The following is a 72,089-nucleotide window of genomic DNA, read 5'->3' on the forward strand; positions in this document are numbered from 1 at the left end:
CGGACAGACACGTTTCAATTGCCAAGACAATGAGAGAGCAGTTTCCACATATTAAACATCAATTTGACGTATGTCATCTTGCTAAATCAATCAATAAGAAAATCTCGGCTGCAGGGAAAAAAAAAAGGTTTGGAAACTATTTCAGAGTGGTCCCAGTCTATCACAACCATCAGGGCTTTAAGTGGGCCGGGGCCAGCCGGGGCTGGGCCCCGGCAGTCTCCGAAATTTCGTTTTGAGGCGGGGCCCTGCCGGGGCCCACTAATCTCCCCTGTCAGTACCGGCCACTACAGGAAAAAGCATTTTTTTCTACAGCCTGAAGCTCTCGCTCATATGCAAGAGCTTCGGGCTTCAGAAAAAAATGCCTTTCAGCCATAATGGTGGCGCCACACCTGCGAGGCATCCCTTTAATCAAGGGATGCACGTGGGCCGGCGCCACCATTATGGAGAAAACGTGTGGCCGCTGGAAGCAGAGGCCTTGCTTTCTAAATACTGAAGCTCCCGTGGATTCTCGGGAGTTTCAGTCTTTAGGAAAAAGGCCTCTGCTTCCAGTGGCCTCACCCTTTCAGCCTTAATGGTGACGCTGCCCCTCCCCAGCTGGCGAGGGGCAGCGCCACCATTAAGGCTGAATAGGAGAGGCGCTGTCCCCTGCCAGGCAAGCCTATAGAATAGAAATGCAGAGATCAGCAGCCTCTCCCCCAAAGGGGAGAGGGTGCTAATCTCTACAAAAGGCTGCCTGGCAGGGGTGCCAGTAGCCCATTGAGCCGGGGCTCGTCAAGGGGGCGTGGCCTAACGGCCCATCAAGACGCCCGTTGTTAGGCCACGCCCCCTCGATGGGCCCCGGCTCGATTTGTAGTTCCACTTAAGGCACTGACAACCATCTTTGGTGGAGCTCCAAAACTTGTGAAGGGTCAGTGGAAATACTACTTGAAAAATGGCGGTCATTGATGCACCACTGTACCAACGTGCAGCGCTGGTCAGAAAACCTACATTTCCACCAATGTGAACATGGCCCTTTGTCCCCAGTGGAGGCACGGAAGAAGAAGTGGTTGATTCCATCTTCACCGACACACAAAGCCATTGAGAAGATTGTTTTCGATAAAACTCTATCAAGAGATTTGAGTGGACTGACAGAATTCTGTCACAAAGGAGGTTTGGAGGTGTTCCACAATATGTGCCTAAAGTACAGGCCAAAGCACTTGCATTTCAGCATACAGGGCATTAGACATAGGACTCTACTTGCCGTCTCGGCCCATAACGAGAATCTCGGCCATGAACAATCTAGGACTAAGGGTAATGTAAGGATGCCTCGCTACACTACAGGCCAAAGCGCTTGCATTTCAGCATACAGGGCATGAGACATAGGACTCTACTTGCCGTCTTGGCCCATAACGAGAATCTCGGCCGCAAACAATCTAGGACTAAGGGTAATGTAAGGATGCCTCGCTACACTAAGGCCTTTTCAAAAAGAAGTAAGCAATGGGTGATCAAACCAGTCTATGAGGAAATGGAGTTCGACTTTGTCAAAAGCCTTATTGTTGCTGTATTAGAGAAGCACAGATATGGAATTTTGAACGTTTATGTGCAGAGCACTGATCCATTGCCACCAAACATTGCCACTGTGCCATGTCCACCCAAAGGAGAGCTGGTTGTGAAGTACAAATCCCGGTTTAAATAATTGTAATACGATTGGCTTTTTGTAAATAAATGTTATTGTACAGTTTACATACAAAGTATGCTAACCCTAACCACTACCTTCACCAGCCTGGTGGCGAACAACCTGGGTGTCATCTTGGAATTCTCTCTCTATTCACCTCATATTGCTGACCTTGTCTATATGTGTATGTATATATTTTTGTTGATGTAACTCATTTTCGCAATCTCATGTAAATGCTGCGCACTGTTAACCGAGGGGAGGCTTGCGTATTGCAAATAATAAAACAAACAAACAATAAATCTCACTTTCATCTCTACTCCTCGGGTACTTTATACTTTCCCTGACCTTCCCCCAAAAATTAAATGTCTCCAAAGTTATGGTTCTTTGGGGCTGCAAAAGGGGGGGGTGCAATAACGTAAGAGACGAGAAGGCAGAACATTCTGAAACTAGACCGAGTTTCATGTTAGTTCAGTATACGAAAAAATTGTTGTCAAGAGCACAGTGGGATTTACGGACTGCATTACGCAGAGACACAATGGAAATTGCAAATATAATGTAAGTAACTCTTTAGACGCTTTTATACCTGAATGAAGAATTAATGAATGGATGCATGAATAAATGAATGAATGAAGAGCTAGGAAAACGTTTGTGGGATTGTCCTTGTAGCGGGCACATGGGCATGCAGGTCCACATTCCACATGCATCTAGACAAACAGTCGTTTCTCATTGTGTGCTAACCTCGATTTATTTCGTTACTTTTCGCATTGATTTTAGAGCCGAACATACTCCATTGCACTATCCTTGCAAGCAAATAGTTTCAGATCAGCCATAATAAATAAAATGAATAATATAAATAAAGATCGGCTGGCGATACTAATTATAATTTTTATGTTTTCAAAACAGGTATATCCTACCCTACTGCTACTTACACCAGTTTCAGACCCGGGCAGACGGCTTCTTCAACCGCCAGCTGCAGCTTCTTGTCAACAACTGCACCACTTTGACGATCTTATGGGACGATCTTATACTTAACAGCATAGTGAGCAGGGGTTGTGGGGGAAACCCCTGCAGCCCCCATAAAAAAAAGAAAAAAAAGAAAAGAACCTTGTGACGCCGGTTCCCAATCACGGAAGTGAAAGCATACGGATCCTGCAGGGACTCGGTGTGAAGAAAAAGGTAAGTGGGGTTTGTTTATGTTGGGGGTGTGGGGTGGGGGTGTGTTGAGGGTGTGGGTGAGTGGTGTGTCATGGGTGTGTTGTGGGTGTGGGTGGGGTTGTGGGTATGTAAGTGTGTTCGCATGAGAAAGGTGCAAACATTTGGTGGCTTGCACCTTTCTCATGCGAACTTTCCGGCCACAGGCAAATCAGCCACGGTCGGATCATGCAGATCCGTCATTCCAACCTAGCTGTCCCTTACTCAGCAGGGTGGCTGTCCTTGCCGGACAGTCAGCCAGCCAATCACGCCAGAGTGCATTTGGGTCTCATTGGAGACCAAGCACAGGGAGTTTCGGGAACCTCCCTCACTTCCTGCCCACCCCAGACACTCAGACAACATGGGTGGACTTCAGTCCTGAAGCCTGCAAAGGCTCACGAACAAAGGGACCAAACCTGGTTTGGCACGCTGAGTTAAACACCAGAAGGACCTTTCCACAAAGAAACGGTGAGAAAAGATGACCGGAGGCCGTTTTTACAGAGGGGTCTTGGGCGCCATATTGAAAAACATGGAAGCCCCGATTTTTAGCTACCGGTGTTCGCGGTCGAGAAAAATCATGGTAGTTCGTTATAAAACCACTGCCACCAGCTATTTCAATAGGAAAGGGTAGCTTTTGACAGCAACAAGAGTGTTTAGACATAGCGGATACTAAGTAACCCCTCCAGCACTCTATTGGAAGATAGTGTCTGCTGGGTCTATGAATTTAAAAAGACTAGTAAAGTCAATTTAACTCTTCATTCTCTGGGGAACAGTAGTTCATCCCAGAGAAGGTATTTAAACCTTGGGTAGTCCAAAGGACACCCCTGTGCCACTGCACTAAAGGTGCTGTGTGACACAACAATACAAAGATGATGCCTATATAGTTGTCTAAAACTCCTTAGCCAAAGAACACAAGAGTAAAACACACATCAAAATACATGAGAGAGTGGGTAAAAAGGATCACACTCTCTCCAGGGGAAACAACAAGTCCTCAAAATCCAGCAAAGTTGCTGGGGGTCTCTAAGGTGGAGGGAATTAGCACATTTCAGAGAATTCTCCCTAACATGCATTGCTACTACGTTTCGTTTTTTACTCTATCCTGTAACTTTACGGATTGCAAGCTGCAACACAGCAGGTGCACTGTGCATGGACATTATCTCCATTGACAGGCATGGCACAGCATTATGAGATAACGCCCCTTTCGATGGCAATGAGAGTTATTGTGGACAATTAACTCCAACATAACTGTTTGATCACAGCCTTGAAAAAGACGTGAAGCAAGGTCGAGACACGTGTCGACTCTTCGTTGTTTACGAACATTGATTATCACATTGGACCTCATTCCGAGATTGGAGGTAGTCATGGCGATATTTGCAATCCAATAACGGGTCCGACAACGGTATGGTTCAATGGGGACTTACCGGTGTAGTCCGACCTTTGGGGGATTGCTAAGTCCCCGTTGAAAAAGCCATTCCCCATGGGGAAGGCGTAATAACGGTACCGCAAATTGTGGTACCGTTATTAGCTTTGAAGTCCCTTAACGGGTCCCGTCCATAACGTCTGGTCTGACCAGGCGTTAAAGGAGGGACCCGCTAAGGGACCTCGTAGTAGGGCGGTAAGGGATTACTGGCACCGGTCTCCTTACCGGTGCCCGGTATCCCTTACCATCCTACTCGGAATGAGGGCCATTGACTTGGTTTTGAATTTTATATTGAACACACTATTGACTCACACAATATTTACTATTCCACGCTACATTGTTGTTCAGGGTTTTCATTAGTTATAGATACAATGAAATAAGTCTGCCACTGATCTCTGTGCTTTCCTTACCTGACTGCTGAGTCAGCATCCTCCCACTGCACTTTTGCCATAGTGTTGCCTTTCTTTAGGACTCCCAGAAGCACAGCCTTCCTGCTGCTAGGCCGGTGTACGCAATGGCATCCCACACGTAGACCGCTGTCGATGCCGCCCATTACTGCCAGCACAGGCCAAACTCGAGAACAGAGAAGAATGACCTGAGATGTGGTCAGCTCGGATCCGGGGGAACCACTCTCCTCAATATCCTTGGATTGAGACCCTGCTAAGTCACCTTCCTGTGGTTTCATGTACTGTTGGAGCAGATGCAGTTGGGACAGGATGTGAGAGTTAATGCTTGCTGTCCATCTGTCTTGCAGGTGAAGTCTGCACAGGAGATCTGCTGTGGTCTGAGCGAGGGCAGTGAAGCAGGGACTGCATTGAGGTTCTCCAGGCAGCAAATCCTGTGGGATTCTTCGCATCTTGAGGTCGCTGATAGTCACCTGATAATAAGAACACATATCAGAAGGCAAGAGGAATACTAAAAACACACAATAAGCAAAAACTTTGCCAAACACAAAGCCAAAAAACTAACCGAAACAGGTCCGAAAAAAAAAGAAGTTCATTGTTCAGTAATCTGTCTCCCAGCTCTCTCTACTTCCCACCTGCTGGTGTACCAGACTAAAATCAATGCTTAATGTGGATTAAGTTTAAGAAAACAAACAGGTTGCTGACCTACAGGCAGCTGACATACAGATTGCCAAAATAGTGATAAGCATCCCTGCGGTCAAGCATCTATCGGCCATGTTTATCTCCTAAAAACATGCCGATTCTCCCTACGAAAAAACAGACAGCAAAAACTCCCAACATTAAATAGGAAAAAAGTGATACATAGAACTCTGCTTTCACCTTCCCAACTCCATGGATAGTTCTGGCCCAGTGATACTGGCATAGCAGTGCTACGAGAAAGAGCACTACTATTAATACTGCCTTGTCTTAAGATGAATTTTAAGGTAAAATAGCAATTTATTGATTTGCACCAACTAGCAGGTACAATGACCAACTGATTACAAAATATATCTATTTAACCCAGAGACTGTATCTTACTTCACGGTTCAGCTGAAGCTATAACTACTAGAGAAACAGCTGTCCAGCATAATTGGTCCATGCATACAATCAATAAGTATCACATGTAAATCCCACTGAAGAAGAGGCTCTTTAAAGGGACAATGACAAAGTACTCCATTAAAATGTTGCCCCATGGCTTCATCTTTTCATAAGGCGTCCTTGTGGTACTGAGGCATATTGCAAGAGCTGAAAGATAATCCTCATCAGAATTGACAAGTACTGCTGTGCAAGCCTGATATGTGATCTGACATTGCATTGAGATGCACGCAGAGGATTTATCTTTCTGTCCAAATCACAGTGACCTCATCTGAACCATTTGCCCTTGTGGTGAACTCACAAACGTCAGTTTCTTGTCTGAAAAACTTAAGTGAGCAAAGGCTAACTTTAAGCGAAACAGGCTTTGGCGATGAGCGCTGGTTGACATGGGTAGAGGATGCCGCAGCTCGGCTTATTAAGGAGATCAGCGAACTGGAGTATCTGGATGCTGATTCCTGATTAGAGGAGGAGATCTGGAAATGAAATATGGAGAGTCTCGGTTGGAACCTCCCGTATCAGTGACAGACTCATTGATGATTTTCACTTCAGAATCAAAGGAAATGTTTCAAACATATGTAGGGTCCAGTTTGACCAGTCTAGGAGGAGAGATTCACCCACCATGTTGAGGGTAAAAAGGAAAACCTTTTGTATCCTGGCAAGTATTAAACAGTTATTTTTGAGGATGACCTAAAACAGTGAAAAATCATGTGAACTCCCCCAGGAGTCCATTAGTGCAGCACATGAGCTAAAATGCTTAGAGCAGCCTCCGAAATGTTGTTTGTAATCTCCAGAGGCACTACCCACCGTATGGCCTCTTAGCACCAACGTAAAAGGGCATTAATGTCTGGCACTCGTATCTCAAAAAGTGACGTTTTGGCACCTTTAGTTATTTTACATGCACTTCAGAATTGTTGCATCCTGTTCCAATGGGGGCAGTTTCAAAGCGCATTTCAGCTACTATTTCTTCGTATAAGTATGGAAAACAATGTATGTTGCGTCCTGGGATCTGTAGTGAAGTTTATCAAGTGTGCATGAACACACCATACAAATAGAACAAAAACAATGCTCCCAATTGCACATCGACAGGAAATCAGTGTTTTGCATCCTGGGATCTGTAGCAAATGTTCCCAAGTGCCTACAATGTTGCATGCTACAATGGGTGGGAAGGGTTTCCAGGAGTACAGCAACAACTATGGAACATTTTGAGGAGGACATGAAATTTTAATTGCAAACCTTCACTACCGCTCCCAGGATGCAATCGCATATTAAGAAGCAATGGGCCTCATTACGAGTATGGAGGTAGCCTGTCTCCATACCGGGCTCCAATACCGGGTTCCTTCAATGAGGAATAACCGGGTCATTCCAACATTGGAGGACCCGGTAATTCCCCATTCCCATTTGAGCCCCGCTAGGGCTCAAATGGGAATGGGGAGGGAGATAATAACGGGCACGTAAATAACGGGCCGTTATTAGCTCCCTGTTCCCCTTACGGGACCCGGATAGGACGTCTGGTTACACCAGACGTCTGTTCCGAGTCCCGCAAAGGGAACCTCGTAATAGGCGCTCCCGTAATGAAGGGTGCCGGTCCCGTACCGGCACCCTTAATTACGGGAGCGTCAGGGTCGTAATGAGGCCCAATGACTTTTTTAAGGACTACAAATCAGGCTGTTCCATGGAGACTATGGTAAAGGTTCCCAAACACGTATGTGTGAGAGGAGAGTGAAGTTGAGCTGCAACAGAAACCTAACATATAGGTCTATACTGCCCCATCCAATGACGGTCCTCTCCCTATGCTGCACCCCGGATGGCCACATTCAGATTTGGTAAGCACGTTAACTGGCAGTATGAACCAAGAAGAGCCACAGAGGGGAAGGAGGGAGGGTTCACATATGAATCCATGCCAGACCCATGCTGGAGAACAATAGTTACTGGTAAGTAACTTAAACCTTCTCTAGCAGAGTGTGCATGCAGTGCCACCCTTGAAGCGTGTAAAGAAAAGTAAGACTGCTTGCAAGACAAGGCCTGGATCTCTCGGACCCACCTGTCTGATGTGATAGCCACGAGTAAGGCCCTCTTCCACGAGAGAAACTTGAGCGGGGCTTGATGTATAGGCTCAAATAGTGCTCCCATGAGCTTAGTCAGGATTACATTGAGCTCCTAAGCTGGAGAAGGAGCCTTCACCGGCAAGGAAGTCCTGCAGAGCACCTTGAGGAACGCCTTGACGAGTCTATGTGAACACAGAGATGGCCTACACTGAGACATGGTGTAATGGGATATGGCAGCGAGATGTACCTTGATAGAGGCGTGAGCCAGTCCAGCCTTGGGCAAGCAAAGCAAGTATGGTATGATATGATAAATCATTCATAATGCGCCTGTGCATAAGTGTAGAAGCTGGGGGGATATGACACGCAGAGGGGTAATCTGCTGTGCCCGACACCACACAAAGAAGCGCTTCTGCTTATGGTCGTAGGACTTCAACATTGACTGGGCTCTGGCCAGGATATCCTTACATTCTGCGGGTAAAGCATAACTTTCAAAGTCTAGGACTGCAGGACCATTCCCTAAGGTTCAGTAACTCTTGGTCGCGGTGCAGAATCGGCCCTCCCTCTCTGGTGAGGAGGTCCGGGAGCAGGGGCAGCCTGATGGACGGGGCCACTGATAGATGCAGCAGGTCTGCATACCAGTTTTGATGTGGCCACACTGGGGCGACTAGTATCATCCAGCAGTGGCACTGCCTGAATGTATTGATCACAGGTAGTAGGAGTGGAAACAGAGGAAAAGCGTACAGGAACAGGCCCCCCCACGGGAATGAGAACACGTCCTCCATGTTCTTCGGCTGAGGAAACCTGCTGGTGAACATCTGGCACTTGGAGTTTGCCGTCCTCGTGAAGAGATCGATCTGGGTTTGGCCCCATTTGTTGAACAGAAGGTCCACCTGGTCCTGGCGAAGCTCCCACTCATGGCAAGAACACAGCTCCCTGCTGAATGAGTCTGTGATGGTGTTCTTGATGCCCACCAGGTGAAAAGGGACAAGGAACATGTCCTGTGGAAGGGCACAGCCCCACAGATCTTGGGTCTCTTTGGAGAGGGCCGGTGAGCGGGTTTCTCCTTGTTTCTGGATTTACAACATGGTGGTGGTGTTGTCCGTGAAGATCCTCACCACCTTGCCCCTCAACGAAGGCAGAAAAGACTTGGGGACCCAGAATACGACCTGAAGTTCCAGGATGTTGATGTGGAGGCCCTTTTCTTCTGGTTTCCAGAGGTCTCTGGCGGGCAACTGCCGGGTGTGGGCTTCCAAGTCTTCAAGAGAGGCGTCTGTGGTGACTGTCTCCTGGTAAGGCGGAACTTCAAATGGAGTCCCCTGGACGCGATGCGGCCGTACAACTCACCACTGTATCACCTGACGGAACTCCTCATTGAGGGCAATCCTGTCCATAAAGGTCCCCGTTACCTGCAACCACCTTGCATCCAGGAACTCCTGGAGAGGCCTCATCTGTAGTCTACAGAGGCGGACGAGGCTCATGCAGGAGGACATCATGCCCTGCAGTGACTTGGAGGCCTGCACCGTGGCTGTATGCATCGATGACAAGCGCTGTACTTTCCCCTGTATGGCTACCACCCTCTCCTCCGAGGGGGATGCCAAACCCGTTACTGTGTTAGCCAGGCACCTAGAAAGAGCACGTTCTGAGATGGTGTCAAGCAGGACTTTGGATAGTTTATGGTCATACAATCCTTGATGTGTGCTTGCTCACCAGAGCGTCGGAGCGGGCTCAAACAAGCCAATCCTCCAGGTAAGGGTATATGTGGATGCCCTGCAGATGAAGGTGCACTGCCACCGGGGGCAAGTACTTTGTCAAGACCCTGGTATTGTCATCCCTGAACAAAGAATCGTAGGAATTTGCAGTGCTTCTTGTGAATGGGGATGTGGAAGTAGGCGTCTTCCAGATCGTACAACGTCAAAAAATCCCCTTTCTCCAGCTGGCCTACAAAGTGTTGTAACTTGACCATCCAGAACTTCTGGGACTTTAAGCACTTGTTGAGACAACGCAGATCCAGGAATGGCCTCCAACATCCTGTTTTCTTTCGAACCAGAAAGTATCTGAAATATACTCTGGAGCCTCGGAGGTGCTGTGGAACTAGTTCTATCGCCCATTTCTGTAACATGGCATGCACCTCTTGCAGAAGCTGTGGCCCGTGTTGTTCCTGTCCAGGCACCGGTGGGATACGAAGACACCTGCATTGGAACTCCAAGGTGTGCCCCTGTTCGAGAGCGTCCACCACCCATCTGTCAGTTGTGATCTTCTTACATGCACTGACGATCTTTGCCAGCCGGCCTCCCACTGTGGTGTATAACTGGGGGCCCAGGACCACAGCCGGTTCAGGCTTGCTTGGGGGTAGACGCTCTGCACTGTGGGCTGCGCCAACCTTTCCTCTGCTGCTGTAAGCCTGAGAGCAGCCCCTGCATGCTCCTTGAGAGAAGGAGTGGGAATGCTGTCGGTACGGGGCAGTATATCCCTTGGAGGATCTGCCAGGCCTTCCTCTGGACGAACGAAAGGACGACAGCAGACATTGTTGCAGGGTTCCTAGGGAGAGGGCTGTCTCTGTTTCGGTCTTTATGGCTGGAAAAACTTGTCAATGGCCTTGCCGATGAGGTTTTCACAGTTGGACGGCATATCCAGCAATTTAACCTGAATGTCCCGGCAGAAGTTTGTGGCCTTCGACCACCCTTGCAGACGAAAGGCACATGCCGTTCCCCATCTGGTGGAATACTGTGTCTGCGATGTCCACCGCCACTGTAATGGCATGGTCCGAGGCCACCTCCCCCTCCTGAAACAGTTCCAGTGCCTCGACCTTGGTGTCCTCGGGCTGCTGACAATGAGTTTGCCGAGCGCTTTCTGGCTGCGGCCGAGACCAAAGAGTCGGACGAAGTTTGAGATCTTAAGTACCTGGGGGTTGAATCTGATACCCTGTACTTTTTCTCCAGTCTGTCAAGCTTAATACCCAGAGGTTTCTAAGCACGGATCCGAGGATTGAGCCTGTGTTGCTCTGTGTTGTCTTCCTTCCAATGCAAGCATGTTGCTCCTGAGCTATCCTCCTGAGACCACACGACCCTCAGGAGCCTCAGATAGATGGAGTCAGGTTGCGATGCAGCAATGGTGGCAGAGGGGTTGGGTGACGCCGAGGACCATCTCCCAACTGAGACTTTCTCTTCTGATGAGGATGGCTCAATATCAGAGACTCCTGTGGTGGCGCAGGCCCTGGTGTTGGGGCATCCTCTGCTGGATCTCTGTTAACAGTGTGTGTGTGTCGTCAGAATATCTAGCGAAAAGTCCGCCAGTTCAGAGTTGAAAGGAGCCAGTGGTATAGGGTCCGGACTGATGCGTCTCCTCTTGCACTCAGGGGATGTAGGCTCACTGCCCTCATATTCTCCTAATTTGTGGTATGTATAGTAGTCAGTCAAATCATTGTTGCTGTCGTCGGTGCTTGAATAAATCTGCACCAGTTTTTCTGGAGCAGTACTTGGGTCCACATCTTGCAGAGGTTCCATCCGGAGGGCCTTGTCCTCCTCTCTTTCCTTCCCCGGAGGCTTCTGGGCCGATTCAGTCGCAGGGCCTTTTCCGATCCGAAGGGTGCCTGCTGCCTTTGTTGCCGCCTCCGCAGCTGTATCAAGCCTCGAGGCTAAGGACATAAGTTGCCGTCCCAGGCACCACCTTCACGGTCCCGCTCTCCTTCAATGCTGTCTTAGTGGACGTCGTCAACTTTGTCGACGATGTGGTCATCAACGCCCTTGTCGACAGGCCTATTGTCGAATCAGTTGACTTGGAAGGCTGAGAGATCTTAGTTAGTTTTGAAGGGTCCTCCCCGGACTTCTCCCTCGTCAGTTTGTCCGCTGATGTTCGGGACTTTCTCCGTGGAGACTGATGGTGATCGTGCTCTGCCCGACTTGGCACCTGCATCAGCAGTGAACCCAGCCGAACCAGCGTCACAGAAATCTGCCTTTGCTTGGGCCCTGCGGGCGGGGCGTCCTCAAAGGATCTCAACCTCCTCTCGGAGGGAGTTTGCTCTTTGGATCGGCCGATCCTGAGTAAGGCATGACCCTGCCCGGAGGCTGAGTCAGGGCCTTGCTTAATTTGAGCCACGCTGCCAGCCTGCTGTAGCATTCTTTCTTGGTTTTCTTTGAGCAACCACGGAAATACCTTGCATCCCTCCTCATTGTGGTCCAGATGCATGCAATATAAGCATTTATGATGTTGATCTTCTACAAATACATTCCTTAATCCACACTTCGCTCCTGCCCTCCTTTTCCAAAGACATGGTCAAAAAGCAAAGTAGGCCCAAGACCGGGCCTCCTCGAAACTTCGATGAACGGTCCACAGTGGGTGAAGATCTTCGCCAGCAGCAGATCCCTGCTGCTGGTAGCAGTCCTTTGGTCGAAAACGATAAGTCAAAATCAGTCAAATTGCACAGAAATAGCTCAGAGAGCAATGCAAGGACTCCCAACACTTAAGTGTGCGTTAAAAATCTGAAGATGGCCACCAGGGGTAGAGCTTAGGGAGAGGACTGTTATTGGATGAGGGCAGTGATTGGTTTAGATGCGAAATGCAGTTTTAAAGTGAAAGTGAAACAGTTTTTTTCTTTTACCAAGGATTTCCAGTCTGACGACGGGGAATATCCATGAGCATGTGAATCCATGCCAGACCCCATGCTGGAGAAACAGTCTTTGCTTTTGAGATCATGTGTCTGCATTGGGTGCACAACAGTTTTTTAGGATATGATATCCTCCAAGCTGCTGTTTTTGCAACACTGCTTTTCCAAGGATCTGATCGAGCTGTATTGGAGATGCGCTAGCCTTTAGGGGCACATGGCCATCAACGATCTCCTTGGCGGACTGATTGAGTAATTTCAGAAAGGCTCCTAGATCTGGTGTGATGGGTCACTGGGTCATGCCACAAAGGTTGCGTCTGTGGTGTCTAGTGGGGAGTTCATGAAATAGAGGTGTCCAATCACAGGGTGTTTAACCTGGCCTTTATGTGACAATGATGTGTTTGATAGAAACAGTAGGATCGCGGCATGAACGGGCCAGTCACGATGGAGTGTGTACCTGCAGGAAATGAGTGGGGAGGAGGCAAAGATGAGGTAACGCGTACAGCCTTTGACATGTGTGGTGTAGAGTACAATTTGTTTTAGTTGGTCAGGGAGAGTAGTGAGCCCTGCAGGAATGTTGCTGGTTGTGTCTCAGAGACATTGAAGTCTCAGAGAAAGATATTGTGGATGTTGGAGAAGGAAATCCTTATGGAGGAGAGAAGGTTTGAGAAAGAGCTGCTTGTTGTGGGTGTTGGAATAATTGTACAAGACCAGTCAGTCTTGTGGATGACTGTGACACCATCTCCGAATGTCCTTGTGTGGTCTATATGTTTGATACAGTAAATATGAGGTAGGGTATGTCAGGGGAACTGTCCGTGGGTACCTTGGAGCCAACCCTGGAGAGAATGGGGATGGGCTGTGGTGGAAGGAAACTAGTGAGAAAGGCGGAGAGTAGTGAGTTGTGGTGCTGATAGAACATAGGGAAGGAGAGGAGGGCAGAGGAGGTTGAACAGAGAGCATGGGCAGAGGAGACTGAGGGGAGAGCAGAGACTGGGAGGGTACATTATATTTTTTTCATTTCTTTTTATGACACGCCGGGGACCCGTAGGCATGATGAGAGCAGAGTCACAGGAGTTACAACAGTGTTTGGAGGAGGGGCAAGGGAGCGAGGAGGGTGAAGTGAGAGAAAATGAGGAGGATGGAGAAATGTAAGTAAAGGCACAGCAGTGGAAAGTTATAGTGGTGACAGAGAAAATAAGAACAAAGGTGAAGAGTGAAAACGTTTAAATGGAGTAAAAGGTGGAACAGCCAATGCCAGAAAGGCACAAGGCATATAAGAACATGAGAAGTCAGGTAGAGGAAACCAGAACATATTGGAGCATCTAGGTGGAAAGGAAGAGGAGGGAGGAAAGTGAGCCCAGAAGAAGAGTAGGAGGACACTGAACTTAAGAAAGAGGGCAGATGGATGGAGAGGGGCCTGGCCATGGGTCAACACTCACCTCTGTTGAAGAGCAGACTCAGAGAAGGCCAAGACAGCCTGACATTGTGCAATAGGATTAGAACCATAAGGTTGAAGATAGCTTTAAGCATCTGCCATCTACCAACACACAGAAGACACAGGGCACAAGGAGGTGTGGTGCCAGGTGCTTTATAAGGCAATAGTAACTTTCAGGACATAATGTCAGGGGATGGGGTAGGTGGAAGAGAGGAAGCTACAACACATGTTTCAAGGGGATGCAGATAGGCCAAGTCATTTGAAACATCTATACATGCCCTTGTAGAAAACAATTGCCTCTACTTGCCTAAACTTAACTCTACAGGAACCCATACTGAGCACCTACCTGAACAGCAGCTGCTTTAGCAGGGGCCTGCCACTAGAGTAATATGTGCTGTCATTAATAGGATTTGGTAATTTATTAAAATGCCTGGATCCCACTACTTCAAATATTTTATCTCTGGTCTGAAAAAGTCAGAGGGATGACTAGCCTTTGGTCCTGAAGTACATTACAGTAGTCCAAGTGACTGGTCCCTACGGCTTATACTGTAACAGCACACATGTCCAGTGGCATGAATGGGCATATCCCATGTAGTCAGCTAATGTTAAAATACATTCCAGTGCAAATGGCCTGGACCTCTATCATCTGTAACATCTAAGCATTAAACCTGAGATAACAACTAGACAATATCCGCGGGAGTGGGAGGGTTGTGAGAGATAATTTCTTAGTGTTAGCAGAACTTCCTCCGGCCTCTGATAGTTAAAATGAAGCTAGATAAAGCTCATCCAGGCTTAGATGTCATTCAGACTTTGTGAATGCACTGTGAAACAGATTTTGGTTTAGCTGTTGCTCCTGTATGGTGGTAAAATGTTGAGGCATGCTTTAACTTCAAAAACTCCATTCTGGAATGGTGAAAATGAATGGAAAAGTAGTGGAACTACTAACAGTAAAAAATAAAAGTCTGGGTACTCAGCTCCCGATGGTTCCTGCTCACTTCGACCACTGGTCACATCCTAACAAGTGCAATGAGAGTGAAGACAAATGTTCAGGAAGCCAAGAAAGAAGTGCGGGCACACAAACAACCCCAAGGACTGTGAGTGACGTTTCCTGCAAGAAAGGTGGAAATTATGGGGAGAGAGGGAAGGACTGAGAGCATTGGTTCTAAGAAAGATTTGACAAGCGGATACTTCTGTGTCTAAGCACCCACCTCATGGCTTTGGTGAACATAACTACTGTTTGTTGTTGTAAATAAACCACATGAATTACCTTCCTTGGCAGCAAATTGTCTGTTGATCTCCCAATCATCTTACTACCCAACCTCTACCTCACTAACCATCTCTTCCACTATCTTTCAACCTTACACCACATACAAGCACAAACCAGCAAATATACACCTAGCAGCAGACCACCCTCTTAAATTCCCCTACAGCTTTTCAATCATCATTCATCATCATCATCCACTTTGACAACAATTCAACCACAGTTCTGCACCATCGGAACCACCCCCAAAGACTCCACTTTTGTGACAAACGGAATGGAGACATCTTTTTTGTGCAGTGCTTGTTATTAGCATTCATTCTGCCTCTCTCCATCTGGGACATTCTGCGTGTTTATGCACGTTGACATGGAGGCACATCCAATTTTATCCGTCGTAGCATTGCAGGGATGCTTGTATCCTACCTTTTGTTTTGTTCCTATTTTCACGATAACACATGGAAGACCGCTGTCGTCCCCCCCTCTATCGTTAGTCACTGCCACTGGGACTTAAATTGCTCTTCGGCTGCTTGGCCGGCACTTGTAAGAAGTTAAGCCCAACCACCCTTTCATTTTCTTCTTATGTACAATGGACTAGCTGTCTTTTCTCCTGTGCCGGTGTTTATTTGCAGCACTTTGTTTGCAAAAAACCCCTTGTATGTGGTATGCGTAATGCAGAATGTTGACTCGATGCCTCACATACCTAATGTGCCTTAACCCAACTCTCCTACAATCTCACAGAGAACAGGTATTTCGGATTTGCATGCATTGACACCTGGGTTTAGCCCACCTCACCTCCACTAACTGCAACCCCTCCTTCTCTCTTGCAGGACCTAGTGCTAAGGGGCCACCAGCATGGCTGCAATCATGCCACACAAGGCCCAGTTACATTGCAACTTGGTTTAAATCTCCACGACTACTCATGAGCGTTTCCAATTTGCTCCTTGATGGATTGCTCGAATCTCTTTCATCCACCCCAGGTGAGCATTTTATCTCAGAACCATACCTATTTCGCCTAAATACCCTGCAATCACCATGTACCTTTTCTCCAGGTTTGCTCCCATAGAACATGACGCAGGGATAAAGTTCGGCAGCGTCCAGCTCCTCGAAGGCAATCCTTGGTTCCTGGACTCAGTGTCAAAAAGGAAGATAAATAAAAGAAGAGTGAATGCCAGAGAACAACAAAAGTGAAAATAGAGAAACAATGATTTGACATCCTCCCATAGTAGTGTCAGTCAAAACCGGCCTCATGATTTGTCTAGTACCGATATCCATTCTCATTTAATGTACATCGTAAGCCCAGTCTGGTATAAGAAAAGCTTCAGCAGGTAATACACCAAATCTGATATTAAATTGGTCCAATAAAAAAGAAGGTCTGATCTTTAATGAGGTTTTGTCCATCATACTGTAAGAATAGTCTGCTATAATGTAAGGCATAGCCAATAATTTACCAGATTTGATATTCAATAGGAACCTATTCATCATAAGCGTAGTCTGGTCTACAATTAGGTTCTTCCCATAATACATCTTTCAGATATATACTGGGGGTCTTATACCATCGGCCAGGGGTCTGCAGCTGTTGGCTCTCCAGATGTTATGGGCTACAACTCCCATCGGCCTTAGCCAGCACAGGCAATGGTGAGGGGACATGGGTGTCCTAGTACAAAATACCTGTGGAGCTGCAGGTTACTGAATTCTGTCATAGGGCCAAAATCGGACTGTAAATATCTTAAATCCAGCCCATATGCCCAGTATGATATATAGCGGGGCAGGCACGGTAGCTCAGTGGAAACCAGACATTGCCATGCAACTCTACTGCTTAAAAGCTAGAGGAGTGCAATATAAAATATTAATAAAAAAAGTTAAGTCCAATGCCCAAATATGCTATTATGTTTCATGTCACAAACCATATTTGAATATTTAGTAATACAATACTGTTTTAGTCGAAAGGTTTTGTGTAGTATGTACAAGCCTCCCTTCATATGCAGTTTCATCTGAGGTCATATCCCGGTATCAATCAACTAAAAATCTGAACCAATAACAGTCCTACCACTCACAAACCCTTGGTTACCTCCCAACAGGTTTACCTCTTCATTCTTGGCGAATGAGATGGTGCGAGCTTCCATGTCCAGGATGCATGTGATGCAATCTCCTTGGCTGTAAGAAGACATGGCCTTGCTCAGCTCTCCACCGTGGTACAGGTGCCCACTGTAGGCCCGGTACAGCCACATATCTAGACTTGTGCGATGGTTGACATCGATGATGGGCCAACGGGACACTCCAACACATGTTCCCTCGTTGTCCCTGTTCTCCTTGGTGATATGAAACTGAAAGAAAACAAGGACTTTGATTTATGCAAGCAGTGGAATCCAAGTCATGATATGATACTGATTAAAGACAAGAACCAGTGTCCACGCAAATACCAAGGAGTCACGATCAGCGCCGTAGGATAAAGGTGCTCCAAGGAACGCCACACAAGGTGAAGAAACGAGGAGCATTTTCAATAAACACAGATGCTCTTTGCTTTCTGTCCAGTCTCAGTCTCGCCTCTCCTCAAAAGTTAAATGCTTCACAATTAGAGCCAAGCTTATCACTGCCATTCAGCCCCAGGAATTTTCTTGTTAAAATGATCAATAAGTCACACAATCAGCAAGACTGACATTCCCGATGTAGTCCTGACTGTCACAGGCAACAAATTAAGATTCTTGCAGGGACCTTTGCTGCCGCAATGAAACAGTTGCAAACTTTCTTTCGGCTAAAATAAGTATGATTTTTCAAGCTTCAGAAAGGTTAGCGTAATGATGACATCACAAGGTAATATAACATGTGAGTTGGAACCAATGACATATCAGGTAGATCACAAACAATGTTTTCCATCCTTGTAGTCCCTGCAGACAATTCCTGATCAGAAGCAAATCAATCACCAGGAGAAATTGATTACATACACCTCCATGTGCTTAACCCGCCAACCAGGAAATATGCATTCTAATAGACAAACTTCTTGTTAATATAGATAACTGAAACATAAACACTTGTAAAACTAGGTAGTGGAATAACAAGATAGCTGCTATCATGTTTTGGATGACACCTCCCATCAACCCTAGTGAACGTAGCCAATGGTAGGAATCATGTGAGTCATAGTGCAAAACATTTGGAGAGGCACAGGTTGCAGACCTCTGGTGTATAGAATGTGTCAGGTAGTGGAGGTTTTTAACCATTGAATCAAGTGCAATGCCAGAGTCAAGACGCGAGTGAGCGGAGTGCACAAGCAAAATATGTTATGTGGATCTGGGGGGACATTTCTTTTTTCAAATTCTTATTTTATTAGGTTTTCAACCAAATAGAGTAGTTGGGTTACATTTACAATCGGGGCATTTCAACTTTTGTTTACATTTCCGATTTTCCACAATGTTTCCCACCGATATTCAGCTTAAACATATAACTTAACTTTACAACTGGTCCGTTTTTACCCCTCCCCTTCCCTCCCCTCAACCGCCCCTCCCCCCAGCAGAGTTTCAACAGAGAGTTATACATTTCACAGTTTACAAGTGCACTTGTTTGTTGCTTGGGGCACATATTCTGCATTATCATCAACTTTAATTCAGTTTAGGTAGCAATAGAGTCACTAGATTCAGGGGCTCTGGTTGCCCAGGGGCATATTCCGCATTAGAGAGTATTAGGGGTAAACATCAAAATGTCTACTAGTGTTCCTGCGACTCAGTGTTCCGAGAGGATTCAGGCAAGTATTCCTCTACAAAGTTGTTCCACATCATCTCATTTTGGGCTGCTTTTCCATGGAGGGCAGCAGTAATTCACTCTATTGTGTATATGTTGGTCGACACATTGACCCACTCTCTCAGGCTCAGGACAATGGGCCTCATTATGTGTCACCCGGTATGGAAATAACGGTGGCGGTAAATCCGCTGCCACCGTTGTTTCCATACCGGGTGATCTCGAGTCCTGCAGGCGGAGGTGTCATTCCCGCCAGGTCTGACCTGGCGGGTTTAACACCACCCGCCTGCAGGCGGACGTGGAAACACCGGCACCATCACGAGATGGTGCCAGTGTTTCTACTTCCCCATTCCCATTGAGTCCCATGGGACTCAATGGGAATGGGGATTTACCGAATTCCGCCTCCGGAATTCCCAGGTCACCGGTGTCGTAATGCCCCAGTAATTCCGGGAATCACAGAGGCAGAATGGTAATACGAGTCCGGCGGTAACCTGCTGGAATTTCAGGCACGGTTACCGTCGGACTCGTAATGAGGCCCATTGTCTGCTTTCCACTTAATGACAAACATACCCTTGCGGCCAGTAGTAGTGTCGCCAATATACCTTTTACTCTGGTCATCTCACCCTCAGACAGCTCGAGGCTGAACAGCACCAGGAGCGGTTTGGCCTCTCTGGAAATCTCATAAACCTTTTTTAATCCAACTGAGGACTTCTTCCCAGTATGTCTGTGTCCGGGGACACCCCCACCACATATGCCAATAGTCTGCCCTTGCTCCATACTGGTGCCAACAGAGTGGGCTCCTTGTCTGAAACATTTTAGATAATCTATGGGGGTCATATTGCCACCTGTGGAGGAGCTTAATGGCGTGTAGTTTGTATTGCACTGCTATTGATACTTGGGACACTTCCCTACAGATACTATTCCAATTGTCTGGGTCTAGCTCTACGCCCAGGTCCCGTTCCCATCTATGTTTCAGAATGTCAGTCGAGCCCCTCCACACCTCCAGTAATGCTCTATACATGCCAGAGATCGTGCCCCTAGTCCCAGACATTGTGTCCAAAGGTTTTTCAAAGGGGTAAGGTCTCTCTGGATTTTATCAGCCCATTCTTTCCTCATGAGTGTGCCCTTTAGTTGTAGGAAGAGGAAGACCGATAGTTGGTGGATCCCTAGTGATTCCTCAAGTTCATTGATCGTAAGGTAAATCCCGTTTCTCCACAATTGTCCAACCCTGCATCGTACCATGATTGGAATCTAGCATGGTCGTGGATTTCTTCCTGTATGCCCGGGGACCATATGTGGCTCAAGGGGGAGGACCACGTAGTGACTCCTTTCATGTCTGCACCTTCTCTCCAGATCTCCCATATTGTGCCCAGTATCGGGTGGGTCCGGAGTCTGCATGTCAGTTTGTGTCTAGGGACCCACAGCCATTCCGCCAGTGTAACCGGGGTTAGGTTATGGTTGTCTAGGTATTCCCATTGTAGTTCCTTCCTCCCTCTCAGGTGGTGGACTAGCACCCTTAGTTGGACCGCTTTATAATAAAGCTGAAGGTCGGGAAGGCCTACTCCACCTTTCTCTTTGGGCAAGATGAGAATTTCATACGATATCCTAGGTTTTTTCCCTAGCCACAAGAATTTAATGATAGCTCTTTTCACTTCCTTAAAACATGTGTCTGGGAGTTTTATGGGGAGCATTTGGAATGGGAACCTTGGAAGGCAGATCATCTTGATCGCGTTAAGCCTACCTATCCAGAAGATCGTGAGCTTCTGCCATTTCGCTATATCACTATGGAAGCCAGCCAAAAAATGGGGGAATTTCGCTTCGTACAGATTCTCTAGTTTTCTGGTCAAGTTTATACCTAAGTACCGGAGGGCATTACTCTCCAGCACCAGTCCAAGTGTGGATAGGGCGGAGGTCTCATTGGGAGTGAGCTCCTTCAGTGGGAATAGTATCAATTTTTACCTAATCATTTTGAAGCCCGAGAGAGCACCAAATTTCTCAATCAGGAGTATGGCCTTGGGTATGGTCGTCAGTGGATTCTTGACATGAAGTAGGATGTTATCTGCATATAGGGCTATTTTGTATCCTCCACTGGCCATCTGCAGACCTTCCACTTGAGGATCTGCCCTTAGGATTTCGGCAAGGGGTTCTACGGAAAGGGCGAACAGGATTGCAGAGAGTGGGCAGCCCTGCCTCGTACCTCTACTCAAAGCAAACCACCTTGAGTATTCAGAGTTTACCATAACAGTGGCCTTAGGGGATGTGTATACTGCCTTGATCCCTCTACGGAGGGTAGGGCCTGTTCCAATCTTCACTAGGACTGCTTCCAGAAAGCTCCACTCCACTCTGTTGAATGCTTTTTCGGCATTAACAGACAGGAGCGCCAAGTTGTCTGCCATTCTCTGTGACTCATGAATAAGGTGAAGTGTCTTTTGCATTGTGTCCGCCCCTTGTCTTACTAGTATGAATCCAACCTGGTTTGAGTGAATCACTGAGGGGATATGGGTTTCTAACCTGACAGCCAACACTCTGGTGTATATCTTTGCATCTATGTTAAGAAGGAAGCTAGGACGATAAGATCCGCAATGTTTGGGATTGTTTCCTTCTTTTGGGATCACTGAGATTAAAGCCTGGGAAAAGGATTAAGAGCCAGTCCTGTTTGTAAGATGTCGTTACATAATTCTACCATGAAGTGGAGGACGCCGGTTATAAAGGTCTTACAGAATCCGGCTGTATAGCCGTCATTTCCTGGTGCTTTCCCCAGTGGAAGCCTTTTGATTGCCCTTTCGACCTCCTCTGCCGTAATCGGCAACTCTATCTCCTCCACTGTGTCTCGGGGAAGTCTCTGCATATCTATTCCCTGCAAGTATTGATTAACCTCCTCCTGGGCTTGCCCTATTTCTGATGCGTAGAATTTTGCGAACGCGTCCAAGATTCCCTCTTGGTCCGAAATCTGTGGTCCATCTTCCTTCTCAATGGCCGTGACACACCTTTCCGCCCGCTGCCTCCGTAGCCTGTCCGCCAATAGTGCGTCTGCCTTGTCGCCCTTTTCATAATGCTTCTGCTTAAGAAACTGAAGTTTGCGTACCACTAGGCCTTCCTCTAGGCGTCTTAGTTTTTCTGTTTTCTGCATTGCCTCAGCAACTTTTTCAGTCCTATCTTTCTCATTATTCCATGCTGCTCGTCCAGCTACGTGATCTCCTTCCTCAGCCTTTTCTCTATTACAGCCCTTTCCCTCTTTTTCGCTGCCGCCTCTTTAATTAGGACACCCCTCCACGTGGCCTTTCCCGCCTCCCATACCATTCTCTTTGAGACGTCTCCCGTGTCATTTATTTTGAAGTAGTCTTCAATCTCTCGGGCCATGTCCGTGCAGAAGATTGGATCTTTCCAAAGCGATTCATTGCATCGTCATTTTGTGTTTTTGGTTGGTAGGGTGTCCAGTCTAATACCAACCGTAACTAAGTCATGGGCCCTCATTACAACCTTGGCGGAGGACCATGGTGCTATTAGCACCATGGTCCATGCCGCTAAGGTTACAATTCCGCCATGGTGGATGGCGGTATTACCGCCCTATTCCAAGGTGAGTGGGGCGGTAATTCCCCATTCACCATTTGCCCTTCCCCATTCCCATTTTTGCCCCCATAGGGCATAATGGGAATGGGGAAGGCGCTAATTACGGCACCGTAAATTACGGTGCCGTAATTAGCTCCAAAGTCCCTTTGCGGGTTGGATTTTTAACGCTGTGTATGTTAGGTGTGGGGCTGAGTAAAAGGTGAACCCTTTGTCATTGGGGTGCAGGTTACGTCAGGCGTCTTATAAACCATACACTCCCATCATTTCAACCACTTCTACCCGGCCACCGTCCGACAGGGGGACCCGTATCTGGGTTACCTGCCTTTCTATCCATGGTGGGGTCTGCCCATAGATTAAAGTCCCCCCCCCGGATGACATGTCCCGCTGCTTCGAGCATCAGCTTCGGGACAGTGCTTTGCAGAAAGTGAGTTTGACCGGCATTAGGGGAGTATAGTGTCGCTAGAGTAAGGGTAGTTTTGTGAATTCTGCCCACCAGTAAGATGGCTCTCCCCTCCTGATCGGTCCAGGTCTTGGAGACCTCAAGGTTAAGCCCCTTCCTAACCAGTATACCTACGCCTGCCTTTCTTAAGAGACCAGAGCTCCAGTATTCAGAGCCTATTCTAGAGTACAAAACTTTTCGTTCTTCCCCCATATATATTTAGTTTCTTGGAGGAAGAGCACATCCAGGTGTGCCCTCTTGAATTCCCTGCACACCAAGGATCTTTTATTTGGTGAGATCAAGCCCTTCACATTGAGTGTGCTAATCCTGAGCAGCCCATGGGCCCTAACTGGGGGTGGTGCGTCCATTGTACCTTTGTCTGTTCTTGTTATTATGCAGACATCCCTTGCAACCATTGCTGTTTAATTTCTCCATACCCTTGATCCTGTCTTTCAAGTTCCTCTGCCCTATCCCTTTCCCCATCCCCGTCCCTCCTCCCCACTCCTCCCCTTGGCATCCGACCTAGCTGCAACATCTCACCCAGCCAGCCTCGGACCACCAATGCGGAACGTGCAACCCACGGTCCAAACCTTAAAAATCACAACTAGGAAGGCCACCAGGGGGCGTGGGCAAGATGGCTGCCTAAACTTCACGCTCCCCATACGGCCCCGGGAAAACAGCGAAGAAATGCGCCCCAGCGAAGTGTACCCCCACCAGATAGCGAAATTCATGAAGAGGACCCGGCGGGGAACTTGAGGAAGCTCGAGCGGACCCCGGAGATGCTCCCGTTCCCGCGCCAGCGGTCCTTGTGCCTTGGCCCTTCCCCTCCCCCCAACACCACCAGAGAAAACGCGGGCCTCAGACTGCAGTGCGGTCACTCGCGCTGGAGAGGGAGGAGCCGGGTGCCCCATCCACGCGGCACCCGCGCACCCCGAGCGAGGCCCCCCGACACAACGCTGCGGCCTGTCAGACTGTGAAGGGCCTGCGCTGGTGATCCTCCCCCGCCTCCAGAGTCAATTGAAGTAAAGCGGAGACCAGTGCCCACAGCGGGGGAGGTAGTGGGGGGTGGTCTTGGCGTGGCCTGCCGAGCTCCTCTGGACCAGTATCAGGAAGGCCTAGGAGGCGACATCCCTCCTGCCCCCCCACCCTCGCCAACAAAGCATACGCAGACCCGGGCCGACGCGGGAGCGTGCCCTGGTCCCCTTCCTACACAGCGCACCGCCGCGGCAGCACTCGGGCACTGGGGGCCCGTACTGGATGGCTTGGAGGAATAGTGGTGGAGGTCGGGGGTCCTTGACGGGGCCCCCCCTGAGTGACCCCTCCTGTGAGCCTGGGCCGACGCGGGAGTGCCCCTGGGCCCTTCACTGCTCCCCACATCAAGCCATTGGAACTGGGCTTCGGCGTTGGATCCCGCCTCACGCGCAGGGCAACCAAAAATCACCTCCACCACGCTACGGGACCACATCGGGCCCCCTGCAACCGGGAGCCTCGGCCACGGCACCCCTGCTGGACCACCCTTGCAGATCACATCAGGTGAGCACACAGAGCACTGTTGACCCAGGGGCCCCCGCCTGAACACGTGAACCTTCAGACACCAGCTATAAACTACTCACCCCCCTGAGAGTGGTACCAAAGTGGACACTAGAACTCCACCGACCCGAGACCAGCGCATTCGGGGGCCCGCCTTCACGAGACCAGTGTGATAGTTTACAAGCCTCACACATTGGCACAAATGACTCAGGACCCAGGGTGGAGGAAACACATTACAAACAGGGGAAGGTGTCTATGATAAGGGGGAAGGAAATCGGTAGTAATTACTGGGCCTCTCACAGAAGTACCAAAAAGGGGGGGGTGGGCATCCTCTTGGGCAAGGCGCTCCGCCTTACAGATGTAGAAACCAAAAGGGGTTTTGGTGGTTGGTTTCTGGGCGTGAAGGGTACCTGCGATGGGGAACGCATCACCTTAGCCACCCTATATGCACCCAACTCGGGCCAGGTGCGATTATCTACTCAATTTTTTACGGTGATGGATGAATGGGCTGGGGGGGCCATGATACTTGGGGGGGACTTCAACCTCATAATGGACCCCCGCCTGGACTGGTGGTCGGCAAGGGGAGGAACGCCTAAGGGAATCTCCAAGGACAATCTAGCTATGCGTCCCTTCTCCAGGAACACTATTGAGTTGACATATGGCGTAGAACATATCTGTCCCAGGGTGGATATACCTTTTTCTCGCCCAAATTGACCTCCTGCTAATCTCCGAGGAAGGGAGTGGGGAGGCCGATCAACCAAGGGTGGAGGCAATAACATGGTCAGACCACGAATTACCTATAGCCGACTGGTCACTGGCCATCTCCCCGAGGTCATCACGATGGTGGTGCAACGATACACTCCTTAGGGACCCAATATTTCGGGAATCCCTGCAGAAAGAAATGATAGCCTACTTCGAGACCAATGATAATGGGGAGACCGACATGTCTGTGGTCTGGAAAGCCGCAAAGGCCACCTTGATAGCTGAAAGCTAAAGACGTAAGCGTGAACAGGGCCTAATCGAAAATAAGCTCCGCACAGAGCTGGCCGCCCTGCGAGTTAGGCTGGGAGTTCCCGTAGAGGACCGCAAGGCTCTCCTAGTGGAGATGCAAGGTAAAAGACAGGAGCTACATACGGTCCTCATAGGGGAAGTCATCAAGAAAGTCAGATACACCAAACAGAGGTACTACGAACGGGGGGACAGGGTGGGGACCCTCTTGGCGCAAAGGGCACGAGGATGCAGGGTGGACAGGGGGGTGGGCCACCTTAGGGACAAAGATGGAAGGGTTCGTAGGAGCCGGGAGGAAATAGCAGAGGGCTTCACCGACTTTTATAGTGAACTCTACTCCAGATAGGAGGTCGAGTCATTGGATGATATTCAGTCCTACCTGGCAGAACATCCCCTGCCCCGGCTGAGTGACTCGGAGCGGGAGGTCTTGGAGGGGGAAATATCCGAGGAGGAAGTGTAGGGTGCCATCAAGAGGTTAAAGGCTGGGAAGGCCCCAGGGGGAGATGGTTACACGGCAGACTTCTACAAACAAACCCAATCTATCTTGGTGAAGCCACTGGCCAAATTGTTTAACCAAATTAGAAATCGTGACTCGATCCCACCGACGTTTTTACAGGCCCTGATCACTGTTATAACCAAGCCCGGCAAGGATCAGGCAGAATGCGGGTCATATAGACCTATCTCGCTTCTGAACTTGGACGCCAAAATCTTTGCCAGAATCCTCGCATCCAGACTGGAGGGATGCCTTCCCCGCCTTATACATTCTGACCAGGCGGGTTTCATCCTAAACAGACAGGGTTCTGGTAATATGCAGAAGACCCTCCATGTGCACAGCGCCAGGGTGGTCTGGGAAGAGGCTGCGCTCTTATTGGCCCTCAACGCAGAGAAGGCCTTTGACAGGGTCAGTTGGGCCTTCACGGGGGAGGTTTTCTCGGCTCTAGGGATGGGGCCGAGGTGGATCGGTTTGATGTCAGCGATATACTCCTCTCCGTCGGCTAGGGTGGATGCAAACGGGACGGAATCACTGCGGTTCCCCCTGGAGCAGGGCACACATCAGGGGTCCCCACTAATATACGCGCTGGTGATGGAACCATGGGCAATTTCTGTCTGCAACGACGAGGCTATCAGAGGGGTACAAATAGGAGATACACAATGCATGATCTGCCTGTTCGCGGTCGTCTCAGACGGTCCCTTGGATCCCCCAGGGCCTGACGCATTCTGGGGAGCTTTCGGGGTGCAAGGTCAACCTCGGGAAGTTAGTAGCATTCGTGGGGGGAGACCTGGCACACCCAGAGGCAAACTATGTGAGCGAGCTCCCCTTTCAGACTACAGGAGGACGGGTTCCGATATCTAGGGGTTCAGGTGACGAGACCCTGATGGCCTATTCCCGGGTAACTTCCCCCCACTCTGGTTTGAAATTAGAAAGGACATAGAGAGATGGCCAAGACCGGGTCTCTCCTAGATGGCGCGCCTCAACCTGATAAAGATGGTGATTCATCCTAAGTTTCTATTCCTCTTCCAAATGCTTCCCGTCCGGGTCCCCAAGACATTCTTTACAGAAACGAAAAGTGTCCTCCAGAACTTTCTCTGGTCTGGTAAAAAACACATGATTTCCTATGATGTGCTAACCAGGCCGAAAGACGATGGTGGGGAGGCTATCCAGACCTGGAGACATACCACAGGACATCCCAGCTGAGGTGCTGATCGACCACTTTACTCCTGGCACAGAAAAACAATGGGGAGCCATGGACAACAAGGTCCTCGCACCTGTCACAGTAGAAGAATGGCTCCGGGTCCCTAAAAAGAACATCCCAAGAAGGGTCCTGAACCACCCCGTCCTGAAAGTGCTGTGGTCCCTTTGGAGGGAGGGAGGCTATTAACGCTGGCTCACAACCTGGCCCTCCCCACTGAGCTGTATCTGGGCCCCCCCTTTATAGACAAGATAGCAGAGCCAGCCGCGTTTAAGACATGGGTTGAAGCCGGTCTAATCAGGACTGGCCACCTTTGCGTGGGGGGCTCATTCCTACCCTTGCAGGACTTAGAGGAAGCCCTGGGAATAGGCACCATGTCCCCATTCCGATACCTCCAGCTCAAGGGGGTCCTTACTGAATCCCCATGGGGGGACAACCTCAGAAGAGACCTAACTGAGTTTGGGGTGATATCCCGCTTCTACAAACTCTTCTTGCTCTCCGCTCCAAGGGATCCGCCACCGGTACGCACACAATAGGGAGGGGACTAGGGGAGGAGATCAATGATAAAAGGTGGCCCGGCATCCTCGGGGGTCCCTCCTTCTTGAAACACCAATGGCCTGTAGAGTGGTGCTTCACCTGACCCCCACTGTTCAACGTCCACTACCATCAGGGCTCTACTCCTGGTGAGGCGTTCATCTTCCTATATTTCCTGGATTCCAGGATTTTCCTACGTCCGAGTCCCTGTAGCCTCCATTGTCGATCGTCACGGGGTCCTTCTACCGGGTTCTGTTCGTTGACTTGGTTGCCTACCAGGGCCACTATGCAGGCCCGTATGTCATTTCTGTTCATAGCTGAACAGTTCTTCCCTCGTGTTCGAACGTGAGGGAGTAAGGATATCCCCACCGATATCGGATTCCCTTTTCTTTGAGCCATTTGGTCAGAGGTATACATTTCCTCTGTATGGCCAGAGTGAGCGAGGATAAGTCCTGGAAGATCATCACATTAGCTGTGTTGTGGATTATTTGGGGGGTGTTCTTGGCCTTCTCCAGGATTCTCGCTCTATCTGAGTAATTGTGAAATCTCACCAGTAGCGTCTTTGGGCCAACAGGGTGCCTCCCAATCTATGTATGCGATCAATCTTGGGCTCATCCACTGTGTCATCATCAAATAATATTTTTAGAATCGCATGGATGGACCTTTTCAGGTCTTGTTCTGTTTCCCCTTCTCGTGCAGGATTTTCCAAATCGTCCATTTTCAGGCGATACTCTTCAAGCCTCTGGTCTATTTGGTCTATTTGGGATTCAAACATATCGAGGAAGGTTTGGTTGGTCTCTACCCCCTCGAGCCTCTCTTCAAGTTTATCAATTCTGTTTGTAATCCTGTCGCTCTTTCCCCCGATGTCTGCCATCATGCTCTTCATCTCACTGAGGAGAGCCGCCATATCCGCCTTTGTTGCCACAGCTTCTGTTCCCTGTGTTGCCATGATAGGACCCGATCTGAGATCTGTTTCAGAGTGAAATGGGGAATACTGGTATAGCAAGTTTTTGGCATGTGTCCATGCGCTTTTCGTTCTGCTGGCCGCAGATGTTGAGTGCCAGATGCTTCTTCCCACCGGGCTTTGTGAGCGTGTGGTTATCCAGACGGGTTGTTCGGAACATCGATCTGTCTGTGAAGCACGGTTAATTTTCCCTTTGCGCACAGAGATTTCCATTTTCTGTCTTCCACTGTCAGCGTGGTGTCCCAAGGGAGGCACACGCCTCTCTGCTCTTTGAGAGGTCCCAACCCCTTAGTGCACTCCGATCAATGTTGAACAGTGAGGAGGAGACAGCGTATTTCGCTGGGGGTTCGTCTTTCTTTTTGTGGCTGTGAGCAGTTAGGTGTCGTTTCGGGGTGATCACATTGGGGATCCAAGAGTCTCATCCATTGTTTTAAGCTGCGGGCCGAAGTTACCACCAGTTCCAGAGGAGGGCACACGCCCGATGTCCGAGGGCCCAACCCTCTATGAGGACCTTAATGTTGCGGTGCAGGGAGTGGTCCTTAACTGGGCGAAAGTAGTTAGTTCTCAGTCCTTTATCAAGGACTGCCCTTTGGGTTCTGGGATTCAGTACCTGTGGCGTTAAATATGTTGCTTGGTGCTGGCGGTTCTATGGGATTCCATTGTCTCCGCTCCTGGAGGACCTCAGAATGATTCCAGGGACACAATATTAACTGTGTCTCATAGTCACTGAGCTCAGATGTGGTGTTTGATACACATAAGTCATTGTTGTACTCTGTCTGTATGCTTGAATGTTGAGCCGATGGTTGGCTTCAAATATGGGGACTACGTCCCCTCTCAGCATGTGTGCCTCTCGGCCAGACAGTGGGCCCGCAGCAGTCCAAGGACACCCAGGGTGGTCTGGTTGTATTTCCGCCTTCCGCAGGGGTTTTGGCCAGGGACTCAGTCTACGGCCTGTATATGGGGTTGTTCAGCATAGTCTAGTTCGAATGCATCCAAGGGGCCCGTTGGGTTTGTGGTCTTATCGCTACCCCCGCATGGATCATCCCAATGGTGCAGGATTCAGGTAGTACTGCGCATGCCTGAGCCGATGCAAGTCCGCTGCGGTCCCGGTTCACTTTCTGGATGGCCCTATGAACTTTTCAGAGTGCGTGAGGGGCTGTCTGGTACGCTTGCAATGACGTGGAGGGCCTGTGGGGGGACATTTTAAGTTGACAGTAAAGTGTGCATTTGCCTGACTAGGGTGCAGCTAGTAATAGCCTGTGATTTTCTGTATTCAATCTCTGTGTGCTTGCAACAAGTTCTCGTAGCTTTTTTAACACATTTGCGTACTCCTGCTGACCTTGCAAAGATATCTACAGCCAAAGCAGCGAGATATCACACCAGGACTATCTGTATGTTGTGTTCAGAGAAATAGCTACAGTAACCAGTAAAGGTGATAGGTTTTTAGTAGAGCAACTTAACCATAATGTCCCTTTAACAATGTTTTTTGTCAGTAAATATATAGGAAGAGCACTTTTTGGGCAGCTTATAACTTTGCTCTCCCTGGACGAATCCTCACCAAACTTTGCAAAACAAGTATATGGCCCACTCTGAATTTGTCATTGCAAAGTTTGGTGAGGTTTGGTCCAGGGGGGACAGAGTTATAGGGGGGTCCCAACACTTCTTATTTTCCCATAGACTGAATGGGGAAAAAACTTTTCTCACGCCTACAGCCCAAACTGCTGGACGGGTTTTCACCAAATGTGCATCAGGAGCAGCGGCTTAGTCTCGGAAATCTGTAAATTTGGTGAAAATCCATCCAGTAGTTTTTTTTAAAAAAGACCAAAAAGTAGGTCACAAAAAAATAGTGATATCTATGTCCGCTCCGCGGACACTCTTCCCTGATCGCTCCGCTGACAGGACACTGATTGGATAATGGGCTTGCGTCGTATCCGCGGACATGTGACGTGCTCTCTGATTGGCTGGGGTGAAGAGTGAAATGCGTCAGAATTTTGGAGACGCCCGCCATCTTGGATTCGCGTCTGGTGTCCGCGGACATTGTGGTAAAAACATATTAAAAAACACAACATTGCACTTGTCAAACTTATCAAATAATCTTTGGGGATGTGAGGGGTGATGAGGATGGGATGCGATATGGTTGCAAGAAGCAAAAAACAGGTGTTTTTTTGCAGCGAAAGTCCGAACAGTTTGGATGTTCGTGAACAGTCCTGTGCAGGAACGGAAGAAGAAGTGGTTGATTCTATCTTCGCCTCCACACAAAGCACTTGAGAAGATTGTGTTTGATAAAACTCTATCAAGAGATCTGACGGGACTCACAGCATTCTGTCACACAGTAGATTTGGAGGTGTTCCACAATATGTGCGTAAAGTACAGGTGAAAGAGATTGCATTTCGGCATTTAAGGGATGAAATATAGGATATTACTAGCGGTATTAGCAGCGCGTAACGAGAATGTAGGCCATGACCAATCAAGGACTGTGGGAGACCTTGGGATGCTTCACTATAATATGGCCTTTACAAAAAGAAGCAAAAAATGGGTGGTCAAGCAGTATATGATGAAATGGATTTTGATTTTGTGAAAGATCTTATTATTAATGTTTTGGAGATGTATAATCATGGAATTGTGTGCAATTTTGTTCCGATTACATATACATTGTCAGAAAACATTGCCAACGTGCCCTGTCCACCTAAAACAGAGCTCGTGAAACTGTTCAAATCCAGGTACAAATGATTACCATCTGTTTTTATGATCAATAATGTTTTTAAGAAGTGTCCAAATAAAGCATCCAATTCATCTGTTAAAATGTATCCTCTTTGTTACTTTGTTTTTCAACTACTGCAGTTTTTACAATTGCCTTACAATCCCACAAAAGGGATGAGACCTAGCCTACATAAGTGAAGGAGTCTGTGACCTAAGCATAGGTGGGGCTATTGCTAGAAACACTTTTGACTCCTTTTTGTGTACTCTCTACTCCAATTTTGGAGTAGGGCGCATAATGTCATTGCAAAGTTTCGCCTACTCCTCAGCAGCGCCACGATCATCGAGCAAGGACAGCCCCCACATTTTTCCTCCTGTGCCCGTGCATCACAATTACAGTTCTCATGGATGCGGTGACACAAAATGTTGCAAACTAAGAATGTATTTTCATTCTGAGTGAAGGTCATCAGCTTTGAATTTTTGCTTGCGAACTAAGGAAGCCCACGCATCGGACACACAGTATAAGGTTAAATTGTTTTTTGACCTTGAGAGAAAGGGACCATTCCGAAAGGAATTGAATGAAAGGAGGGGTGTAATAATGTAAGATATGATAAGGTTGTCCATTCCAAAACTGGACTAAGGAATATGTAAATTCAGTTCATGAAAACTCATCGGTGTTACGCCAAGTGAATGGAAATGCTGAATATAATGTAAGTTTCACTTTCGACGATGTTATACCCGAACGAGCATCAACTTATCATTAGCTGACCATTATTGCTGGTTACATTCTACTTGTTTTTTTCTGTATGGCATATTGAATGAAACTGTCATGAAACTGAAAGTCTTTGTCCAAGGTCGAGGCTGAAGGTAGACCCTTTAATGGAATGAAATGAGCCATTTTGGAAAAAAGATCCACTATTACTAGGATGGTGTTGTACTCTTTCCATGGGGGAAGGTCAGTAATTAAGTCAATGGATAAGGTATGCCAAGGCGTATGTGGAATGTCCAAAGGTTGTAATAGACCTGCTGGTTTCTTCTTCTGGGTCTTATTTTGAGCACAAATACCGCAAGACAGTATAAATGACTTAATGTCTTTCCGCCAAGTAGGCCACCAGAATTGTCTTTTGATCTTGGCCTCGGTTTTAGCGATCCCAGGATGCCCTTCTACCAAAGACTAATGATAATTGGAGATAACTTGTTCTTGTAGTTCTTTACTTGGTAGGTCTTTGATAGTATGGTAGGTGATAGATGACTGAATAATCTTTGCCTTTGTTTAACCAGCTTTGTAAGGCTGCAGGGTTGAAAAGCTGCTGAATCTCTTTATGAACGTCGTCCAGAGTCTGTAGAGTAGTTATTCCAAGAATTCTTCTCTCTGAGATTATGGGTACTGGTTCTGGATTTGAATATGCTTCTCCCATTCCAATACGAGATAAAGCATCTGCTTTGCCATTTCGACAACCAGGTTGGTAAGTAATCACAAAATCATTTTCTGCAAAAAATAAGGCCCATCTAAGTTGGCGTGATGATTGAGCCTTGGCTGTCTTTAGATATTGTAAGTTCCTGTGGTCCGTGATTACGGTGATGGTGTGTCGAGCTCCGGGAAGATAATGCCGCCAGGCCTTGAACGCCGACTTGATGGTCAGTAATTCCTTGTTGGTAACTGCATAGTTTAACTCAGGTGCTGAAAATTTCCGTGACCAGAATGCCACCGGGTGAAGTTCACCAGTCTCAGGATCCTTTTCGGAAAAGAACAGCGCCCATGGCTAAGCTGGATGCATCTATTTCAACCACGTATGGAAGTTCTGGGCGTGGGTGCTTTAAAACAGGAGCGGAAGTGAATTTCTGTTTTAGGTTTTGAAAGGCCTTTCCTGCTTATTCAGTCCACTGGAAACGTTTATTACAAAAATGTGCAAATCCAAGCATACTCTGTACCCCTTTAATTGAGGTAGGTGAGGGCCACTTGAGGATTGCATCCACCTTTCGTGAATCCATTCGAACTCCATTTGGGGTCAGGATAAATCCAAGGAATTCGACTTCCGAAGTATGAAAAATGCACTTTTCCAATTTTGCATATAGTTTATGCTGACATAGTTTTTCTAATACAGCACGAACATGTTTCACATGGTCTTGTTCAGATGAAAAGTATACTAAGATGTTGTCTATGTATACAACAACACAGACGTCTATGAGTTTTTGCGAAGGACATCGTTCATAAAATACTGGAAAGCTGCCGGTGTGTTGCAAAGCCCGAAAGGCATCACCTGGTATTCGAACAATCCATATTTGGTACGGAAGGCAGTCTTCCATTCGTCGCCGTTTTTTACGCGTACCAGATGATACGCCCCTCGAAGGTCCAACTTAGTGTAGATACGAGCAAAGGGGCTAAACATGTGATGTCATCAGTGATGTCGTCAATGACATTTGTGATGGCATCTTTCATGACCTGGGTGGTAGTGTTAGCAGTGCACAGGGGTTGATGGCAGGAATGGGTGCTTAGCCTACCATAACTGATGAATTTCAGGGGTTTTTCAGTTGTAATTTGAACCGTAATGGGACGTTAGAAAGGGTGTTTTAGTGAAGTGGACAGTTTTTTGGTAGGGCAACTTAACCATAATGTCCCCTTAACAAAGTTTTTTTTGTAGTGAATTTTAGGGGTTTTTATTAGGGCAACGTAACAATAACGTCCCTTTAACAAAGTTGTTTGTGTGCTGCAGTTGACATTTTTCGTGAAGGAGAACTTAATCATAACACCGTGGCAATAAAGTTTTTTTGTTGAATATACATTATCATGATGTGATCTTGGAAGATATATAGTATAATTTACTTACTTTATATACATGTAACATAGAACATACAGAACCCCCTCGCTATTGATATTTGAAAGGCACGGACTGAGCGCCTGTTTGCAGACGGGCGCGGACATGGTCAACAGTGGCCAAACAGGCAGGGGGTACCTGAAATTCTACTACTGTCTCACACTAAAAATGCGCACCTAGGAAAAAGGACACATATAGACATTACAAGTACTAATAAAGAAGTAGGGAAACCTAAACGTGTGAAATTAAAACCATGCATTTAATGACTATGTAGAATGAATTGGATTGTACCATAACCAAAAAAGGTATGCCTCCAACGTAATTACCTTACAGAAACTCTGCAGCCAGGACCGACTGCAGACGCACACACTACAACAAACGTACAACAAAATAGTAAGGGAACTTCATTTTTCTTATATGTGAGTCTACTTTTTTTGGTATGTGGGGCAGAAAAAATAATTTCTTTCTGTTGTTTTGACACAGAAATGGCCAGTACTTTGGAGTGGTTGGAGGAGAATTTTCAGCTTGGGGAAATGTCCGAAGACAGCGACAATAATGGTACACACTGCTCTACATAAGCAAAATAATGATCAGTATTTTATAGGCATTTAACATATGTATATTTATTTTTAACAGAGCAGGGAAGAAATGAAGAAAGGGCAATAAAAGACACAGAGGAAGACAGGCTGAAAAGGATTGAACTGAAAATGGAGACACTGAATGACAATTTTAAAAGTTTAAGGGAATTTGTGGAGGGCGTTGTGAGAGGGAACGTACATTATCACTGTTGCACCTGTACCTGCCCCCCTTCTCCATTCCCTATTGAACCATCCCCAAACCTTCCAGAAGAACATAGACGTTTTGATGAAACATCCATCCTTTCTTCCCCACACAAATCATCCCCTCATAACCAGCACATGTTGAATCCTAAGTCCCCTATATTTGTTTCAGTATCTGCCTCCCCCTGTATTTCTCTTGACTGAACTGTGTGTGAGTTTTTGGAAAGTTTTTGAATATTTGTTGTTGTTGCAGAGGTGGAGGAATTTTTTTTTAATAAAAGGCTTACAATGTTCGCGAACAGCGCGCCTGTTCGAGCTACCCGTAAGCAATAGAATAGGACTGTTCTAATGACAACACACCTACCCGTACCAATATCAACCAAGATGGAACTGATCTTAGAATGCACCATCTATGCAAGGTGTGTGTAAATAAACAAAGGGGCGCCCTAATGATATTATACCTCTCAGCACTGCTTACAAACGAGATAGAACATGTTCGTAGAGCACACCAGGTGTCCAGGATGTCTGTAAATGAGCAATATGGGAGTGTCTTAAGGACAGTATACCTATCCGTATCGTCCATAGCCAAGATGGAACCGTCCGTAGAACAAGTGTGGTGGGCGGCATGTTCGTGGGCAAACAAAATGGAGGTGTCCTAAGGACAGTGGACCTGTCCGTGCAGTCAGCAGATGATGTATGCACATGCGCAGTACATCCATAAGTACAACGACCATCGCCCCTGTCCCTAACTGTCCGTCTCACTTGAGGCGCACTTGTAATTAGTTTGAGGACCCGAACACTGTCCGTAGGACTGTTGCACGCATGCGTACGTTTGTTAGTGTACATTTGCTGTCCACCGGCCACCCATTTCCCTCGCGGATGTGTTCAGGATGTCATCATGTAACTGCACCCACGCTGAGCGTGTGGACTAATTTGTTTTGTTTGTGTGCTTCCGCGACATTATAAAAGAACTTGTACATATAAGGGAAGTTATTTCATAGTGTAAAATAAGCATTTCACATGCCCCATACAGTAGGTGTACCGGTGGAGGTATTGTTTAAAATTTTTGGAACGCTTTTGAGTGACCAAGATGGTCATGAGGCGCACCCCTCCATCCCTATAAATGGCCACACCCCCGAGCGCATTTTCATTGTGCTTCTGGCTATAGCAGATTGAGTTGTGCTGCCTTTACTGCTGTATCGACCAATAGGAAAGTATCCGGCATGGCATCCATGGCTACTGCAGCTTCATTAGCCTCAGCAGCACCCCCAAACCCTCCACCACCACCACCACCACCTCCCCAAGGGCCTGCAGAGGGATATACGGGTGAGTATGTAGAGATTGAGGAGGAAGAGGAAGAAGAGAATGAGGTGGAGGAACTCTGCACTGCAAGCACTCACCAGGAGTCGTGGGTGTGGCGGTTGTTTTCCGTTTGTGAGAACGTACCAAAAGCATGTGCGAACCTGGTGAGGTGTAACCAGTGCCAGTTGGTGCTGAGTCACGGGAGACCTGGTGCGTACAGCTTTGGTACGACAACCATGAAGCGACATCTAACACAGTGCAGACATTCGCAAGGTGGTGCCATGTGAAGAACGAAGTAGATTGAGTTCCTCCACAGCATCCTCCGTGTCCAATCCTCTCACAACAAGAGACACTCGTGTGGCGGAGCGCATCCCTCTAGCTGCTTCACAAGCCATTTGCAATGCTGTTGACCCTTACCCTTCGAAGGTGACAATATTGTGTGTGTATTGCGATGCAGTACTCTGCAGGGGGGAGAATTTTCAAAGTGCTTTTGAGGCTACGGTCACAGAGCATCAGAAGTGCCTCCTACCCAAGTAAAGCTCACCCTATATCGATCTCTCTCCTCCTCCCTTCTTATCCCCGTGGTTGGTGTCCCTTCCTTTCACTCCTTTGACCTCCTCTCCTAGTGTGTTGTGTGGCCAAAAGCAGTGAAGTGGAAAAGTACAAAACATTAAAAAAAATGGCTCTTCTCAGTGCCGCCTTTCGTAGTTTAACAATAGAACTGTCAAATGGCCGCTGTAGGCCTCCGCGCATTTTTGAAAAAGTCAGCGGACAGTCATAGGACACAAAAAAATGGAGGGTGCAAGCGGAACAAAACCAATGGACTGTACGCTGAGACTAAGTGGCGGCTCTGAAAAGAGACTTTTGGTGGTGTTGTGTGTGTATCAAAAATTGAACATTTGAAAAAAGGGATAGAGTACAGTCAATGAAAAAAAGGTTGCAATGCGGATTGTACATTGCGAAGAAAAATCTGATTGCCAGCATATGTGAGATGGACTCCATTTCTGCAAAAAATGAAAGAGCTGCGAAACAAAATGTTTTCACTGTGGAAAGAGGACATGCCAACATCTCTTAGAAAGGCACAAACAGCCTTATTGACGTTGCGCCTCGCTTTCTCCATTTGTGGACCAAATGCAGAAGAACACAGCCATATTTGTCTTAATGCAATACAGGAAAAAAGTATTTGACAATTTGGAAACATGTCCATGACCTTCGCAAGTCCTTCTTTCATTGCATATTGCAAAGGAATTCCAGAGACATGGCCTAAACTGTTCCTCCACAATGAATGATAATTATGTCAGGATGTCGCTCTTTTTGTAAAGTAATACAGAGAGGTACCAAGACGAGCCACCTCATTCCACACACGCCATGACAGTGTACTTCCTCATGAGGTAATCCAAGATCTGTAGATAGACTGCAACTTTCTGCAGGAATCTCCCAAAATCCAGATAATCTGTTTGCGCGCACACAATCTAGTCTGCTGTCAGGGAGAAGACGGTCTCAGTAAATTTCTCCGTTCAGAACACACCCACTGAACTTTACTGACCAATCCCTAGCTCCGCTCATTCTCATTTGCATATGGCTCCACCCCAGATTCCCCCTTGTTAACATGCGCTGCCTGCAAACCACCGCCATGTCTGCGGATATTTACAGGATCGGAGCGTGACGACTGTATATTTAAGTATTATTCCCCTTTTCCCCTTTAAGGTGGGCTCTGAAAAGAGCAGTTTTTTTTTGTTTTTGGGCAGATGCCTTACAGACACCTGTTATTTTGTGTTTTTTTCATATAATTTTTTTTATTGCTTTACTCCTACAACCCTTATAGAAGCTTCTCTAAAGCAAGCCGTACATTCCAAAGGAACATGGCATTTCCCAAAGAAGACAACACAACACCATCTGCTTCAAAATAATCGGCATTACTGGGCACAATGTTATCGTGGCTGCAGAAAAACATACCAGCTCGTAACATGAAAGCATGCAACCCGCGATTGATGATACACCTCCCAATATTTTGATCAGGACAGAAAACAGAACTGTTGTCCCATTTTCCTCTAGGGAGTAAACCAGAACAAATTACTGTCGCAATTGGAAAGATGTTCATGACAGCTTGAACCAACTGTTCCAAGTCTTTTAACAAAGTACGTGAAGACACGTAGCCCAAATGGCAAGCACCATAGTGCAAAAATACCACATGCGGAGTGGTCATCATACGCATGTGTCGGCAAACTTCCAGCATTGCCTCAACATTGCGATCACTCTCAGCGCTCCACAGCACCTCCACTCCTCTCACATCGAAATGGTGTGCCACATGCCTACTCTCGGCAAAGTGCTGTAAACCATGGACAAAAATATCCCCAAGCACCAAAACCCTGACTCTCTGCACCTCTGCCATCTTCAGTGTACGCACCATCTTTCGACACAAAAGAGCAATGTAAACATCTGATTGGCTGAAGCTTACAGTGCCCTTTCCATGCTGGATTTGCTGTAGAAACCCGTATGCGACATGCCCTAACCGCGGACAAGCGTTGTGTACGTGCGGAACGCAACTCTTACCCAGTCCTTCTACCCTTTCTACATCAATCGCAAATCCATTCCCTCATTGGACAGAACTAAGCAGTCACACATCCATCCACCAATCACAATCATCTTCGCTAAATCAAACTCCGTCATCAACATTTTGCATTTCAAATGTACTATCGATGACTCTGAAGGGAAGTTGCATATCATTGCAAAGCGCCTACTTCAAAAACTACTGTGCAAGTGTCGCGGTTTTCTACGTACATCTCCATGCATGCACACATGCATGAGTATAAAGTACAGATATGCATATTTTAATCAGAGAACATGTGCAACCCTTATGATTTAATTTAAACAACTTAATGCCAATAATTCTTTATAGGCAATACATACCAACGCTCCCGCTTTATGTGCAAGATATGCGATTTTTCATTGACAAACCGCACTACTTCTTAATGTCTCCGGCATAACCTATACATAGGTCACAACCATCCCTATTGAGCGCGAAACTCTATTGTCCATTAGGAAATGTCTGAATTTTGTAACGTATACCGCCTACATTAATGCTACGTGCAGTGCGATCGTATGAGAAAAATAAACGCTCCCGATTGCTGTGGTGGCATCTCCCACTGAGGGTCTTCCAATTTTTCGGATTCGTACTTATAATACGAAAGTAGAGGAATTTTTCCCATCTACTATAATGACCTATCGCTTACAAACCTCTCTCCTATAGATAATACAGCTTTAAAAAAACAAGTCATTTTCATAACCATTGCAAATAACATATAGAGGTGGCACATAGGGAAGTGAAATGTGCACATGCACTATGTTGAAATATGAAAGGCGAATACTCAGATAAAAGAAGCAAAAGTAACATATATAGTAACATCACTGTGTTAAGCACACAAAGGTAGTATTTTTTTTTTTCATTCGCAGTGAAAACTACTCTCCTGAAAATCAACAGCATCTAGACTGCAAACAACATTTCCGAAGAAAACTGGTCATTCCGCAAAAAAACGTAAGCACAGTACTACCTTTATATTCTAATTATTACTCAAAGAGACTGTGTGGGTTATTTATTTAATTTGTACACCAAAGCAAACATTGATTTCGGAACTATTCTACCCACAAATCCTCATTCTTTATGTAAAGAATAACAGGCAGAATGGTTCAGAAATCCCTGTGTGTTTGAAACGCAAATAACAACAAAAAAACTGTTAGAATGTTAGTACTAGAAAACAATTAGATGTTTTAATTTTATGCCATTACGTTTACTATTAATACTTCTGCTCACCACTAGTCCACTTTGTACTCTCATCTGAAGCACGTTGCAGTAGTATACAAACAGAAAAATAGCCTTCCCAAATCATTGTAAGAGGCAATGCACATAGACACACCACCACAAAGAGTTTCCCCATCAAACACATGCACGCGTGCACACAGCACACATACATTGTACAACAGACCAAACCATGCCTTCTTTTTTTCAACAGACCCCAAAGAATGCCTACCAAAAAGCAAGTCCGTAGAAAGGAACGCAGAAGTAGAGCAAATAAAAATAAAAGTGTCCAACCTAAGTATCCATCTGTAGCAGAGTTTGTACAGAACGTTGGAACAAAACAGCTAATACAGTCATTTAGGAAGAGAAAGGAAGCTTCAACTACCGAAACTTTACCTCCTCCATCAAAATGTACCATGAAACACAAAACTCTTCACAAGAAATCATCTACCAGTATTTCTAACAATGCTCCTATTAATACTGATATAGTAACAAGAACGCATAGCGAAAAAATATTTTAGCAAAAATGTTTCGCCACAGAGTCCTTCAGAATCTAATAAGAACAGGACCGAAATCATCATGAACCCTTAAAACCTACCGTAGAAAATAATTCCTACAAGCTCTCGTGGACAGTGCAATCCTTCTCAAAAGGAAGTTGTTCATATTAGTGTTAAATAGAATGAAACTAAGTACCAAACTACAAAAGAAACTTAGTAATAAACGTAATTTGAACAAAAATAACTTCTTACATATTTGTGGAGGTGAATGGAGTCACACGACAACCACAGTACCATATTTTAATGAAGAAGCATACAAACAAAATCAAACAAACACAATTGCCATCCATAGCAGTGGGGGAGGGTATGAAAAAACAATAGTACCATCATGGAACAAAAAACAGTGCTTAGAAAAGTATGCCCTGAAAACTCAGAATTACCTCACGATTTGATTGAACCAGACCGTCCAGTATACAAATGGCCGTGCACATAAATGTGTGCCATTCCTAACAAATCTTTCAAATCTTTACGTCAGTTTCTCAATCAGTATGTGAATGGTAAAGACAAAATAAAAATGAAAGTGCTGCAAAATATGGATATCTGTCCAGTGCGCAAATACACAGGACTGCAAGGACATTCATTAGCCTGCATTTCTGGACCAATTTGCAAAAGCACCTTCCATGATATCAAAAGGATATCAATATATCATTCAAATGTAAAAAATCTAGTGTATAAAATATACTATGCTAAAAGTCCAGCTTCTGAATTAGCCAATTTAAATTACACTGTTCTGCATGGTACACCCAAATACCTGCAAGAAGAAATTGATCGTATCCTGAGAAAATATTTTGGAAGTGACAGTCACTGACAAAATGCAATAGTTTTAGAAAAGAGTAGCAACAAATCTGCACATAGCAACCTTCTATTACACACATACAGAAAATAAATACTAAAATGTAAAAGTGCATCGGCTGAAGTACGAAACCATGTGTGTGTGTAACGCTCACCTGGTATCCAAAGGGACGTCACTCAGCCTGTTCTGACCTCTTACGACCTCAAACCCTTCCCTGGAGGCTATTCGACTGGAGACTGGGCCTGAAACACAGGATTGGTAGAGTTTAACTCCCTATTGTCTCTGTGTGCCTGAACCCCTTCTTCCCCAGGGTCCAACCCTTCCCTTTCATCCACAGCTCACCTTGTTTTCTTGGATAGTGTGCTCTCCGTCCTGCTTTCAGCACAGGGGCGCGTTGATTGATGCAGGCTCGTTGCTGCCTAGTTACTTCAATGGCAAGAGTCTGACAGGTAAGTATAATGAGTCTTTTGAACAGTTCTCTAACTTCGTTCCTTTCCTTCCTTAGATGATATCCGGCGTCCGGGGATAGCGGCGTGCTGCTGAGATGAGTATCGCTGAAGGTGAGTGAGAGCCCGATGTGCGATGCATCCCTTTCGTATTTTTTCAGCGTGGACGCCGGGTATGAAGAACAAATGCGGTGGGTAAGCGCGGTATGCAGCGCTTCTCTAGATGTTTCCACGCTAACCTGGAGTGTCTTTTCCCTCGTGCAGATGGATGAGAAGTTCCAGAGACAGAGTTCCTCCAGAGCGGCTGGGATTCAGGTAAGCGTTTGAAGCTCGTACAGTATTTAAAAATAAGCAAAGATTTGCAGAATGCTTACTAATGCCATTTTTCTGTTCTTCTCCCTTTTCCTTAGGAAGCAGCGTGCTGGGATAGGAATGACACCGCCAAAGATGCCCACAGAACAGAAGGAGCGAAGAATGATGGGCAGAAGCGCTGCAAGGTAAGGCTGTCCCTAACGGTGTTCTTTTTCTTGCAGGAGCTGAGCGCAGAAGAAAGATGCAGGCCTACTGGAGACCGATCCGAACACGGTGAGTCTCACGCTGCAGGTGCAGAAAACACAAAGCTTGTTTCTCAGCCTGGGTGTGGCTTAAATAGTCTCTGGATATCCCAGGTGTCTCTTGGCTGAACCACACCCAAAGGACTAGACCGCACATGCAGTTCTGGGAACCGAAATATGTGGGGGTATCCACCTTGTCCCCATGAATGCACTACGAGTCCAATCCCCAATGTTATCCTATGGGAGTGAGTGAGTCTGGTGCCACAAGCGCCAAGTCTGACTCCAAGTGGGTCTTTGGAGGGATGGAGAGGCCCTTGAGGGCCATGTAGGTGATCGTGGCCTGGCTCCAGCCTGACATCTTGGAGGGCTGGGGACATGAAGGGCAGGAATCAAGACAGCGTGTGTGTTGCCGCAGAACGTTCCACAAAAGGAGCACAAAAAATGTAGACATAGCATACAAAATAGAAGACAATGAAGATTCCAAATGGTTTCAATTGGCTCTGTACCTTTTACAGAAAACAAATATGAAATAAGAGAGGCCCCAATTTGTTGCAGTTACTGCACTACAAAACTAGACAACAACCAAACTCCTTCACGTGCTATCACAAATAATTTGGAATTGTTTCCACTACCAAAAACCCTGCAACAACTCATACAAGCCTTGCAATATCTGAAAGACAATAACGAGTACTACAAAGAAATAAATATTGAAGAACACTTAAGGGAGGCAACTGAAATAATTCAAAAGCCATCAGAACCTGGACAATTCGAACTTCTGGATCCTGCTGCAGTATGCACTCTTTTGGACCAGTACACAATTCATCCATTGCATTCCAATGAAAGCATGGATGATACACTAGAAACTTACCAAATGAGACAAACCAAAGGTCCACCAATGAGTATATGGGAAAAAAGTATAGAAGCACATGCTTTTCCACTGCTATTTCCTACTGGCAAAGTTGGAAGGTACAATGACAGACCCACTCAGATTACGGCATCAGAATACCGCTCATTACGAATGTATTCACAAGATCCCAGATTTAGACAAAATGTGGAGTACATATTTCACCTACTCTTTGAAAGTGAACTAGCAACGCTATGTTACGGAGTTGCACACATTTTGAAATCTGGAACCCACTTTCAAAATGTGTCAGCTACACAATTAATACCAAAAGTACAGGAAAAAGATCAGGTTTTACAATCAAATATAACAAATTTGTTGGCAAACATGCGTGGTACAAAAGAATACTGGTTTCAATGGCACAGAGACGTATGTTGTATGATCAGAAACCTTGGACCACTGACTTGGTTTGTTACACTAAGTTGTGCAGAATATGCATGGGAAGATATACATGAGTTCCTACGCATAGCAAACAACAACAAAACCAACATAGATATGTTAACACCTGGAGAACTTTGCTCTCTAGATCCAGCTAATGTGTCAAGATATTTCCATCATCGTTTCATTGCTATGCTACACTTTATTTGCAATAAAACTGTTCCTCCCCTCTGAGAAGTGCAGCACTTCTTTTGGAGAAAAGAATATCAGGCGAGAGGAGCACCACATATACACACGCTTTATTCGATCAAAGGTGCACCTAAATTTGGTCACGACAGTGATGCCACTGTTTTGCAGTTCATCCAAAAATATGTCACTTGTGAAATCCTTTCACAACGGACACATAGTGACCTGCATGGGCAGATTTTACAATTTCAAAGACACAAATGTGGCAAATATTGTCGTCGCAAATACAAAAACAAAGGTAAGTACTACACCAAATGTCGCTTTGGTTTCCCTAGATCAGTTACAGAAACAGGTGAATTGAACAACTTCATGTCTTCAGTTCAACATAGTGTTAAAGGTAAATCACCTAAGAACACGTATTACATAAAAATAACAGAAGAAGCAAAATATATCAACGATTACAATGCAATCATTGCCCTGTTATGGAATGCAAACATAGATGTGCAGTACATTGCAGACAATTCTACTGCTGTTGCACGATATGTTACAGCCTAACTAACCAAAGCAGAAAAAAACAGAGCTTCAAGACCTGTTGGATGACCTGGCATCAGACAAAACACTATCGCAGAAATTGCACAGCCTAGGCATAAAAATGCTCTCTCATAGAGAATGTGGCGCCTATGAAGCAGCAGATGGTTTAACCTGTACGGCTTTGTATGGAAAATCAGGCAACATAGTATGTCTAAGTGTTGGTCCTGCTAAATCTAGAAAAAGAGTTCTGAAATCATATGAGGACATAGAAAAAATTGCCAGAAATTATCCCAACAGCCAAGACATTTTAAAAAACAATTTACTGGACACATACTATCCGAACAGGAGTAGCACTTTGGAAAGCATGTGTCTATACCACATAGCGCAAAACTTTACATACAAAAATAGTGTAAAACCAGATGAAAGCAAAGGTAGATGTGGAGTAACCGATTGTGAAGGCAGCCTAGTGAAATTTACCAAACGAAGCTTAATTAATCATGTTAAATTGTCAGTAAAAACTCCTCAACAAAAATGAATTATATTACATGTCTCTGCTACAAATTTTTAAACCGTGGAGAAAAGAGGAAGAGATAGTAGGCTGCTATGAAGATGCTTTCAAAGCAAATGAGAGCACTATCACCGATTTGAACTTTACGCAGTACAAAACAATGTTACACAATGAGCAGCAACACGAAGAAAAACTGCAGGCCCAACTAGATAAGGACTCTTCCGACAGTAGTCAACCTTCTGTAACAGGAAGCCAAGATCCACTAGGACAGCCACTAATGGAAAATGAGGCAGAATTAGCTATGACAGAAATGGAAACACCATGTGTCACTATCAAGAAGATATAGAAGAGTTAACTGTACAACAAGCAAAACTTAACAAAGATCAGCGCAGCATTTTTGAAGACGTAACAAAACAAATTGTACATGGTGTGCAACATGAAAATAAAGAATGTACCTGCCAAAATTACAAACCTATACTTCTGTACGTCAGTGGTGAAGCTGGGTCAGGGAAAACATTCCTAATTTATTTATTTATTTATTTATTTATTTTTTGTATTTTATTCAATAGATTTTTACAAAATGACATTTTGTCATAAAATTCGCATAAAACAGATAGTCTCGCTAAAATGTGTCGTCCTCGCGGACTATGTCCGTGGCAGATTAAATGATTCTAATATTTTGTACGTAGCTATCTGCCATTTTATCTTGTCTCCTCCCATTAGGCGAGCCCAACAAGTATCTTCATCAGCTATAATAAAATCCGAAAAGATATGTCTCAAGTAACAGCTTCTTACTTGTTGGTTTGCGGCACATTTTAGCAGTAAATGACGTATTGACTCTGTTTCTTGTATATTGCAAAAACAACAGAAATTGGATGCAGTTTTGCCTCTTATTGCCAAGATCTCATTTGTTGGCAGAAGATTGAGGCGGGCACGTAGTATCATGTCTCTCCCCTTCCTGCAAGGGAATTTTTTAATGAATTCTTGTAGTTCATTTAGTCTTTTAACGTTTGGTGGCAGATGTGCGGTTAGCTTATTTTTTTCTGCAATTTCCAAAGTTCGTATCCAATCGTATTCTCGTAATTTTTTGAGGACCTGTTTCGGATTAGTGATTAGTGTATCTTCGTTCTCCTGTATTTGTTTCATCACCTGGATGTTATCATTTTTCCATTTCGTTAGGCTTCCAGTAGTGGTTCGTTCGAGTTCCTGATTTATCAAATTATAAATTGATGGAGGCTCCGCCATCCGGCATTTCCTGTAAAGCATCAATTTTGCCTGTTCTACGGAGCTTTTAAGGGACGGCAAGCTGAGCTCTTTACGAATCGAAGCACCCGATGTTGAGTTCGGCAGCATGAGGACTTTCCTCCAAAACTTTGACTCCATTTTTGTCCAGATGTCTAATGGCAAGTTTATCATGGCATCGCCTCCATATGATAGAGTTGGCATTACTTTTTTCTTGTAAAATTCTCGCACTGGTATCAGCGAGTATCTACCAAACTTTCTATCTATTGCCCTGGCTTGGGCTGCCATTTGGTTTACTTTCGTTGTTAGCGCTATTTGCATAGCTTTGTCTTGTTTTGTACTGTCTAGTGTGACTCCTAGATATTTAAAGACCAAGACTGTTTCAATCGGCTTGCCCTCAAGATTTAAGCTCGGTCCTTTGCTTTTTCTAGTCGCCTTCTCGAATCTCAGCAATTTGTTTTTTTTGGTGTTAATTTCCAGCCGGTTTTCTTGCATATAGTTCTGCAGACTTGCCATTTGTCTCTGTAGTCCCACGGGAGTAGAGTCCAAAAGGACTAGGTCGTCCGCATATAGGAGCCTCGTTATAGGTGTTTTACAAATTTTCGGTGGAAAAGATTGTGTTGTTATGTCTGAGCCATTTATGTCGCCAATAAATGCTAAGAACAAGGCCGGGGCCAGTGGACACCCCTGTTTCACACCTCTAGCTGTTGATATCGGGTTTGATAATAAACCGTTTTGGTCCAAACGGATCCGCATATTGGTGTCTGTATATAATGCCTTGATTGGGTTTAGCAAGGTGGCCGGGCAGTCCCACGCCTCCAATTTAGACCAGAGCCTAGCCCTGTCTATACGATCAAAGGCCTGGGTCAGGTCGATGAATGCCACAAAGATGTTTGGACCCCCTTCCAGGACTTTGTTTTTCAGGACGGAAAGGAGTAGAATGTTGGCCGTCATGCCCATATTTTTCTTAAATCCCGTTTGAAATGGGTCTTCACATGGCGCTTTTGCTGGCCATAGCTTAAAGTGATCTAGCAACATTGCTCCAAACACTTTTCCTATGACATCAAGCAACGCGATTGGTCTATACTTCGCTGGGTCCTTTTTATCACCTTTTTTGAAAATGGGTACCACTGTTGCTGATTTCCAAGACGGCGGTATAGTTCTCAAATCCGAACATTTTCTGAAGATTTTACTCAGTAGGCTTGCCCACTCTTCAGGATTTGTTTTTAAGTCCACATTTGTGACCCCGTCCGGCCCCGGGGCTCTTGAGTTCTTTAAACTTGATATCTTCAGTCGGATCTCCTCAGGGTCGTCCACTTTTAGCCATGGGCCTTGCTCAAATTCAACGAGTGCGGTAGGGGGTTTCGTTGGAGCCAGGTACATTGTTTCGAAATGTTTTACCCATGTTGTTTCGCCCACCTCACTTATTAATGATTTTTCTTGTACATCCATCGTGGCTCTCAAGGTGCTCCAAAATTCCCTTGTATTTCTCCCACTTATCAATTTTAAAATATTTTCCGAGTCTTGTTGGTAGAGTTTTAACCTGTGTCCTCTAACCCAGGATTTGTAGTGCTTTGCTGCAGCCACTGCTTCTTCGTATGCTGCTGGTGTACCTTTAGTTTTTGCTCTACGTTGGATTTTACGAAGGATACAACGTTTCTCTACCAGAGATTTATCGAACACATGTTTTGGTGGGTTTCCGCCAAACTTTTTTACAAATGAAGTTTTTTTATACTTTGTTAGAAGCGGGATATAGTTAGTTTTATTCACTTCCGCTGTCTCCGTCATGGAGTTAAATCGATTCTCTAATTCCACAATGTGCTCCTTTGATAGTTTTAATCGATTTCCTTGTCCATTGATTATGATGTTGACTTTCATATAATCATTCGCGGGGCTTGATGCCTCCCAGGAAGTAGAGAGCAGATTATGATCGCTGGACCTTGTTCTAATTATTCCAAAGTTTTTTGTTATAGCCAAGATCGGTTCTGTGACAAACATGTAATCTATTGTTGCCTTTGAGTTGTTTCTTTCCCATGTTGGCAGACGCTTTGGGTCTGGGAAGGCTTCATGTAAGTTGTGCAAATTTCTTGATTTCATCAGACGGGTCCATAATTCACCGCGCTGTTCTCCCCGCTGTCTGTTTACTTGGCTGTTTCCTTTCTCTGGAACTGTTGAGCATATTGCATTTAAGTCCCCGCAGATCAGGAAGTGCTTTACTAGGTGATCCGCCAGGGCTATATCCAATGCTTCTTCAACTTTCTCCAGGAAGGTAGTTGCTTCTGTGGCTGCTGGATTCCAATAGACGTTTGCTATTATTAGTGGTGTTTTTCCATAGCCCTCTTTGCTATTTGTCTTGCGGGTCCATGTGGCTTTCACCATCAATATTTCCAGATTACTGATCAATGTCTTGTCTAGTTTAATCCCACTTCCGTTTTTACAGGCGATCAGAAGCCCCGAAGATGGTCTTCCCAAACGGCCCTTTTTGGCGGGTGCCAAGATTAAATCAAATCCTCTCATAGAGGGAGGTTCACACAGCCAGGTCTCCTGAAGGCATATTAAGTCATATGCTCCCAAAATCATGTCGCTAGCGGATAGGAGGTGAAGGTGTCCTCTCGTGTTCCACGAGCACATTTTTATTGACTGCTTCTGTTCTCCTCCCTTGCATTTCCCTCGTTGAATGTGCTCGACTCCAGAAAACTGCTATTTTTGCTTCTTTTCTGTTAACGCTTTTGGCAACCAGGACCATAATCCTTTCATTGGGGCACATTTTAGTGGAAGTTCGCTCTCAATTTTGTTTTGTTGTTGTTCCTGGTTCTGTTCCCTTCGGGCTGTTGTTTCCCTAGCTCTGTGAATATTTCTTGGGTCTTCTTGTTTTCGTTCCTGTTTTCGGGGGGGTGTTTCCATGACACTATAGATTTGTCTCTTGTCTTTTCTCTCATTTCTTCCGTGCTGGATGTTATGCTTCAAGTTCAATGATTTTTGTCCTTCTCGCTTTTTCATTTCTTGCGTCTTTTCTTTAACTCCGGGACTTGTGTAATTTTTCTTTGTTTGTAAATTAGAGTTACTCTGTTTATTCATGTTTTTATTCGGAGATTCTTTCCTCTTCCTTTCTTTACTGTCGTATTTTTGCTCTGTCTGCGTCACTGGGTACACTCTTAAGTCGTATCCCATGTTTTCTAGTCCTTTTTTATTTTCAAGGAGGGTGTTTTTTAACTTCGTTGACGCTATATGCAAGTAAGTTCTAGCCTTGGTGTTTCTATGACTTGGTTCTACCACTAATAAATCTTCTGTTTTGATATATTTTAGATTTCGGATATGTTTGAACAGCTTTAATACCGAATTTCTATTTAATATTACCTTGTCCTCATTTTCTTCCACTTGCGTTAATTTAATCTGCCATTTCGCTTGGTCCCATTTCCTAGGTTTTTGATTGGGCCATTTGATCCTAGCTCCGTGCTGCGAACTCAATTCTCCATAGTCACATGATGAGATTGTGATGGTCTTTTCATTTTTTCCACGTTTGTTATGTTTATATTTCGTGTCCATGCTCGTTGGCGTGTGTCCTCTTGAGCTTTTGCATTTGCTCTCTTGCTCGTCTTGGCGATACTGAAAATCTTCTTGCTGGGTTCGATTAGAGCGTTCACCCTCACGGGCCTCTGGTCTTACACGGGAATGGTGATCTACCTTCTTTAAAGTTCTGCTACTCCGTTGTTCTGATGTTCTTGATCTCGCCCTTTCTCTCTCCTTTTTTGTTTCCATCTTTTGTTTCAGAGTTTTTTGTCTCGACGTTTCAGTACCCTCGATTTCATTATTGTCTCGGCTACGGGTTTTTACCGTTTTTTGTTTTTGAGGTTGTTCGGTCCATTGTGAGTTTACCTTTATATCATTATCGGATTTATTGATTTTACTAGCTGATTGTGAATGCCGAGTTTTGGAGATTTTCTTTGGGCTCATGTCTGAAGTGGAGTCTTCCGACACATATTGACTCAGGTTCATTAGTTCATCGTTTACCAGAAAATCATAAGTCGTCTTCAGTGGTGATGTCTTGTTCGTTTCCGAACTTTCCTGTTTTTTCCTGGGTTCTGTATTTATATCCAAGCTCTCCTCCAGTCGTGCTTTGTCTTTGTGATTTACTGGTCGCTTAAAAACTTGGAAAATCGCCTCTACTGAATCTGTACCTGGCTAGGCCAGTTTAGGTAACAGTATTTTTGGTTCCTTTTTTTTTTGGACGATTTCTCCCCCCTGGAGTTTGTCTCCTGGTACTTCAATTGTAATTTCTGGTTTATTTGAGTTCGGTGTAAACTCTAATTGGCCTGGACGGGTATTCGTCTCCACTACTTTAGTGGCTTTTTCTATGGATGATTTGTTCGCTGTTAAGTCTATCATGGTAATTGTTTGAGTCTCTATGGTTTTTGTCGTCGCTGCCTGAGTCTCGTCTTTCCCACTTGTTTGTTTAGGCGTGACTAGTGAATCGTGGTTCACTTCTTGGTTGTTTTTTTTCCTGGCTTCTAAGGCCATAATATAGGCTTCTAAAAAGATGACTTTGCTGTACATCATTGCTTGAATACTGGTGTGATCCTTCAATGAGTCAGCGATGGCTTCGTAGAGCTTCATGAATGGAGCAAGTGCTATATTTACCGATGACATGATGGAAAGTAGATCCGTCTTTTTATTTAAGTGTTCCGCTAGACTCGAAGAATGTTGCTGCATTGAAGATCTCCTTAATGGGACGTCAGTTGTAGTTGTTGTCTTGTTTCCCCTCAGATTTTGTAATGGTGTGGCAGTGTCAAGTAAGCGACTTCGATTTTCCGTCGTATCTGATCGAGGACTAAATGGTTCATGGCCCCACGGATTTTGATGGTGGTTCTGCCAATGTTTCTTCGTTTGGGCCTGGACTGGTGTTGACACCTTGGACGGTATTGGTAGATCAACTGAGTGTGTGTTTTCCTCCATTTTGCTCAGATGTCGTTCCCGTCTAGTCTCATCGTTTACTTTTGGGTCGGGCTCCTGGAATGGATTTATGGATGTTACGTTATCTGATTCGGACGTACCTCCTTTGTCAAATGTCAAAACAAGTGCGGTATCTACTTCCCGCAGTATTTTATTTGTCTTGTCCATCCCTGTTGGTATACCACCAGAGGCTTCTTCTTTCTCCCCGGTGTCAGATTTTTCAAATAGACTTTCTATTTCCTGTTGGTTTTTTAGTTTCTCCTGCTCCATGGCCCTTGAATTTTCCCGTTTCTCCCCTTCTTCTATCGTTTCTGTATCGATTTGTAGATGCAGATCACCATTGGGCGTCTCCATTTCTTGCAAGGTCGTTAGGGGGAGTGGTATCTTGGGTGTCTCGGCCTCTTCACTTACTCCTTCATCTAACTGGTTCAATGATCCCTCTTTCTCCTCCAATGCTAAAACGTCCCTGGCTCTTTGCTTTCCACTCTTTTTGCAATCTAGTCTTCGTAGTTTGAAAGGGGGTAAGCAGTCATTTAAAGCGTCGAGTATCTCCATATCCGATAGCTCCATGTGATGTCTATTTACCACTTTTGTGTTTACTCGAGACGTGAAGTAGTTTGTCACTGAATTTTTTTCATTTGTTGTTGGCCTATTTTTATTGGAGTATTTACCTCCCTTATTTCTTTTTGTGGTAATTTTAACCATTTGTCTTTGCCTTTTTTTGTTGTTAGGTATTTTACTGACTTCACTGGCCGTAAGGACTGCTTCCATATCTATTTGATTGTCCTTATCGTCTATACTGCCTTCCGTCTCCACGTGGATTTCCGCCTCCACTTGGATTAGGCCCGGCGTCGGCTCCCCCTGATGGGCCGTGCTAAGGGGTGTTCGACTCGACTCGCCGGGTGGAGCGTATTGTACAGGTTCCGCGGCATCCTCTCCTTCCCCGCCTCCCTGGCCATTTCCCTCCCCACTCGTAAGTGAGGGGCCGACTCCAGGGGCCCCCGGTATCCCAACCGCGGGATCCCCGCACCGGTCAACCAGGTTGAAGTCAGTAGCGATTTTTTGGGATCTGTTTGTTGTGTTTGCACAATTTGTTCTAATTGCGGAGCCAAAGTCTGGTGTAAAGTCTGTTGGCCACCCTTATCTTGCAGACCCCATTCACTAGTTCTGTCATTTTCATTTCTCTTGGGACTATATGTCGGTATTCTCTCATAGCTCTTAGGGGTGGTTCCCTGTTGTTTTTGGGTCATTTTCATACTTCTTAAGCACCTACCTTCATCATCTTCTGGGAGGGATTCAATGGCCTCAATTTTTCTGTTTACTCTTCCTACCCTTGCAGTCAGACCTTTTTGAGGGATCACAGTCTCCCGGCTTAATAAGGCTCCACCAGCGCCAAACAGCCGCAAAACAGTCGTCGGCCTTCACCCCTGACGGGCTTAACGCCGCAAGGGTGCGTCACAGCAGTTTAAGTTTCCCCAAAGGGTCACGTGATCTTCCACGTGACCGCCAAAAGCCGCGCCTCCTCCAGGAAACGTGGGACGGCAAGAGCAGAGTGCTCGCAATGCCGTGAAAATGCTTCAAGGGGTCAGAGCTCCACCAGCAACGTAATGTTCACAAGTTAGGAACACCACACAGGTGCAGGATTGTCAGCGCTCCGGAGCCTCACAGCAGCTTAAGTTTCCCCAAAGGGTCACGTGATCTTCCACGTGACCGCCAAAAGCCACGCCTCCTCCAGGAAACGTGGGACGGCAAGAGCAGAGTGCTCGCAATGCCGTGAAAATGCTTCAAGGGGTCAGAGCTCCACCAGCAACGTAATGTTCACAAGTTAGGAACCCCACACAGGTGCAGGATTGTCAGCGCTCCGGCGCCTCACAGCAGCTTAAGTTTCCCCAAAGGGTCACGTGATCTTCCACGTGACCGCCAAAAGCCACGCCTCCTCCAGGAAACGTGGGACGGCAAGAGCAGAGTGCTCGCAATGCCGTGAAAATGCTTCAAGGGGTCAGAGCTCCACCAGCAACGTAATGTTCACAAGTTAGGAACCCCACACAGGTGCAGGATTGTCAGCGCTCCGGCGCCTCACAGCAGCTTAAGTTTCCCCAAAGGGTCACGTGATCTTCCACGTGACCGCCAAAAGCCACGCCTCCTCCAGGAAACGTGGGACGGCAAGAGCAGAGTGCTTGCAATGCCGTGAAAATGCTTCAAGGGGTCAGAGCTCCACCAGCAACGTAATGTTCACAAGTTAGGAACCCCACACAGGTGCAGGATTGTCAGCGCTCCCGCGCCTCACAGCAGCTTAAGTTTCCCCAAAGGGTCACGTGATCTTCCACGTGACCGCCAAAAGCCACGCCTCCTCCAGGAAACGTGGGACGGCAAGAGCAGAGTGCTCGCAATGCCGTGAAAATGCTTCAAGGGGTCAGAGCTCCACCAGCAACGTAATGTTCACAAGTTAGGAACACCACACAGGTGCAGGATTGTCTGATTCCTAATCAAAATCATCAACAAGTTCCTTCAACAATTGACAAACAACAAACTGTCAGCTGTTGTAACTGCCCCCACAGGTTTAGCTGCCTACAACATAGGCGGTGCCACTTTACACCGATTACTACTCCTTCCAGTAGAGCACCGATACAAATTAGACTATTACAAACTTTCTGCAGAAGCTGCAATGGAACTACGCAGAGTATTAAAACAAATGAAAATGTTACTAATAGATGAAATGAGCATGGTCTCCAACTTAATGTTGGCCTTGATTCACCTCAGATTGCAAGAAGTACGTAAAACAAACTACGAAGAACTCTTTGCAGGGAAACACATTATCACTTTCGGAGATCTTCTACAATTGACACCAGTGAAACGTGAACCTATTTTTAAAACTTTAAGACAGAAACTCTGCCGTAAAACTGTTGGCAGCATAGGAAATGTCAACCTTTGGCAACAATTCCAATACAGAGAATTATCAGAAAACATGCAGCAATCTGCAGATCTCACTTATGCCAACATCTTCAAAAAGTATTAGAGTAGGTGTACTGTCGCAAGAAGCAGAGACAATATTGAAAAACGGCACATTCATGCACTTTATGGTGATAATACATGTGCTACTGATGTTGTGGAACAATTAGCGCACAAAAATGTCAATTGTATGGCCTTAATGCCAACACTTGCAAGCTGTTTCAAATTTAATGAAACAATGTTAAATAAAGAAATGCAACCGATAATAGAAATTAGCGCCACATACAAACTAGACGTACATCGTATGACACTACCCATGTGTGGCAAGCACACAACAAGACCAAATAGCTTAGAAAATTCAATCTCCAACACAGCTGGGTTGGAAAAAATATTAAAATTATCCTTAAATTGTAGAGTAATGCTTAAACGTAACCTTGACGTGGAGCAAGGGCTAGTTAATGGGGCACTGGGTACAGCTGTTGGCTTTCAAGCATACCCACGTGACAACAACATTCAGTTTGTCAATATTCGCTTCAACAAACTTTCAGAAGTGACAAGGATAGGGCGCTCAATTGCTCGATTCCTTCTCTTCAGAGACATGTATGTACGTAAAGAACAATTTTCTCTAACTCTTGTATATGCAGTCACCATTCATAAATCCCAAGGTCTTACCCTTGACAAAGCATTGATAGATATAGGAAACACAGTCTTTAAAGAAGGCATGAGCTACGTAGCGCTATCACGCTTCCATACACTTGACGGTCTATTTCGAATTAACTTTGATGCAAGTAAAGTGAATGTTGATATTCCTTGCATTTTAGAATACAATAGACTGTGTTCCCTGTACACCCCACATCTGAACCAATATCCTGTTCCAGAAAAAGTAAAACGTGGTAAAAGAAAACTAAATCTAACAGAAATGCAACAGAATTGGATAGCAAATCCTTCAAAGAAAACAGAAAAAGCTAAAGGTTCATCAAGCAAAGAAGAACCTATTAGGGAAAGTAAACCAGGTACTTCTTCAAAGAAGGAACATAAAGGCCGAAAAATGCACTCAGATACAGTACTAGCTGGTCCATTCAAACTTTCAAATGAAACTGGTGTAAGTTACTATGCTAATGTAGCAATGAATATTCTATTTCAATTGCCACCAATTGTTAACAATATTTACTTACACAGTACAGACCAATTGTGTTTTCAAATGTTAGTCCTGCATAGAAATGCAACAAACAACCCTGACAACACGTACAGTGTTCACGGAATAAGACAAGAATTGGACTACTGTGCTGGAATGGTGAGATTCACTATAAACACACAAGAAGATCCACAAGAATTTCTAATGTACTTACTACAAGTACTGGAAAACAAAAGCATACCTATAAATGAAATATTTCAGATTTCATACATGTGGAAACATACATGCACTCTCTGTAGCAATGTGATACAGGAACACGTTCCAAATGAGCGATTTGTTTACGTATCCATAGCTAGTTGTGAATCCATTCCATTTCAGCAACTTGTACAGAATGCAAACCATGGTAAATTGTGTACTATATGTAATTCAGACAATCGCTCCACCTTACTGATACAAGCACATAGTAACTACATAATACTTATGCTTCTACGTTATAATGCAGACGGTACCAAAAACAACTGCAAGCTGACTGGATTCACACATGGTCAAGTGTCACTTGGAAAGAAAACCTTTACAACAATAGGTATAATCTACCATGCAGGACCTACAACCAATGCTGTTCACTACACTGCTTACATTAAAAAGAAATGTGGATGGCTGGAATGTAATGATAGCACCATTACCCAAAAGCAGAGATTGCCAGCAAATCTCACAAATGCGTATTTTATCTTCTTAAAGCCAAAATGTAATAAATAATGTATACATCAACATTCCCAAAAAAATTAAGAGAAAGGCTACAAACAGTTAGACTACGCCAACAGGTATCTAACTGCCCAAGAGTGTATAACAACGACACAGATGAATGAATATCACAAATCCGTAACCATAAATGCACAGTTAGAATACGCCAACAGGTATCTAACTTTTGCTAGAAATCAGAAGCAAGGCAACAAAGATAACATTAATCAGAAAGAAGAAGGAAACACTCAAAGAAAAAAAAGAAATAGTGTGTAGCATAGCAAATAAAGATTTTTTTTTAATCCAACAAGGATTTTTTCCCCCAGACCCAATGATTTGAATAACAAACACAGAAACTGAGCAAATGCACAGTACACTGGTTTGTAAACTAAATATGAGGGTAAAAAAATGTAATAAGTCTTCATAAAATGCAAACACTAACATGCTTTTTTCTTTTATCACAGAAATTAAAAAAGGATAGTTCCGCCAAGTACTAAAGGCATGTAAGGCATAAATGGATTCTGAATAAAGTAAACAGTAAGTATATTATAGTCATCTCATACATGTGCAAATCTACACGTTCAATCTATGGTACTAATATGCTGCAGCGGTTGTAGGCTAGCCCTATCATCTTCGTTGTATAACCTACCACCTACACCCTATGGCCAAGCAACCAAGACTATAGGTCCTACTCACAACCATCGCTGCATAGCAAAAGCATGGGGCTTGTAATTTGACTACTTATAAGTTTACTCTTGGGTGCATAGTCTGCAGCCATGCACGCAAGACGCAAGGACATGAACACAACTACCGCACCACACCACACCCATTTTCACCTACAAACTCACTGCTTATGACTTGACTCTTGGGAGCATGGGCTTTGGCCATGCACCCAAGAATCTGGGTCCTGGCCAGAACCACCACAGCATATGGCATCCATTGTGGATTCTAATTTCACTACGTATAAAGTTAAAACTAAGACTGCACACTCTCCCCACAACGAGCTAATCAATACTCAATACTACTATGGCCTACAGCCATGCATCCAAGACGCTAGGACCTGGCCAAAACCACTGCAGCATGTCAAAGCCGTGGTGGCGTTTGAATGAATGGCGTACGCATAGGAAAAAGTAATGTAAATACGGCATGTACTCAGTTTCAATGTTCGCTAACAGCACACGTGTCCTTAGAAGACTTTCACTTTCCCTGTACAGAGTACGGACTGGAATACTACCGTTATTAGACCCCTCATTGTCTGTACGTACAAACATCCCGAACAAGTCGGCCATACAAAGTACATCAGGAACACCTGCTGCCACTACAAAAGCAGTTTTTCACCCATCTCTTACTGTCTAAACCTCCCCAAGCACTTTGCCACAGCAAAATAGGTTTCGAAATAGGGTATTGCCGCTGCTACCCGTTCCGCAGTCGGCGGATCCAAGATGTCGGGCGCACCCAAACAATCTGATGCAGAACACGTCTCGCTACAGCCAATCGGCAGAGACGTTGCGTGTCTGCGAGCATGATGCCAGCCCCTTAGCCAATTGATGTCTTGTCTGTGGACCGAACAGGGAAGTGTGACCGCGGAGCAGACAGATATCACACATTTTTTACGCCCTACTTTTTGGTCATTTTAAAGAAAAGTACTACACGCAAGGTCACAAAAGCACTCTTTCGGGATCAAGCCGCTTCTCCTGCCGCAAATCTTGTGAAAATCCGTCCGGTGGTTTGGCCTGTAGCCATGTGCAAAGTTTTTCCTCCATTCACCCAATGGGAAAAACAGAGGTTTTGGGACCCACCCTATAACTTTGCCCCCCCTGGACCAAACCTCACCAAACTTTGCAAAAATTCAGAGTGGCCCATATACTTTTTCTGCAAAGTTTCGTAAAGATTCGTCCAGGGGGAGCAAAGTTATAAGCCGCCCAAAAAGTGCTCTTCCTATGGAAACAGCAATTTAACCATAACTACACATATATATATATATATATATATATATATATATAAAAACAATGAACTCAATGCTCTGTGTGCAGTGACAAGTCTATTTATACATAGGGGGTTTACGGGCACCGGTAAGGATGCCGGTGGTGGTAAACCCTTACCGCCCTTTTCCGAGGTCCCTTAGCGTGTCCCAGCAGGGGACCTTGGAGCTAATAACGTGCCCGCAATTTGCGGGCCCATTATTAGCTCCTTCCCCATTCCCATTGAGCCCTATGGGGGCTCAAATGGGAATGGGGAATGGTTCACTGAATGGGGACTTACCGTGTCCTCCAGGGTCGGAATGACCCGGTAAGTCCCCATTCAGCCAGACCGGACCCGGATTTGGAGGCAGCCATGGTGCTAATAGCACCATGGCTACCTCCGAACTCGGAATGACCCCCTATAGTCTTAAAAACAATGAGGATAAGAACTTCCTGGTCTTTACTTATATCTGGTTATATCTTATGAGATTCTGGTTTCTTCTGATGGTAGCTCCAACTTTGGTATATAGGTTAATTTGGCTCCCGGACTGGGTCTGTTGATGAGCCTACATCCTCCTAGCCCTCTTCATGAGAGTCTTTAACTGCCACACGATTGTCTGTTTCTTCGTAACTCTCATAGGGCCTCATTACGAGTGCGGCAATAAGGGGTTACGGCACCGCTATTTGCGGGCCCGTTATTAGCTTGTTCCCCATTCCCATTGAGCCCTATGGGGGCTCGAATGGGGAATGGTTTCCAGAATGGGGACTTACTGGGTCCTCCAAGGTTGGAATGACCCGGTAAGTCCCCATTCTGAGAACCCGGACATGAGTTTGCAGGCAGCCATCCTCAAAACTCGTAATGACCCCCACAGTCTTCAACTCTTGACACTTTATTCTTAGTCTGATTAGATGTTTCCTTGCTAGCGATTTTTTTTAAAGAAGCTGCTATTTCTTGTTAATATGTGCACATTATTTTTCACAGTGTCCATGGATCCATTGGTTTTAACACTGTCCACTGTATATGTCCGAATGTCCGAATGGTAGACAATTTCTGAGTTACATTCAGTTTCCGCATCAAGGCCTTGTCTAACACTTGAATGGTCAACAGTAGGGTGTGCTGCTATTTGCTATCACCGGTGTTGGCTGATGTTGGCTTGGTATGCACTTCCTCACTCCTGTACTGCAGAACTCTGCCCAGGGGATGACTGGGCACACTTCCTCATATCAACCAACCAATGAGAGCTTCCCTGTGGTGAACCCCAGTCATTAAGTGTGGTGTGGTGCAATATTCGCTGAGGTATTCATATAGAGCCCTCTCCTTGCCTTTTTCTTGAGCTAAAGCAATACGGAACATTTTATTCAATGTGCACATAAATCTCTCGTCATTGCCAGTGACCCTGGGCCATGCCACTGTAATTCGCTTATGAATGATCACCAATTTGTTTAGTTGTGTTGTAAAATGTACAGTTTGCCCCATTGTTTTAAGAATCTGTTGCTGGAAAGAAACACCCCTAAAAACCTATGACATTCACTGACAAAAAACGCTGTTAAAGGGACGTTATGGTTCAGGTGCCTTAAGAAAAACCTATCAACTTCAGTGTAACAACTATTTGAAAGTGGCATTATAGTTACTTTGCACTAATAACAACCTATCAATATTATGGTTACAAGTAAGACCGACAAACCCCAGAAATGTGCCAGTTATGGTAAGCTAAGCAACCATAACTCGCGCCACCACTGGGCACTGCTAAGACTAACACCCATGACATGAAAGATGACATCACAAATGTCATTGATGACATCACTGAGTACATCACATGTGTAGTTAGTCTTCATGAAATGAAATGAGTGAGGACGATAACCCCATTGGTTTGCACCACAGTGTGAAAAGTAGAAGAATTACTGCAAGCACCCAAGAAAGGGTCGACATTTTTTTCCTGCATGACGAAATGAGTGACCGTAGTAACCCCATAGTTAGGGAACACAGTGTGAAAAGTAACACAATACAATATATGACTTCATGTATACCAAACATATTTGTTTTTCTTTAACAGAACATACAGGAATAGAAAGGAGTACACCACAAGCAGCATCTCTTCCACAGCAACATACGGCCACAGGAACTGGAGGAAATGCTGTAAATAGCAAACTAGACCGCCTGGATGCCAATATGGATGAATTGCTGAACAAATTTGCCGCCTTGAAAGATTTCGTACAAGGACATATTATGGAGAAAATAAAATACCACTGCCCCACCTGCACATGCCGCCTTCCCCATTTTTTCAAGCCCGCAAATTCTGTGAGAGACGTTTCGATGAAACCTCAATCCCTTCCTCGCTGCACAACCAACTTGTAGAAATACCAAACTCCCTGGTATATGTAACCATTTCTGGTCCCCCTTCCCTTTCCTAATAGTGGCTATGAATGTGTGGAAATAAAGGTTGATATGTAAAATGTTACTGAATTTATACATGCCTTCTCCTTTGTTTTAACAAGCGCATTATAACTATGAGGGGCACAGTACTGGTGGGGATGATCGCAAGTGAGGAAAATGGAGGAGTCCTATGACCACGCACCTGGCTGGCCTATGCGCAATCACAATTTAAGCATCCGTAGGACGCCACTATGGCCACATGTCCGCATCCACAGAACCTCCTGTCAGTAGTTGTAGGATCGTACGTTTGTCCGTTGCACAACTTCGCACATGTGTATCTCTTCCTCTAACGCCTGGTAACACCACCCCTGGGCAAGATATGCAAAGAAACATGTGATGTACATTTAGTAGGTGGAATCGCTCACCCACGTCCTGCGTGTACCTTTGCACGTGAACATCCCACCTACTGTACCGTTCGAACACCCAGCTTGTTTAGAAATGTTCAGGGGACGTGTGCCATACTTTTAAGTAGTCCGGGGATCCCAAGGGTATCCATAGGACACCTATGCACATGGGCACAAAATATTCTGCCCACTATGCATCCAGTGGACAGCCATCCCAATAGAGAACAATTGCAACGTCACCATGGGAACAGAACCACGCTGCTCGTGGGCCCTTACTTGGATCCTGGCCCGTACACATTGAAAAAGTACTATTTTCTGCAATGTATGCAGTGTTACTGTGATAGTGCATCCTTACAGAGGTCCTACACTCTCCCTTCTGCATCTACTTATTTTTGGGAAAGATTTAGGCCACTTTCCGGTTGCACGTGCTCCACAACAGTCCTGTAAATAGCGACACCCCACAGCTGCACTGCAATCCTGAACAGAGCAGCAGTGCACATTGCTTCATGCAGAAATTGCTTTGTGACCAATTCTGTGCCTCGAAACTACCTTTCCAAGTAATGGCCAGCATGGCTGCTGCTACTACCTCTGACTCAGCAGCACCCTCACCACCAAGACCACCACCTCCTTCTGAAGGACTTGAACAAGTGAACAGGCATGATAATGTAGATGGAGATCAAGAAGGAAATGAGCATAAAGAAGAGCGATTCCCCATTGCCTTAAGCCAGTATGAGCTGTGGATGTGGAAACTATTTACCACCGTAGGACATGTACCCAAATCTTGTGCTAACCAGGTGAAATGCACTAGTACTCAATCGCGGAAAACCTGGCTTGTACAGCCACGGCACCACCTCCATGAGGCGGCACCTGAAATCGAAACAAAAGGCAGCTGCTTGGAGGACTGTCCCCTTTGAAAAAGGCAGTAGGTTATTTTCCTCTGCAGTATCCTCTGCATCTGCTCCTGCCACCACTAGGGACACTCCAGTGGACCAGGGCATCCGGAAACCAGATAGGATGCACAACGGCTCGATTCCTTCTTTTCAAAGACATGTATGTATGCAGAGAACGGTTTTCTCTGTCGCTAGCTTATGCAGTAACTATTCATAAATCGCAAGGTCTCACCTTAGATCAAGCATTGATTGATATTGGCAGCAGTCTTCAAAAATGGCATGAGTTATGTAGCACTGTCACGGCTACGTACACTGGAAGGACTATATCTAGTGAATTTTGATGTAACTGCAGTCAGCGCAGGCATTCCTTGCATCATAGAGTACAATAAATTATGTGCACTCTACACACCCCATCTGAAAATGTACCCTGTTCCTCAGAAAGTCAAAGGTTTCAAAAGAAAGCTCATTCAATCAGATGTTCTAAATGATTTGGCAACAATACCACCAAAGAAATTGAAATCAGCTCATACTCCATCAACTACCAAAGGCACAGACAAAAGGAGTAAAAAAGACAAGACATACCCAACTCCACACACAAAAAAGTGCCTCTTCAAACAAACCACGTGCCCATTCAGTATATGAAAAAAAAAAAATTTGGGACCCCCCTATAACTTTGCCCCCCTCCTTCACAAAACTTCACCCAACTTTCCAAATCAATTTAGCAGACACCATACTTGTTTGGCAAAGTTTTATCCAAAGTTATAAGCCGCCTAAAAAGTGGTCTTCCTATGGGTTTAGCAACTTAACCATAACTACATGCGCGATACCGTGTATTACAGGGCCTGTGGTAGCAGCCCTGTAGTTATGGTTAAGTTGCTCAATCCATAGGAGGAGCACTTTTTGCGCAGCTTATAGCTTCGCTCCCCCCTGGCGAATCCTCACAAAACTTAGCAGAAAACCTAGCACGGAATGATTCTGCGAAGTTTGTTGCGGTTCCGTCCAGGGAGGTAAAGTTATAGGGGGGGTCCCAAAATGTGTGCAAATCCTCATAGACGCAATAGAAAAATGTTTTGCTCACGCCTACTGCCCAAACTGCTGGACGGATTTTAACCAAATTTGCGCCAGGAGCGGCAGCTTGGTCCCTTTTGTAAATTTGGTGTAAATTCGTCTAGTTGTTTATTTTAAAAAACAGCCAAACAGTATGTAAAAAGAATTAGTGATATCTGGGTCCGGTCCACAGACTCACTTGCCTATTCGGTCCGCGGACACTCCCCTGGGCCAATCAGGATCCGGCGTGATGTCTATGGACATTGGACACGCCTACTGATTGCATGGTGAAAAATGTGACCTTGTCAGATATTTTGAAACAGTCGCAATATATTACAAAACACAACATTTCACTTGTCAAACTAATTAAACAATGTCTGTGGAGGTGAGGGGTGATGAAGATAGAATGGGATATGGCTAATGAAAGCCTGAAAATTGGTGTTTTTCCATCTCCGAAGTCCGCAAACAGACTGTAATGTTCGGGAACAGTCGATTGATGTTCGCAAACATCTCAGATGTTCGGGCAATCCCTGCCTATTTCTGAATTACAGGGTTGGGGAAAAACAGTTTTTGGATGGCTTATAACTTTGGCGCCACTCAATGAAACTGCATGAAATTTTGCAACTTCCCTTTAACAACGTTTTTTCACTGAATTTCATAGCTTTTTATTAGTGCAACTTAAACATAACGTCCCTTTAACAATGTTTTTCAACTGAATTTCATAGGTTTTTATGAGTGAAAATGTTTCATCACTGTATATAAATTATTAATAATTCCTCTTTTAACCCCTTAACTGCCATGGGATTTCCCCCGCAGTGCCAAGGCCTTTTTGGCCATTCAATCACTTGTAACTTTTCTGTTACATGAGATATCTCAGCCAAATTTGGCCCCCTTTTTTCCCACATGTAGGTGGTCATAACACCACCAACGAAGAACACAAAAAAATCACACTGATGCTATTTGCCACACCCGTGTTTTTGCCACACGCAAGACAGGCTATGCTTTCTTCCCCCTGATCCAGCTCTCCTGCCAATCTTGTTCCACCGTTGTATGATTAACCAAATGCTGATTACAACTCTTCCACTTCGACACACTTCTTTTCAGCAATGGCAATGGGGGTTTAATAGATTCTCTACATCTGGGCAATCTTCCTCATACACTTTGTTATGTTTAGATTTCTTCCCTTGACTTAGGTAACCCATGATATTTGTCAAGTGTCTTAGTTTATGTCCCGCTTGGCTTTGGCAATGATGGTTTGGGTTCCCTTCTTTATATATTGCCCCTTTGTATGATTGGTTGTTCTTATGGTTAGTCTTAACCCCACCATATAGCAACCACCTCCTTCAGATGGAATGTTTGGGGTTTTAGTTTTGTCAACTGCTTTTGTTTACATCAGCTTGCTACTGGTTAAAGTCAGTAATCAGTTTTACATTAGGTCGGTGTTCAACAATGTGACCGGGTTCGTGCAACGAGTAACCACAGAGCATTACAGGGTCATAATTCGATAGTGAACTCACCGGTGAAGTGTGCATCTGTGTACTTTGCTACTCCCAACCTATTTTGTACTCTTCTATGATGCGGCCCGGCACCTTCTCCTACGCGGCCTCCCGCTTCTCAGAGTCCCCAGCATTCTGTTGCTCGCCTGCCACCATTGAACGCTGCATGTTGGAAAAAGTCACAGTCGGTGTGATTCCGCTACATGGCCTCTGCAGCTGGGGTGTCAGCGGCTTCTTGGTGCCACCGTATAAAACTATTAATTGTAGAAAATTAGAAACAGGTGTGCTTTCTGCTGTGCAACCTCTACAACTGAAATATATTAATCACACGCTTGTCTCAAGACCGACATCAGCTTCTCTCGCCACTCTGGTCCCGGCGTCCTGGTTCTTCCATGATTTCCTCTCCTGCTTGGTGGAGAGTGAAAAGCTTCCCCACCCACTACTGCTGCTACTGCTCTCCTGCTGATGCCTCTGCCCCCTCGCCTTCTTCAACCACGGTCTCGTTCTGGATCTGGTTCCTAATCTAATCACCTGAGAGGGCATTTTATGCCTCTCAGCCATCCTTAGGTGTGGGTTATTAATCCAAATGAGCTTCACTCTGCAACCCTGTGCCTCTGCAGGGTTCTAGGTCATTTGGTCGAAAAGAAAATGGTCGACAGGACAAATGGTCGACACCAAAAGGTCAACAGGTCAAATGGTTGACATTTTTTTGGTGGTTTTTCACATTTTTGACCTGTCGACCAAATTGTGTCGACCATTTGTCCTGTCGACCATTTGTCTGTCGACCATTTGACTGGACACCCCTCTGCAGCCCTCTTCCTCATCCCAGTACTCTGGGAAATCTGGGACTTGAAGTCCCTATCACAAACGTGAATTATTTTAATAAGATTTTCCCCACCACATTCCCTTTTCTCCTCAAGCATATTCTCAAAAGGAGTATCACAAGGATAAAAAGGTAAATTTGGTTTCACAGAGGATGGAGTTCTTTTTTGTTTCGAATTGGTCATTTTAAAAGACCTCTTTGCAAGATTTTCCTGAGACCCATAGGATTTCCTATTTCTCAGAGTGTTACCATGTTGGTAAGAGACTTTCTTACCCTTAAGAAATGGCTGATTACAATTGTCCTCACTCACATTGTTATAATTAACTCACATTGTTATAATTAACTTTAGGGTACACCTGGTCTCTTGGGCAACATGCCATTACATATATTCTACTTCGCAATAACCATGTTTACTTGCTTTTCCTGTGGAGACAACGAAAGTTGAGAATTTTACTATCTCCATGAGGCAAAGATGGTGGGCGGTTTGAGGTCTAGCTTGGCAGATCTGTAAGTCTTGCAAAATAGGGGGCTGAACCACAGCCATTTATCCATTCAAATAAAAGGCACGGGAAAGAGTGTGTAGCCTGGCACATAAAAGATGGGATGGGAGAAGTAAGGAGAACAGGAGGTTCGGTACGGTTTCCAAATCGACTGGCATGGCAACCAAACTTGCCAGAGAAGCACAGCAGTTGGGTTGGGGAGTGAAGGCTAGAGGACAATGGAACATTTTCCATTGTGGATGGGGGTTATTAGTATAGCATAAATCCATTTTTGGGGGTTCTGCTGTCCCATTATATGAGACTACTGAACCTCTTGTTTTTTTCCCTTTTGTTTTCTAGGATCGCTTTCTGGTCAGTCAGATTTTTAAGGGAGTCTTCCTGCCACTGCAGATCTTTTAACCAAACTGTGTTATGGTAGCTTATATGGTTCCTAGGACATAGGTGCTTTTTAATCCCTATACCATCATGGTGCTAAGGTCTATATATCACATTTCACCAGCCCAATATTCCAGTCTGGTAGCCACTGGGATACACATGTATTGTTTAAAGCCCTACTCTCAGACGTTCTGTTTTGGGTCATTCCTGTTTTTAGGAAAACTATGAGGCAGGCCTAAAATGACAGTTGTGCACTCATGTTCTCAATCTGAGCCCGGCAATGCAGCTCACTTTCAGCATATAGTGTGCAGTTCTCCTTCAAGGAGCGTGTAGCAAGGAAGACACAAACGGCTTGGTACCAACTTTCCCTCCGGTGATAAATCAAGCCCTTCATCCTAGAAAGCAATTTCTGATCTACGGTCCAAGCATTGGGCCTCTCTCACCTAGATGGGGCAATACCCTTCTGGAAGGCTTTCCTCCTGCAACCACCCTGGGACCCCTGAGATTTGTCCCAACATGTTGGAGCACGGCACACCTAAGGACTCTGCAAATTAAGACCACATCACCTAGATCCTCATCAAAATTCCCTTGCTACCTCTGCAAGCACGCATTACCTTCAAATCCTGCTGTTTCATCTGCCAGATCATCGCCCTCAAGGTACCTCATTAAGAAGCCTCTCCGGATGCCTACATCCACGAGAAGGACATGTGCAGACTTGATCTCTAATGGCGCAGCAATAAAAGAACCAGAAGACAGGCCTTTGCCATCTGTGCCCCTCGAATCTGGAACCTCAACCCCGTGAGCACAAGGCTTGAACCTTTGCTTATACATTTCAGGAAGGCACTCAAGGCTCTCCTCTTCAAGAAATGACTCCTTCCTAACACGTAGTTCCACTCACAGCCCCCACCTAACCTGAGACTGAGGTGCAGTGGCGATTCTAAGGCAAGGACTCAGCATATCCCACTCTTGTCTAACTTCAGATAGGACCCCAGTAGTCCTGAGAGCCCTGGTCCACTAATTCCTGGTAGCTCGTGGGGCTGGGTCAGGACAGTACTTGGTCACACGGTGCACTGTGGTCTCTGAACAGGAGTTCATAGATCATTTTAGATCTGAAAATGACAAATCATTGAAGAGATGGAGTCTGTGAATGTATGTTAACAGATGAGTAGGCAAAATAGATGATAAGATGATAAGGGGGCGTTTGAAAGCATGCTCACAATGTGTTCAAACTGTAGTGATTTAGGGCTTGTGAGTGATACTCTGAAGTCTTCAAATAAACATTTACTGGTGAGATGAGCCTACAAGTGATACTTTTTTGTGAGTATTTTAATGATTTTCCGCAATGATTCCAGATCTACAAATTGGTGGTTTTGTTACATTTTGGCGTACTTCTTTATGGCTCCGATTCCATTGTTCTTACTTCTTAATACTGAAGTGTGATACAGGTACACAGTAGTTTCTTATAGGCAAATTGAAAAGCTTGAGCTTTGTGATCTATGCGTTCCACATCTCTGCTATTTGGAAAACACATACTAGATCAGAAGTGCATATTTTTCCCCACTAGGCAATGCTTATAAATAGATTTCCTAATAAATACACCCCAGACATAGCAATTGTCTGTCATGAGATAGGCTGCTTTCAGTACATGATATTCTATGGAGTAATTAGAGTATAAAATAGTTGCCTACTCTCGTAATCCTAGATAATATTCCAGTTATACTCACATACCTTCCATGTAAAGCAGCCTGAAGTGATGGCTGTGTGAGCTAGCCCGTATCCTTTACCTCCGTTCCCATGGACAAGGACGTTCCCGCTTTCTAGTGTGCAGCACAACAGCTTACTGGGCTCAAAGGAGAAGTCCACAATATCGATAATGTCTTCCTCTACTGCGGCAGGGTTCTAGAAATCATAGAACAAATGTAAGAGGCTGATCGAGAAAGCAATTATGCAACCTGCATCATAAGCAACCACAGAAACAACATGCTCTGAAATGACTGCTCTGTCTTACATAGACCTACGGAAACACTATTGGATCAGTGTGGTCAATGAGGCCATTATGAAGGACGAAATGGTGCAAGAGCATTGACTAAGGACAACGTGAGCATCTGAGAAAGACCTTCTAATGTTGAAGGCCATCAAGTGTTGATTTGCTTTGAGGCGTTTAGTCCCATACAGAGAGTGCCCTATCAGTGTCATTACTCATTCACTCACTCAGTCTTACCTCTCCATAAGTTGTGGCTTTTTCAATTTCACCATGGCATTGTTACTAATAGTCGATCAAGGAGTAACTACAAATGATTTATTCTGGCCACAAATGGATGTTGGGTGGTGCCAGATTTACTTCCAGACCCGGCGTAGAATAAGCCTTTTAGGGTAGTAACTCTAACGCTCTGCCTTGTAGAGGCTCTGTATACTATGCCTGCAGACGCAGAGCAGGGCTGTATGGCTCATTTAGAGAATGATTGGAAGAGATGTTTGTCAGAGGACTGAATCAACTTTGCATGTGTGTCTAAAGGAATGGGTCATTGCTGGTGCATATATCTTGTCCCTCTTTCTGATTTCTTAGGCATGAAGTACATTTGTAGCCCCTGTTTTTGTTTTCTCTGGCCCAGGTGATCACAGTATTAAAAATACTCAGAGCCAGGAACAGACTACATCAACACCACCCCACTGTCGCAGACCAACTGCTCTGGTGAGGCGCTGAGCAACCTGCAAATTAAAAGGTTATCAATTCAGGAGATGGGTCCCAATTCTGCATTCCAAATGTTAATAAGGCACAGTAGACCGGAGGGGAGTTTTGGTGCCCTAACAGGCTTTTACATAAAAGGAATTAATTTGTCAAACATCTTCAACACCCTCAGTTACTATCATGCTCCACTTCATGTTCCCATTCTGTGTTTATTACTGCCATAAATATGGGTAAGGGATACCATGACGTATACCCCTCTGCAGATAACCTTTAGCAGGGTCCCCACCTTTGCCTCTAAGTATCGCTTCCCAAACCTCTCAACCCCCCACTTGTCCCACATATCCCTGATTACCACCAATTTCATTACTTGGGCAGCTGCAGTCTGCCCCTATTAGTCAAGTCCACACTTGTGAGTCCACAATAGTCATTGAATTAACACTAGTCAAAACAGTAACTTTGTTAATCTGTGGCCTGCTTGCAGTGGTGCATCAAAAATCAGACTTCTCCAACTTGAAACCCTTGTTGGACTACGCCCAGACCCGCCCACCTGGGCGCAGTCAGTGCACCCAACTGACGCACCTCGCATTGAGCCCTGGCTAGATAGGACGTTGCGGCTGGGGCTAAAGGTAAGTCCTAGGACTTGCCGATCTCCCTGTAGGCACCGGTGAGAGCTGACGCAACACAGGCCTCCCGGCCTCTCCCATGGACATATGCAAAAGAGCAACATGGTCTTCCTAATATACGTTTATGGCCCATTGCAGGTTGCCGCAAAGCCAATTTTGGGGATTTAGCGTTAGAAAGGGACATGTCCTGAATTGATATAGAACCATATGCATTTAATGAAAATATCCAGTTGAGTGGCATTTCTGTTGCCAGTTTCATGTTTGGGTTGATTTCTAGCATTTGGTTTGTGAGCTTGCTACATCCTTTTCAGATCAGCACTTGGGGGAGAAGCTACTAGTTGATGGCCTCATTAATAAGGTGATATAATCCAACCATTCATGACAGGGTCGTATGAGCATATATGCAAGCAAGAAAAGAAAAATCCACAAAGTTTACTATAAACTCAAAAAACAAGCACTCAAACAATGGTACACATCATGGACATGTTATTCAAGCGAGTATTGTCCATCATCCAATGTCCAGAAATAAATAAAAGAAAGAAAACTTCATACATGTTTGTCAAAGTATGCATTATACCGTTTGAAGTACCTCTGGAAAGATTTACATTAGAAAGACCACCCGGTCTGTTCAAGAACATGACGATGAACAAAAGTAAGATATTTGTGAGAAGAGTCTTAAATTGGCAGTGTCGAGAAATGCCATTGAAAGAAGACATGACACTGTACAATTAAAACTGCAAGTTGTGTAAGTCCCTGCAGGGTGTCCATAGAAAACATACCTTCAGATAACAAGAGGTTTTTGCATTTTTCTTATATCAAGTGTAGTGTGTAACGATTCTAGTGAAGTTTGGGATCTAACCCAGGTTTTAGTTTTGGCTGATAGGTGGCAACGCAAAAATATTTCTGCAGAGTGGGGCGTCTGATTTTTGTTAGGATACTTCACTTTGGCTCAATATTTTCTTTCTACTGAGCATTCATCTAATTAGATTTTTGACTGACTCTGCCATGGTTTCCTCAACTAATCCCGATTGGATGAATTCCTGTGTGACTTCATTCGGACAGCACCTTTATTCCCTCCAACCTTGATCCTACTCGATCCTACAGAACCCCAGGTGCTGTAGACATGTTCACCTTTTATTATGTTTGCTTTACTAAATGATTACTGTGAGATGAAGATGAATCTGCCTGCCGCTAAGGGGCAGGTGGTGTCCAGAGGCCATTTACTACACAATAACGCAATTAGTCTGCCTGGATTTGATTATGTGAAATCACAGAACAAGCTGATAAAGATGTGAATTTCTCTTATGCTCCAAGTGGTACTCACCTACCAGTCCGCAAGTCCAGCCAAATGTTGGCAGAATGCATAAACAAGCATATACAAAAGCAAAAAACGGTGCCGCTGCTTGTTGCAACTGCTTACTGGATTTGGTCAGCATTCGTAGCAAATGTGGGTGTAAACCTTCACAGCATCAGTAGGTTTATATATGTGATAAAGTTTTTATTTTTAATTCAAGTTCATAACCTAATGATTTGTTCCATCTCTGCATAGAATGTTCAGTTTGTCCAATAAAAGGTATCAAAATCTTAAATCCGGGACATTTTGGGATCAGTCAGAAACTCATTTTAGATGGCCATTACAGTTACCTAAGGCGCAGGTGGAGGAATTTTATTTTCACAAAATCGCCTGGAAATTATCTAAGAAAAATGACGCTTAAATCAATGCAGTACGACTTGTGGTTTCTGGGAAAAAGTCCTAAGTTATAATAGTCCTTTTAAACTAATAGTAAATCTTTATGTTAATGCATATAGGAGCTCTTCTTCCTATAAGCCATTTGTCTCTCTCAGACAGGCTGTGACCAGAGTTTTTATTAGTCTCTTTGTTGTTTGAAGTTGGTTCTTTGAAGTTGGTGGCTGCAGATCACAAATGGGGGCTGCATTTGCTACAAGAGCTCTCCCACTGCCGAGAATAAGCTGGGCCAGCCCTGTGATGTCACAAGGCCAGTCCTCTTATCTGAAGGGGACCATCATTCAGATCAGAAAGTCTTCTAGTTATTCTATTTTATTTCAGTTTCAGCTTCCCTTGATTGTAGCCCCTGTTTTCACACCTCCCTCTACATTCCGGTCATGCACCATTACAAATTGTCCGGCAGAGACAGCTAGTCTTGAGAAAGTTTGTGTTCCATCACCCTTCAGGCAGGACACATTCTATTACAGTTGTAAACAGTTGGGATGCACAAACCTGGCTGGCAATGGGGAAAGCCACTTGTGAATTTTACCTACCCCCGGAGCACCAGGCCAGGCCCAGCACCCCCGGGAGCAGGCATCATGCCCCCGGGTAAAAGCCCAGCGGCCCCTTATAGGGGCTCTTTGGACTCTGTCCTGGTGCCGTTGGCCCCAGGCTCATGTTGGACATCAGTCCTGGCGGCATAGGCGCCAGGCTCATAAAGGAAGGTGTTTTGTTCACTTACCTGATGCAGACCATGCTGCAAGATTCAGGCCTCCCTGGGACCTGAAAGGGACTATTTTTTCATTGGGACTATTTTGCCACTCGGGGAAGGATACTTACCTGGAACTACTTTGGGGGCTATTTAAGCCATGCCCAGAGAGTAGCTCACGCTTCGCGTTGTTCTGCATTCAAGCAGCTGAACGCTCACCGTGTCTGCTCCTGCATCTGGTCTCCAGCCACGCCCGCCTCGTTCTTAGAACACCTATAAGGAAAGAAGAGAAGAGAAAGGTGAAAACCAAGAATTTTATCAAACTTCTTACCTGCATCCGGAACCTTCACGCCAGCGTTCCTGAGAAAAGACTTTCATTTAAAAGCACCGCGTTGCTCGCTGCTGCGCCGCGCTTCACTCACCTGTCCTCGGGAGTTCTTCTGGCTTCACCGCGACTGTCTGCACCGGTCGCCACATCTCTGCGCCTAGGGGAGAGAAGAAGAGACAAAAGGTGAGCAGAAGGAACATATGAGGAAAGCATAATTTTCCGCCATAACACTTACCGGTCTTCTGTTGGTGGACCATTCCTCATTTCGGGTCGGCGCCGC

This window comes from Ambystoma mexicanum, chromosome 6p (genome assembly GCF_040938575.1).
Source record: "Ambystoma mexicanum isolate Mex_15411 chromosome 6p, UKY_AmexF1_1, whole genome shotgun sequence".
In the NCBI taxonomy this organism is placed as follows: domain Eukaryota; kingdom Metazoa; phylum Chordata; class Amphibia; order Caudata; family Ambystomatidae; genus Ambystoma; species Ambystoma mexicanum.